The 72,089-nt window shown below is 35.3% G+C and overlaps 4 protein-coding genes and 1 non-coding gene across 5 annotated transcripts; 3 read left to right on the top strand and 2 right to left on the bottom strand.

Moving 5' to 3' along the window:
• Positions 1–17,210: 17,210 nt before the first annotated feature.
• On the top strand, positions 17,211–25,489 carry LOC25490564 (WD repeat-containing protein 26 homolog). The gene is made up of 5 exons (XM_013604168.3): positions 17,211–17,379; positions 17,879–18,766; positions 22,517–22,618; positions 23,960–24,589; positions 25,120–25,489. Exons 2-5 carry the CDS (start codon positions 17,975–17,977, stop codon positions 25,339–25,341), a joined length of 1,746 nt encoding a protein of 581 aa, XP_013459622.1. The 5' UTR covers positions 17,211–17,379; positions 17,879–17,974; the 3' UTR covers positions 25,342–25,489.
• An 8,055-nt stretch (positions 25,490–33,544) lies between these two features.
• On the bottom strand, positions 33,545–36,177 carry LOC25490562 (WD repeat-containing protein 26 homolog). The gene is made up of 2 exons (XM_013604166.3): positions 35,969–36,177; positions 33,545–34,820 (listed from the first exon to the last, which is right to left on the bottom strand). Exon 2 carries the CDS (start codon positions 34,766–34,768, stop codon positions 33,833–33,835), a length of 936 nt encoding a protein of 311 aa, XP_013459620.1. The 5' UTR covers positions 34,769–34,820; positions 35,969–36,177; the 3' UTR covers positions 33,545–33,832.
• Positions 36,178–40,523: 4,346 nt separating this feature from the next.
• On the bottom strand, positions 40,524–43,143 carry LOC25490561 (oxygen-evolving enhancer protein 2, chloroplastic). The gene is made up of 4 exons (XM_013604164.2): positions 42,822–43,143; positions 41,864–42,096; positions 41,305–41,355; positions 40,524–40,958 (listed from the first exon to the last, which is right to left on the bottom strand). Exons 1-4 carry the CDS (start codon positions 43,060–43,062, stop codon positions 40,698–40,700), a joined length of 786 nt encoding a protein of 261 aa, XP_013459618.1. The 5' UTR covers positions 43,063–43,143; the 3' UTR covers positions 40,524–40,697.
• An 11,768-nt stretch (positions 43,144–54,911) lies between these two features.
• Positions 54,912–55,018, top strand: LOC120579835 (small nucleolar RNA R71). The gene has a single exon (XR_005645578.1). It is a non-coding gene; the product is annotated as a small nucleolar RNA R71 (small nucleolar RNA).
• A 7,165-nt stretch (positions 55,019–62,183) lies between these two features.
• Positions 62,184–66,909, top strand: LOC25490560 (reticulon-like protein B8). The gene is made up of 6 exons (XM_013604162.3): positions 62,184–62,334; positions 63,812–64,000; positions 64,108–64,288; positions 64,402–64,543; positions 65,707–65,776; positions 66,551–66,909. Exons 2-6 carry the CDS (start codon positions 63,826–63,828, stop codon positions 66,706–66,708), a joined length of 726 nt encoding a protein of 241 aa, XP_013459616.1. The 5' UTR covers positions 62,184–62,334; positions 63,812–63,825; the 3' UTR covers positions 66,709–66,909.
• Positions 66,910–72,089: the final 5,180 nt, after the last annotated feature.

Here is a 72,089-nt window from a genome sequence, read left to right as displayed (position 1 = left end):
TACCCTACCCATACTCAACGGAGATGACAAATTGAATCTCATCCCCGTCCCCGATGGGTTCGGGTATCCCCGCCCCATCCCCGTCCCCGCATTGAATAATTTTTTTAATAAAAAATAGAATTTTTTTTGCATCCCCCAGAGCGACGTTGTAATACATTATCCAACAATAAGCTGACTTTCACATTTGTTAGACAAAATGATTTAGTTGATCCTTTAAATATCAATGATAGTTTTTATTAACATGACAATTATCAAACAAAATAACATAACATATCAACATAAAGTAATTTTTTACATTTGGGAAGGGTTTGTGTATGGGTTCGGGGTGGATACCTATATAACTGTTACCCGTTCCATACCCATGTTTTGAGATTGGAAAAAACCCATACCCATACCCAAATGTCAAAACGGGGAAACCCGTCAAATTGGATTTGGTTTGGACGGGTGACCACATATATGGGTTTTATTGTCATGCCTAAGTGAAACATTCATTCACTTGCTCTCGCCATTATTATAATTAAGTATTAACCAATCTCAAAGGAAACCCTCCTCCATGAGGTAAATATCATTCTACATACTCCTTTTGTTTCATATATCCCTTCCTAATATCAAGTCATTTTCCGAAGATCGTCCCATGATCTAATGAGTACTTCGTAGGACTAAAACAACATATTTCTCCCCCCAGCTTCGTGTAAGCAAGTCACTCATGTCTTTGGCCACCTGAAGCCTTAACTCTTCCTTGAATTCGCAGTCGTCGCGGATGCTGCTATCGAATATGAAACACTTCAACCTGTCTTGGGAGCCTTGCACTTCCAGGCCTGCTCGAGTGAAACACTCGATATACTCCCTTAGGGTTTCTTTCTTGTCCTAAATGGTGGTGTTCAAGGCAGCCATGGTCTTCAGCTGCTTTCGTCTCGCGGTAAAGTGGGTAGTGAATTCGTTGCACAGTTCTTTCCATGAGTTGATAGAGTTATCTTCCAGACCCTTGAACCAAGTCATGGTGGCGCCTTTCAGTGTCAAGGCGAATAGTTTGCACTTCACCGCGCCTCACGCTTGGTGGTAATCAAGGACGATATCCAGGTGTTCCACGTGTTCGTTTGCGTTCGTAGTGCCGTCGTAGGTCTCCATCTTCGAAAGCTTTGCGAAAATGCGGGGAATAGGGTATCCCTCTATTTCCCTAGTGAAATGTCCTTTGCAGTGGCTCCTATGGTGGCGTTTCGGGGAATAGCCTTCCTCCCTCCGACGGTTTTGGAGCGGAGGAGAATCCTTTCATCCATGGTGGTTTGAAAGCTTACCTTGACGAGAACAATGAGGAGGCGGACTACTGCTTCCTCCGTCCGAATCATCGGGAGGCTTTTTGCCATCTTTACGACGGTTTGCTGGAATGGAGGCGGCGTCATCCACCGCCACCGGTGTTGTGTTGCGTTTTTTGCTGAGCCTCTTCGATTTGTGTAGTAACTTTCGTCAGAATCTTTTCTTGACTCTTTTCCATGCGTTCAAGTCTGTTATTCTGTTGTTGGAGCAAGTTCACTAGGTTCGTCACGATCATCGTGTTCATTTCTTCGGTAGTAGGAGCGTCCATCGTAGCGTTGAGGATCGCGTCGTTCCCTTCAGAAGTCACCAGTTTGAGAATTAGAACCGTTCAATTTTGGAGGATCGGAATCGCAGAACGTAGAGGTGTTCGCAGTGCGGTTTGGTTCGGTTTTGAGGCTAAAAGTCATCCAAACCGCAAGATAAAAAGTATGCGGATTGGTTTGGTTCGGTTGACTTTTAAAATAGAATCCGAAGCAAACCAAGCCAAACCAATGTGGTTTGGGTTGGATCGGTTGATGCGGTTTTTTTTTATAAATACAATTTTTTCTTTTCAACATCAAAATCAAGTTAAAAAACTAAAACACAACATATTTTCAGCCATGTTTCCAACAATGTTTTAAATTTCATTCAACAATGTTTCCAACTACATAGAGCAAATGAAAAACGTGGACAAAAATGAAATCTATTTTATAAGAAATGCAAAAGACTAAGATTTTATAAATATTTAAAAGTTCAAATAGCATATAAATACATTTTTTTAAATAAAAAGCAAAGAATAAATTTAACAAGTGAAAAAATATGTTATTTTATAAAAGTTTCCATTGAATTTTTTTTATTATTGATCTAGGTAACATATGTTTAATTAATGTTTTTTTAAGTTGCAGTTTGGTTTGGTTGATAAAATAAAAACCGCAAACCAAACCAAACCATATGGTTGAGTAAAAAAGGGATCCGAATACATCCGAATCAAATGCGGTTTTTTGCGGTTTCGGTTTGGGTTGGTTCAGTTTACGGTTTTTCTATTGAATTGGTTCGGTTTTGAACACCCCTAGCATAACGTGATCCATGCACGGTGGAGGAGCGGCTCGTGGTGGCTCTCCTACGAGTTATGACCTTTGCTTCGGAGAAAGGAGCAGTACCTGTCTACCATTGCGGTGGAGGAAAGTGTAACTGAAAATGGTTACGGCGGAGGTCCGCGTAACAGAAAGCGGTTACGGTGGAGGATAGTTAAACTATGGCGGTTAGCGAACGATCCCCTCCTTCTAGTTCCAAATTATCTATCTTGTGAGAATGGATGAGTGTCAACGGTGGCGGATAATTCTCCGGTGTGACGGCAACAACTTCCGGTATGGAGGTTTTGAGTCTTCACGGTGGGATGAAAGGTGTTCTTAGGCACGTTAGCACTCCGACGCTCAAGTCAGTAATGGAACTGAGAAAGAGTGTGTAGAAAGTGTTGTGAAAAGTGAATCATACCTTGGGGGTGAAACAACATCACCCTTATATAAGCGTGCATTGAAAATAACTGCCTTCGGGTTTCGCGGCGTGTGATTAGGGACGACTAGAGGACACATGTAGGGCGATCCTCATGTGGGGGCGTGCTTCTGTGTGTCACAGAGAATTTAAGTTGGTGTGTTCCCTCAGACGCAGAGCCTTAAGGCGGTGTAAGTTATGTCACGTGTTAACGTGTAATTGGTCTTCTGACCGGTCCAGATCAGATTAGGATTAACATTTAGTAATCACAGGAATAGAGTCATTAGTAGTAATAGCTAATAATAATTATATTAGATCGAATCAGCATTGCATCTACGTTTATAGAGTCAGTCTGGTCTAAGTGTTAATACGTTCAAATCTACAAATGAGTTATAATTAGAAATCAACTTTAAAATTGTTCATAATAGGAGGTCACATTCCCCATTATCAGTTAAAATCTTTCGGCAGTAAAATATTGTTCTATCAAATTCGTGAAAGTCCAGATATTGTAGGTAAACCAATCAAAGACTTTTCAAGAAGGAGATTAGCAATTATGAGAACTAAAGAAACTAAAAGGAAAACAATGGGAGGAAGACCAACTAGAGGAGTAAAGAAAGAACCATAAGAGGAAATAATAGCATAAGTTATAAGTTTCGCGGATGAAGTGTCAACAAGAACTCAAGACAACAAGACCTTCAGAAGAAGAGAAGATGTCATGATCAAGTCACACAAACTCTTCTATCCACCAACTCAAGCTAACAAAGTATGGTATGGTCCTTTTACCATAGTCCACATCTGCAAGAATGATCGAGTTGAGGTCTGCGATCACACTAGGTGGTATGCAAAAGTATCAACAAAGGAAATTATATAGAAGGATTGAGTACCAGAAATGAGGAACATGATCCAAATGGGTTCAAGTGCATTTAGACACACGCTGAATGGGAGGTAACCCATTGATTTCTTTTTCTGCATTTTTATTTTCTGCTAAGTTGAGATTTTTTGACTAATCAATTTCATTTCTTTTTCTGTTACTAATCCTCAAGTTTTATCTTATAAAATTTTATTCTTTTGCATTTACATTTACAACCTTTCCTTTTATGCTTTAAGCTTTTTTTTACTCTTAGGAAATAATTTTAAAGCATTTACAGTGGAGGCTAGTTTACCCTTACATTCAAGAGCACGATAGTTTATGGGACTGGCTACTAAAGGTACTTATAAGATCACCATCTTTTTTCTAAATAGCATAACCGCTGAGATTTGGAGTCAAATATTTTCAATATATCCTAGGTTGTTAGGTACTTAAATTCTTTCTACTATGAGTGTTCCATATGAATGCTATTTTTGCTCGAATTTGTGGTCATTCTTTACGGACGATCGATTATGTTAACACAAACGAGGCATTTTTTCTTTGGTACCTTGAGCCTTTCAAGCCACCATTTTATATTATTATTATTATCCTTTATGAAACCACTTTGAGCCTCCTGAAGAAATTTCTTTCTTGTTACTGAGCGACAAATCATGTCACAATCCTTAACCTTTAAGTATATATATATATATATATATATATATATATATATATATATATATATTTTTTTTTTTTTTTTTTTTTTTTTTTTTGGGGGGGGGGGGGGGGATAACAGTAGACCTTATTTATCAAAACAAAAAATGAAGATTTCCATGGGTCTACACAAAAAAAAAAAAAAAAAATAGAAAAAAAATCTAGAGCCAAAAACATAAAAAAATTTGGTCTCTTAAAAAAAAATGTATTTATTTCTATCAAAAAGAAAAAGATAAATAGTTCTACTGTAGCCATCTTATCTAGTTCAAGGAAGGAAGGTTGGCAGTTTATCTATGTTTAGTAGGAATCCCTAGATTAGTGATAGAAGTTTGGCAAGTGTACCAAATACTATCGAAGTGTACCAAAGACTGGTTTTAATCTCAATAAATCAATTACGTTGTAAATTAGGATGTATAAAAGTTCTTTTGATTTGCCATTAAACAGTTGATTGGTTTGTTTGCACAAAAGTAATGACAGAAAATAAAGATTGGTTTTAAGAATAAGAGAGAGATGAGCTTAGGTCTTTTGAATTATCTATGTTCCCCTAATTGGTATATTGCACCTATTCTTATGAATGATTCGCTAGTTCCACGATAGTTAACAAAATAGTCCTAATCAATCCCTTGAGTTAGGACCCTCTTCTAGGGTTACAACCCCAAATTTCTTAGGTGGTCTAATAACCGTTAAAGGTTTAATCACGTTAACCTAATATCACTAATAAAGGATCATCCATTCCTAGACTAACCATGTTTATTAGAACAATTCAATTAGGTCTAAGTCGAAAGATAAGGTCAGTAGTCATTCGTTCTCACTAAATCATGTTTATATTTGATCAGGATATAAAAAGCATTAAGAACAATTGAATTGAATAAAAACTAGATTATCATTCACAATAAATAGAGTTTCACAATAACATGTTTCAATTAAGGTTACAAAGAATCATCTCAGACCTAACCTCTATTGGATTTAGCTATTCATAATGGTGTTTACAAATAACGTAATCATTAGAGGAATCAATACATACATGAACTAGTAAAAGACTGAAGAAATCGCCCTTCTAGTCGTCTTGTAGTCTCAAAATCACACTTTGTTCTCTCCAAATCGTAACCCTTGTTTTCAAAATAGTCTTCAGCTTAAATAGGCCCATAAATTCGCCTAAAATTGTGACACGTTTTCCTTTGAATCGCAAACAACTGAATTAGGGTTTCCTCAAATCGTGTCACGTTTTTGCCATTGTGACACGTTTTCCTCAATGTCGAAGCATGTTTTGGTCTTTCAAAATCTTGTCACGTTTTTACCAAATCGTGACACGTTTTCTTTCTTTGTATTTTCTTTAGTTTTCTACTCTTTTTGCTGCATAAGTTGCCTTGTGAACTCCAAATTGTGATCAAAATACATATAAAATTACGTAATGATGAGATGTCATCAGTTAGTAAATTAATTCAAATCCTTTTATTAGTTTACTTTCCTAAATATATCCACCTTTAACCTAGGCCACGTTATAACCCTGAAAGACCTCAAAGTGTGTATATAATTTAATTTTGACTGTCTGTTTAGAATTGTCTCAAGTCTATAGCAAGGTACATTATGTGACGACTGGAGTGGGCAAATGTCGTGATCATGCGATAAACATAAATCAAAACAAGAAAAATAAAAGCCAGGAAAGTAAAGAACATAATGAATTTGTTGACCCAATTCGGCGTCAAACTCACCTACTATGGGGCTACCTGTAACAACCTGATTTTTGCTATATTTATTTTTAATTGTTTTATTATGTGTTTATATTTGCTTGTGTGTGATCATTCATCATTGGGTGCATTTTCACGATTTCCCATGTTATAAGGGTTGTTTAGTCATTTTGGACTCCGGGGTATTTTGGTCATTTTGAGTGTAAGAGTAAATTAGTAACTTTTGACGAGAATTACTTCTAGTGGTTAGAGAGAACCGTTATTTTTGCTAAGTTACTATCATAGTGATTAATTACTAGAATTTTACCGTTAAGTGACCGTTGTAGTGTTTTACTGTTTAGAGTGTAGAAACATTTTAGATTTAAGTTGGAGTGGGTTAAGCCCACTAAGCTTTAGGGTTAGGCCCATTACGGGGGACATCCTTTATAAACCTTGTCTTAGAGGAAATTTCCTCACACTTTCATTTACAAGATATTTTGAGAGAGAGTTAGAGAGAAAAAGTGGGAGCAAAGAGGAAAAGGGTTAGAGAGAAGAGGAACTTGAAGATTCAAGGATTGGAAGAGAGCTAGGAGGTAAATTGAAGCTTGGGCTAGGGAATTAATCTAACTAAGGTAAGGGGGTTAGAATTCATCATAATCATTCTTAGTGTAAATTTCAATTGTTGTATGAATAAGTGCTTAATTGAGTAATTGATTAAGTGTTCATAATTGTTAGAATTCGTGCTCCAATTATGATGACATGTTTGAATGCATGAAGTTGTTGGTAATTGAATTGTTGTTGGTGAAATTTCATGTTCAAACTATGAGAAAATGGTATATGTTGAAATATGCTCAATTGGTTGAATCATGCTATGTTGTTGTTGAATTGTGATAAGATTCATGATCAATTGATGTTGTTGTTGCTAAGTGATGATGTTGATGATAATTCATGGCTTGGGTATGCATGATTCATGATTTGTTGTTGCGAAATGAGATGTTGTTGGTAGTTTGGTAAAAATTGGTAAATTGATCCAAATGTCAATTGTTTTCATGTTGATTGAGTCTTTGTGAGTCATTTTAGTCATATTGACCTGTAAACAACATCTGGAAACACATTTGGGCATTGAGGGATCAAAATTGGGGATTTTGGGTAAAAAGGGGTTGAAACCCGTAACATTTTCTGCAGAACTATGAACGTTCGCTTAAGGGGTCACTTAAGCGAACCGGTAAGCGAGCATTCATATGGTGTTCTGGGTTCAGGTCGCTTAAGCGTCCTGCAAGCGAACCGGTAAGCGTACTTTCTGGTAGCTACTGGAACTCGTTCGCTTAAGCGAACTACGTGGTCGCTTAAGCGAACTGATGAGCGTCCTGCGAGCGACCAGAAAGCGTGCACTTCAGGTGGCTACTGGGACTCGTTCGCTTAAGCGAACCATGTGGTCGCTTAAGCGAGCAAGCCCAGTTTCAACCACTTTGATCTTTTGTTCCGGGTCTTAGGGGGCCGATCCGAGCTTTGTAAAATGATTCTTTCAACATGTTTAACTACTGTTTAAACCCCTAAACCTACTGGAACATGATTAGCTTACCTAAACTTGAAAGTTTCCGCTTTGAGACATAACTTGGAAGTTTTTGGGAATGCTAGACTTTTGTCGAAACAAACTTTTGCAAACTAATGGAGCTGGCAAGTTGAACCTACAACTCATATAGACTTAGGTAAGGCTTGCGAGATTGGTCAAACATCTTAATCATGTCAAAATGATATTTCGGGTGGGAATGTGATAGATTGTGAAATTGAGTTTTTCATACGAACTTAAGCTATTTTTTAGACTAATATCTAATAGTCCGTAAGTGGCTTAAGCTCATGACTACATGATTGATTAAGATTGTTTGAGAGCTTTCAACTTGTCTATGTTGTTTCGTCTTGGGAATTATCAAAGTTGGCCGTTTGCCACTTGATACGGTATTGTCGGAAATGTTCTTTTGAGCCAATTGACTTATGAATTATCGTGACTATTCTTATATGATTAAGTGAAGTTATATGAATGAATGATTATATGTTGGAAATGATGTTTATCAAGTGATGTTGCATGTTCTCTTACTTAGGATGTAAGAAATGCTTGAAATGGTAAAACTATATGAGGTAGTTGTTGTTAAACGATATTTATGATGATTGATGATCATGTTGATGATGTGATGATGAATCTTATTGAATTATGATTTAATTGTGTAAGGACATGATGTCTTGATAATTCAATTGTTGTGGAGATGATCAATATAGTTGGGAGTTGTCCTTTATATTGAGGTGAAAATTGTAAAGTGATGTCGCATTATCGAGTCTTTATTACATGTCCATGCATCATAGTCGTGTTGAGATTTTATATGATGTTTTTGTTGCATCATTAGGCTTCGGCCTTGCAGAGATCATTTAGTGATCTAGTTTGTGGACTTCGGTCTTGCAGAGATCCGTTAGTGATCTAGATGGTGGGCTCCGGCCTTGCAGAGACCTTTGATGGTCTAGATATAGGTGACAACCTTGAAGTGAAATGGTACCACATGCATATATGTGTGAATTAGGTGCACATCATGACATGAGTGTTATTGGTGTAATGTGGTTGATGATTGTGCATAATAAATGTGATTGATGTTTGTTCATGACACATGTGATTGATGTTTAATGTGAGATGTTGGAATTATGGTATGAGTATACATCTGGATATTTTTATTATCATTGACTAAGTATGTGATATTTGAATTGAATTATTCATGGTTAACTGTTATGTGGATTATGATGATGTAATACTTACCCCCAGTGGTTTTGACCGCCTACCTGCCTGTATGGATGGGTAGACGTTGTGCAGGATTAGTTGCTCTAGTGAGTTGATTGTTGCTTGGTGGATATCGGGAGCTATCTCCGGTATCGGTTTAGTTGTGTCTAGGATGGCTCTAATCTAGGCGTCGGTTATGTCGGTCTAGATTATATGTTTGGAAAGAACTTCTCCGATGACTGGTGCTAGCCAATTCCAACGGAGATTCAAAGAGAACAAAGTTTAGAGAGAGGCAACTAGTGTTTCACAACTTTTGTTAATTAGGTTAAGCACTCACAAAAAGTTAGTAATGCTTCAACACAAGGGTTCTATTTATAAAATCACTTTGTGTGGTCAGCAAGACAACACTTAAATACACCGTACCTTACGGTGGACCGCGTTTCTCTATTTTTCGTAAATTAAATAATAAAGTCATATTTAATTATTTAATTACTAATATGTCTCACTTAGTATTTTATAAATAAGTCTCACTTATTATTTTATAAATAAGTCTTACTTATTTATTTCTCTCATCTATCTGTGCTTTGTGTGTGACCCTATAGGTTCCCGTAACGTTGGCAATAATATTAAATCACACATTTAATATTATAAACAGTGAGCGGTATCTAGCAACACATCACTGCTACCCAAGTGACGAGAATATCTTGTGATCTGACGAAACCTTTCTGTGATAATGATCATGTGTATAATTACCCTTTTTCCCTCCTGTCTATATTAAACACAAGGCATAGACCGTGTCATCCTTGTCTTGTTCAATATTGGGTCCGTAGACATTTCCCCGGTTATGTAGGAGGGGAAAATTCCATCTAGGTCACTCATGTCCCTCAGCATGATTCATGGAGTACCCATCAACCAACTTTATAGTCATCCTGTTACGGACAACGTTTGAATGATTACAAAGCACTCGACTCCAACATCTAGGGTACATAGTGGTTTCAAGTCGAAGGGTGGAATACACCACTATCACTATGAGAATATCTTATGACACTTTCAATAACTTTTACTATGTAGTATTCTCATGGTGGGTCAATCCAATATAAATATTACTCCTAATATCTATGTGAAGACTTGATAACTCTTTATCCATGATCTGTGAAATGTGATCATCAGTCTACCCACATAATAGTCTCTATGTTTTAATGATATCCCACTTCTCAATAAAGCTTGACTACGGATACTTTAAGAATAGTTTCCTTATGTTTAACAGGGTCTCACAATTAAGTTATACTTAATGTTCCATTAAACGGACTAATTATTCTAAGGACTTTATTATTTTGAAACAAAACAAAATCAATAAAGAAATGCCTTATTATTATTATTATTATTATTATTATTATTATTATTATTATTATTATATATATATATATATATATATATATATATTCACAATATATATTTATATCAATATCATGATACAAAGCCAAACTCAATCAATATAGATTGGCTATTAGGGCTTACTCCAACACTCACTATCCTAATGGTCAGTCACTGCCCCAGTGACCTATCAGACCTAAACCAAAACAAAAGTAGAAGTTACCTTCCAACACAAACAACTAGCACCGTATTTCACCACTTTGGTGTAGTACAAAGAGTAATCAATACTCACACACAGTCCTAACAAGTATCACAAACGATACAAGAAAGAACACACAGTAGATTCTAAACTTGCATCACAAACGATACAAGAGCAGAATACATGAAGACTCAAACCCTAAAAATCTAACTTTTAGAATGATGGCTTGAATGAACAATTAGGTCTTGAAGTCTTATTATATACTGAAGCAGCTTGGGCTAAATAATTCGTTGGGCTTCAGTAACAATGCAGATTGGTTTAGCTTAATCTTCAAAACAAGAATCAAAAACAAATCTGGAAAGTTCTAAAATGTCGGAACATTTATAGGATCGTTCCAAACAATATTAAATATTTCCTAAAATATAAAATACACTTTAGAAATATTCCACAGCTGATTCTTAGAAGATATGCGCGTTGCTTGATCAATAAGTTAAGGAAATATTGTTTCCTTAAACAATAAAAGGCGCGCGTACATAGAGGCGAGAACTCAGGCACACCGAACCGTGCCAGGATGTTGGAGCATCATATCCAACATCTTCCAGAGACGCCTAAACACATGTTGAAACTTTGGTTCCAACTTACAGAACAAGGATATTTGTTTTAGCAACAATGCAGCCAATACAAATACCCAACAGAGATACATACGTGTATCATGGAAAAGAGTATGGCTGAGAAGATGAGCTACTTTCTTTAAGCCGGTCCCGCTTGAGTGTAACGAGGTAAGTTAGTCTAAGTTGTCGATTGTGATGAATGGTGTTATGAGCACAACTTCCGGAAAGGTATGTTTTTCCTGAAGAAAAAAAAAATGTAAAGAATAATGTATGTTTTTCTTTCATTACTTGAGGAAAAGCAACATTTTAAGAATATAACATGTTTTTCAGTCATTTTTAGTAGGTTTTACTAGCAAAATAGAGGAGTATTATATTAATTGTCTATGATTTCCGGACATTTGTATTGTTTTCTATATTTGAGTATGTAATTCTATTATTCCCGAAACATAGCAATTTAAGGGTGTTCTTGATGTAATTCACGAAGAAATCAAGAAAATCGGGTAAAGCAAAATATCCGAAGATTTATGTGGTCTTTGGGAAGATGAAGAATGAAGATTCAAGAGGCCTCATAAGACTTTAGAGATGGAGGAATTCTGTTCCCAAGTCCAAGACATCTTACATTGAAGAAAACACTTAAACAGGGGAAGAAACGGGCATTTCAACATAGAAAGCGCACTGAAGCGCCCATGCGCATCGGAAGGGGTGCCAGGCGCCTAGTCCTGCAAGGCACATGTGCTTGACGCATGGTCTAGGGCGCTAAGCGCCAAGTAACTTGCGAAAAAAGTCACTTTTGTGACTTTTTGCCCCTAGAAGCCGATGTTCTTAGCCCAAGTCAGGTGGAAACTTTCCTTGTAAATACCTCATTCCTCATTCATAATTTCTCGTTCAGAACTGGATCAGTTCAAGAGGAAGGCGATTCTATGAATATAGAGTTGGAATCTTGATTCGAAAGTGGCAAAAAGCCACATCTGGAAGAGCCAAATTGGTCCAGAGATCAGTAAATTACCCTCAGGTTTGCTCTCTTCAAGTCAAATGCTCCTAGACCAAGAGCTTCATACATCGAACCTAAGATGAGTTTGCTAAGGCAAATGTTTTGACCTTCATGAAGTTGTATGGCCAAATTTATGTACATCTTCACAACTTTTAATGAAGGTGAACAGAAGATGAAATGGGAAAGCCACAAGATTAAAAAAGAAAAGTGCTCCATGTCGGACACTTCTTCATTATCAGTGACATGGTTATCTTCAATGTACCTAATAAAAGAGGCACGTTTGAAGTTGAGCTTAAAATTCTGAGAGGTGGTGCCTGGATCGAAGGTTTCCCTAGTTGGTTTTAGGCCATTGAGGGCTTCTACATCTAAGAGTGTAAGGGTAAGCATCCCACACTATGTGCATGTTATTAGTCGAAAGATCCCAGAAGTGCAATGCTACCAGGAACATGTTGTTTTTATATTTAGGGCAATATTTCGACAGCTAGATCACGTCGAAGATCCCATGAGATTTCGAGAATTCACTTTTCTTATTTTCTACTTTCTTTAGCCAGTTGAGGTAGGCTTTATTATCATAGTATAGGGTCGACCTAAATAGTCTATTTTCCATGAAATCCATAATATAAGGTCCTTACTCAAAAACCCTAGGGGAATATTTGTGGTAGCTAGGGAAAATGGATTTAACAGCGTCGTTATCTATTTGAGACGTAGGAAAAGGACCTAGAAATGCATGCGTACTTGTGCTAGGGAAAAGTACCTGAGATTTCCAGATCAGAGCGTGTTCATCCTTCAGGTCAGGTTCAACTACAAACTTGCAATTTCTAGGTTGAATAGGCTGTGAGAAGTTGACAGCAACAACAGTAGCAGGAAGGTCAAAGTTTTGTGCATGCGAAGAAGATCCTTCCATTTTTCACAGAATCTGAAATTTAGGATTGAGATTTTTGAAACGTTTGAGTTGTTTGGTAAGTAATTTCACAGGGAAAAAAAGAAGAATGGAGGTTGTTTAATCGAGTTTTGAGTAATTTCAATGGTATTTTATCGCGGAGAAGATGAAGAAATTGTGAAGAAGGTGATGAACAGTGAGAGGGAGAGGGTTGCATATTTCATAAAGGGTGAAAAAGTGTTATGAGAAGTGAAAGTTCCTTTTATACCTTCTGAAATTGGAAAAGGTTTTTTAACCTTTGAGTTTTGATTAAGTTCAGATGATGACAAGTGTCATCATCTCACTTTAACAGTTATGAAAAATTAACTTAGTGGAGAGTTTCAATTTTAAAATGTGGCCCACTAAGTCATTATGAGCGGCGCCATAAAATAATGTTTTTTCAAAAATGTCATTTAATCTTTCCAATCGAAAAACGTTTTAGGGGGGAAATTTGTTAGCCTGTATTTTATCTTGTGCTTTTCGACAGGAAGAGGTTCAAATGCTGCAAAATTCTCTAAGTCCATGATTGAAGTTACTGAGCTCGACAAGCATTAGAGTCTTTCGACAAAAGCTATAGATCGACAGACAGTTAGTTTGTGGACAAGCAAGTTTTAAATGTCAGACACGTGGAAGACATGCAGTTCTGGTCGAAGACATTCAGTTCTTAGCAGCTTTTAGGTCTTTGCAGTTATTTTCTCTATGTATATATAGTAGTTTTTCATAGGAAAAACGGTTCACAAATCATTATTATAGAATTCTAGCACTGAAAGTACCAGCGTTTAGATAAAAAAGTCACATAATGTATGTAACTTGATTTGTCGAACCACCTTTACTTTAATGCAATGAAATTTACTTTTCTTTAAGTTCTGCATTTTAACTTTTAAGTCTTTTACTTGCATTTTCTACATTGATTTATGTCGAAAGACAGTTATCTTCATACAAAAATAGTTTTATTCATCTTGTTCATAAAGGAAACTATGAATATGATGAATATTCATGTATTTTCTATAAAAAAAAGATTGCATAACATGCTCTATGATTTATAGTTTGATCCTACAAGCAACATTTTAAAACTAGTCTTATTGTTTACCAAAAACACAAGTAAACAAAAGGCCAGTAGCTCTACAACGTTATCAAAAGTCTAGGGTCTATAAGGTTCACTTCCATATAGTATTCCAAATGTGAGACGTGTAGAAGGGTTACGATCGCAACCTCTTCTAACAAATGCAATCATCAGTTCGCTATAAAGATGGATGAGCCCCAAGAACCTACGTTGAAATCCATTACCTGACCTCAGTAAGCCACGAGATCAACGTCCCAACTAATGATAATGGACTTGTTGGCATGAGAAACAGGAAATATGTGCGAACAGATTTCAACTGCAAAAGGCTTTAATCCAGCTCCAGATACAATCCATCATGTAACGCCCTAGTCGTTATTTTATTATTTTTAGAATTAGCTAGAGTCTTTTGTGTGTTTTTAATTAATATATGTGATTTATGTGGTGTGTAGTATTTATTTATATAATTTATTTAATATAAATAGAATAATATGAATAATGGAATTATTTAGGAGGTTGGGGAATAATTAGAAATTAATAGTAATAAGGGAGATTTTAATGAAAAAGGAGAAGTTATAGTTTTGGTGAGTTAAGGAAAGAAAGTCAGAAAAACAGTTTAACGTAAAAACAAGTTGGAGAGGAGAAAAGCTAAGGCAAGGAGAGAAGACCAAGAGAGAAGAACTTAGGAACTGATTTGCTGTGCTTTTTGTCTTTGCAATTCTAAGGTAAGGGTGGGATTATCTTTCAATAGTCATAATATATAATTTCTGAAAATTAATCAATTGAACTGTTCTTAAGGTAAAATTGGGAAATTTAGGGTTAAGGATGATTTTGAAAGAAAAGGTATAAGGATCAGGTTTATAATGTTGTACTTTGATGTTTAGTATGATTTCTTAATCTATGTTGTTGATGTTGATTGTAATTGGAATGAAAATAGAATATGATGGATGAATTTTGGAAGCTTTGCATGAATGCTTAAATGAGCTGAATTGTTGTTGTTGATGTTTAGTTTTTCTGTTCCTTGATGTCTGGTTGTGTATAGGACTCGTAAACATTTCAGGAAAACGTTTTGGGTGATCAGGGGATTAAAATTGGATTTTTGGAGTGAGGAGAAGTCTGAAAATCGTAGCTTTTACCCTGCCCAGATGATTGGTCGCTTAAGCGAAGCATCCGTCGCTTAAGCGAACATTCACGTGAACTACCCAGAATGTGATTTTTACCCGTTCGCTTAAGCGAACAGTGAGCGAACTGGTAAGCGAAAATTAAGTTTGATTCTGCCAAGAATTCGCTTAAGCGAGCCATGAGCGACCCGTAAGCGAACTGAACCCAGACCTACTGTAAGCTGGTCACTTAAGCGAACTGAGTGTTAGTCAGCCTTTTTTGAATCTTGCTTCGTGCACTAGGGGACCCTTTTGAGTACTTCTAGGTGTTTCTCTTAGCTTGTGTAACTTTGTATAGACATGAAATCCTACTTAAAAATCACGATGTTAATTAGTTGGTTATTTTTATGAATTTGAAGATGTTGGTGTACTTGAATCAAGTGAATGAACATGTTGCATGAAAAAGGTGGTGAGTCATATAAGTACATATGCATTTGTCGTTGAGTTGTATGCAGATATACACAAGTGGAGTCAGATGCATAAGCATAAAAACGATGAGGACTTCGGTCCTGGAACGTTTTGTCGTTCAAAACGATGGAACACTATGTTGTTCAAAACGATGTTAACGATGAGGACTCATGTCCTGATAAAAGAATGCTTTAACCATTCTATAACGATGAGGGCTTCGGCTCTGTTATGGTACCACATGCATAGTTGCATTTGTTGAGGAGTCTTAGTGGAGTTGTCATGTCCTGCATGAGTCTTAGAGGTGAAGTCGGGTTGTTGCATGAGTCGTTGTTTACTGTTTTTATTACTGTTGGATGTTGAAGTTGCTAATGATGCTATACTATAATTGATTAATGATTATGATGATAGGGTGTTAGATTCATTTATGTTATTATATATTATTATTATTGTTTGAGAATCTCACCCCTTCTGCTTGAAAATGTTGCCCTTCCTATGGGTAACTTGCAGATGATCCTGAGTAGTAGATGGTGGCTCACAGTGTCTAGGGCTCTGATACGTGGGATGAGATTTTATTGCTTGAATTCTTTCCTATGTATCAATTTTGAAATATTGCTGATGTAGCCCTTTGGTGATTGAATTTTATGCTGAAATGGCTTTTATGCCAATAATATTTATTGGAGACTTATTGATGTTGCAAATAATCCGCTGCGAGTTTAATGACAATTTTATGAATGACGTTTGATTAAATAGATTTTTATATACACTCTATTTAGAAGATTTTAAATGAAGAAATGTGGCATGCCTGTTGTGAATTACTCTGATTATTGATGTATTATTATTATTTTAATTGATTTTGGGAAACGGGGTGTTACACATCACATGAGTCCCTCAAATAATAGCTCAGGGTCAACTGTTCCGGTATGGACCGAATCCCATCCAATGATAAGTTCGAAATAGTTATTCTCTTGAGGATAACGACTTTTCCCAAAAGAATCATGATTGTCCTTTTAAGACAATTGTTCAAGCAAAGATGTGAGGGTCTAAACCTTAATCCTCCACTATATAAATACTATCTTTTAAGCATGGGTTCAAGTATGATCAATATTCAACACAAAACTTACCGTCCCATACCCACTGACTTGAGTGTTGATGCACATGCAGGTGCACCATCTCCATTCGTCCGGAGAAAAAAGGCGATGGCGACGAAGAAGGAAGTAGCCGACGGAAGTGTCATCCACAATGGCCATTCAACACCATCAACCCAATAATTTCAGGTTTGACAAGATCTAAAGCAAGTCCATAGACACCATCAAGATCACATGAAGAACATACAAGCATACAACATTTGTCTTTCAACAACTATCACTTAGGCAACTAGCTAATTGGTGGATTTCACAAAGGAAACTTCACACTCTCGTCAATCATCAACTTGAACGTCTAAGTGATTATAGACACACCACCATCCTTCTGTGGAGTTGTTGCCGTCTTGAGCCGCATTATTGTCCATCTCAACGTTAATTTAGGTCCACTTTTGATCAAAAGCTAATTTTTTTTTTTAAGTAGTCTAGTAATTATAATTTCTCTCCTTAAATAAATAAGCAGGGAATCGAACATCTAATAAGATGTTTATCCCAACTAAGTTATGCTGACGGAGACAAATAAATAAGGAAAAGAAAAAGTAGAATTGATTAGAATAATTGATTAAACATTTCTCTCTATATAAAAACACACATCCACACCATCCAATCCCTTTCTCCTGCTTCGGTAACTACACAAATCAGTTTCAGGCCAAAGAAAATAAGAAAGAAAGAGAGAAATTGGCGGTGCTCTACCACCGATCGCTCATCGGATTCCGGCGAACTTCAGATCGCTTTTCTTGCTTCTCCGGTAAGTCCGTTGATCATTTTCACTTCCTGGATCTGCAGTTTCCGATTCTTATTCCTTTCTTTCTGTTATCAAGTTCAATTTCTGAGTATTATGTGGAAATGAAGTTCTGATTCAGTGTTATTTGATTATTTTTCGATGTAGTTAGGATTAAAGTTAAACATTTGTAATATGATTGATTGATAGTTTAAAGTTTAAATAATCTTTGCAATGACAGTGTATTTGATTATTTATATTTTATATAGTAAACCCCATACAAGTTTTTGAAATGCTTTTTTGAGTTATAAGTTTAATGAAACAGCACTGACGGTGTAAACTAGTTTTACAGCGTCATCGGATAAGTATATATTATAACCGCTTTTTGAAAATAACTACCCAGTTCACAATTCTAATTGGACGTCAATGTAAAACTAGTTTACACTGACAGTGCATTCCATTTTCTCTATATTTTATGGTATATGATTGTTTATTATTGATATTCTTGTGATGGTTTTATGTGCAGAAATTTGTTCCTTCACTACTTTTGGAGGCATTTTGTTGTTGGTCGTTATACTCTTTTACTGGAAAATTGTTATATATGGGCTGAGGCGCATTTTTCATGGGAGGTGTGGAAGATGAAGAACCAGCTTTAAAACGAACGAAATTGTTGTCTAAAGGATTAAACAGTCTCTCTAACGGTTCATCTTCTGTGGAGCGTGTTGTAGGATCTTCGAGTGAGTTGATGGCTCGGCCCCTATCATCTGAAGGGGACAACGAAGTTGTTGGTTCAAAAGGGATCATAAAAAAAGGGGAGTTTGTAAGGATAATCACGAAGGCATTGTATTCTCTCGGTTATAAAAAGACCGGGGAAAATCTAGAGGAGGAGTCTGGCATACCGTTGAATTCGTCTGTGGTAAATGTGTTTATGCAGCAGGTGCTTGATGGTGATTGGGAGGAAAGTGTATCCACATTGAATAAAATTGGTCTTGAAGATGAAAGAATTGTTAGAGCCGCCTCATTTTTAATATTGGAGCAGAAATTTTTTGAGCTTCTCGATGGGGATAAGGTTATGGATGCATTGAAGACATTGAGGACTGAGATTACAGAACTTTGTGTTGATAGTGCTAGAATTCGTGAACTTTCTTCTTGCTTATTGTCACCATCCGACCAATGCGGTTCTTCTGGTCGAGATTTTATAAGGGCGAAGACTCGGTTGAAACTGCTGGAGGAACTACAAAAACTGATTCCCCCGACTGTAATGATTCCTGAGAATAGGTTGGAACATCTAGTTGAACAAGCCCTCATTTTGCAACGAGATGCTTGCTCGTTTCACAACTCATTGGATAAGGAGATGTCATTATATTCAGATCATCACTGTGGAAAAACTCAGATACCATCTAGAACATTACAGGTTAGAAAATGATATGTTGAAAAGATGTGTTGAGGTTTATATTGATCTTTCTAATTAACTTTGCTGTAAATGTTTGCAAAATCTCCGTTGTTGACTTGGTAGTTGGTAGTGGCAAAATATCATTTTTATTGCTATCCTTTTGCAAGCTTTTAACTGTATGATAACTGCCAGTGATATGTATTGAATAATGGTTAACTTGTTCTCTGCTGCTTTCTGATTAGCTGACACAGTCAACATTGTGGTAGCTACTTAGTTGTCTAATTGTCAGCAGTCTATAAAAACCGATGTAACCTTCACATTGATCTTATCTTTCTGGAATATTTTTCTTCTTTTCATTTTCTTCATCTATAAAAACTCACATAACTGTCCCATAAGAACAACTCAAAATGGTAAAAGGATGTAGGGACATTTGATATGCTGGGGCACGTGTTTGAACCCCCAATTCCCCACTTCTCAGCAAGTGATGTAGGTGAGTTTCGCTACGAGGCTCTTAAGAAACTTAAAAGTAAAAGATGTAACATTCACATTGTGTAATGAAGTGAGAAGCCAAAACATTTGAACCTTCTATTGCAGTTTAATTCATCAGTTTACTTTCCACTAGTGTTGTTTTTGTTACCTTGTTACATTTGATAGATGTACTAAATTTTTAAAGGATGTTTTGAAGTAATAGATTTTGTAAATTTTTAATGCGGCAACTTGCAAATACCTGTAAATAATAAAGACCAAACTTACTTATCTCTTGTCTGGTTGGTTATCTCCTCCTTTGAAGCCTCTTCTTGTTGTCGATCTATTGTTGTGGTTCTCAACCTTATCCTTGGCTACATCCTCCCCTGTTTCCATTTGTGCTTGTTGACTTCAGTACTTGTAAATATAGATGCTGTTGCTCTAATTGAAATAGTTCCCTGTCCCTGTTCTTTTGTGTGTGTCACGATCATACACGTTATTGCCTTAATTTATTCTACAACAACACTTCACGTGGGCCCAAACCCATGGATAATCTACATAAACCCTGAATGCTTAGGTTATAGTTTTGATGTGAAAAGCATATTCTTTTGTCATCAGGGGAGTTCCATATGTGGTATCATTGTCACACTTAGTTCCGATATTCATGTCCACTTGATTTAGGCACATAACTCCACCCAAATTTAATCACATGTTTCAGTCTGTCAATGGTTGCTGGTTTGAGTCCAATTGAGATAGAGATATATTTTAACCAACTTTTTTTAAAATATTCTCTAATTAAATAACAACTTTTATTGAGAAAGCAGGCAAAAAAGAACTCTAAGGGAAAGGTCTTAAAATTGAAGATCAAAAAGTATGATAAAGCGTCAAAATAAGAGTTTCCAAACCATTCCCTAACTCCTTAATGTTGTGAGGGGATGATCATTTATAATTAGGGGTGTGCTAGTAAATGTATTTTCTCTTTTCCACTTGGCTATGATTCTTAACAAGTGTGAAAGTATGTGTGTTTGCTTATAATTGAATCCAGAGAGTGCATAAATAAATATTATCTTGTTTTCTAACTGGAGAAATGAATACAGTGTGACACTAATGAACATTGAAGGCTTTTATAGGACAGGAGCCAGAGCTATCCAAAGCCGAACTCCATCCTTAATTAAAGGACATTATCAGCAGTCAATCTCAGCAGTCAATCAAAATAGAAAATAAAAGACTTCCAAATCTCCTAATTGTTAACATATCAATATCTTAAAATAAAATTTTTTGAAGATACATTCAAATCATTAGAAGTATAGAAATGGACTAGAATTTGGTCAGTAGGAAGATGTTAGAAATTTAGTGGTTAGAACTCCTTCGATGCCCTTCATCTTACCAACCAAGCTGCCAACTAGGGACATTTTTATTGATTACTAAGATGCATTTTTCTCTCTCGAACAACGAGATGCATGTCTCCTTAATTGGAATTGCAGTTTGGTTTATTCTTTATGATCTAATATATCTTTCAGATGTTAATTTTGAGTTCAATAGGATGAAAAGAAGAATTATAACATATAAATAGAACATAGTGTTAGGATACTGGGTTTGGGCTAAGACCAACAAATGGGCAGAATAGAGAGGTTAGAGGAGACGGGCCGATGTGGCAGTTAGTTGGAAGAGGCAGTTGTTTACAGAGGGAGTGAGAGTGGAAGAAAAGATATGGAGTATCTTTTTAGTTAGAAACCGATGGGTTTGACAGAGATTGAATTGTCTCTTCTCAAGGAGCAATAGCTCTGGTGTTTCAAGAGTTTTTCAATTTCTAATACATTTAGTTTTCTAATCAATAATACAATTTCTTTTACTCTTTGTTTTGGGTTGCTTTCAAGGATGAATAGCGACAAAAGAGTTGGACTGAACTTAGATAATTGAGACATGTAAGATTATAGAAGGAAAAAGGCATAAGATGGTCATAAAATTGTTTGCCCAGACTATGACGTGTAAGAGAATTCTGGATGAGTGGAGTATAATGTAATAGATAGACATCACAAAAATTCAATTTGATTTTATGCTGGGAAAGCTTACTAACGAAGCAATATATTTGCTATGACTATTAGTTAATTTTATAGATTAAGGCTTGATTTTCTTTAATTTTGGATACAGTGCCCAGAGTGTTATTGTCAAAGGCACCAAGTAAGACTGCAGTCATATTCTCAAGTATATGTACAATAGATTAATGACAAGTGTGAGAACATAATATAGAAGTGTAATACTATACTGATGGTCGACTTGGAGTCCCTAATATAGTATTCTTTACCTTGGTCTTGGTTTGGGTATTCTTTCTGAAACAATGCCATGATGCCATGCTTTCTACAAATGATTTGGTTCTAGTTGGAGACAAGTTTCGAAAAAAATAGATGGGAAGTTATAATTGTGGTCACAAGTTCTGGAAGCGTATGCTTCTATTTGAATAGAAGTAAAAAAAAATACATGGAGTGTACATTTTATCGTAAGCACACAAATTGATAGGAAATGAAGGGAGATGTAAACCATAGAATACAAGTTGGGCTGGATGAAATGTAGGTATGTTTTGGACTCATTGCTGGGTAGTGAAGAGTCAATACGATGTTACGCATGATGTTGTAGATGATAAATGTTATAATAGATTTGTGGATGGACACCTAGGAAGCCTTGATACTCCAAAAATGGAGAAGTACCCATGTCCCGCACATATACATTTCTCATTGGAGGAGTATCCAATTTTTTTATTCTTTAAATAATAAAATTGATATGATTCTAAATGGGTTAACATATGGTATTTTATATCCACCCTATCTCTAACTACTCGGCCATTTTCCATCGATCAACCCTCTTCACCAATGCTTTTACAATGTGTTAAAACCTAGGATGGGACCGTGTCATATTTTCTGCAATGGGAGCAAATTCAATTTTGTTTCTAATAATTGTAGTTATAATCATGTTATGTTTTGTGCAACCGCTAATTCATCATGACATTCTCATCTGTGACATTGATCTTGTCGGGTTTTAGCACTCTATAATCAGATCAATGCAGCATTGCAGATCTAATCGTTTTGCAGAAAAATTTCATATAAACTGTAATTGTATTTTTCTATCAAGACCATTGTAGTGTAAGTTTTTTTATTGTTAGATTTGTGTATGCTCTATATTGTATGCTTTGATTGATGTTAACCACGGAACATTTGACATGTTTAACCATGACAATCCTGCATTTCTTTCTATAGCATGGGCAGTATATTTGTTCTGATGCTATTTTATTATTCATCAAATATCTGACAGATATTAGATGCCCATGACGATGAAGTATGGTTTGTACAATTTTCACATGATGGGAAATATTTAGCCACAGCTTCAAATGATCGAACTGCAATCATTTGGGAGGTAATACCTAATGATGAAATATATGCTTGTTATCTTTTGAACATCAGATCCTAAATGCAGTGACCAATTGTAAGTTGTTATTCATATATCCCAAATTGATGTAATACACGTTCTCTTGTACAGTTACATAGGATATCTGCATCTGTTATCAATAGCATAATCCCTGGTCCAACATTGTTCAATTCTATGTTACTTTGGTGTAGTTCATGTTTTATTCAAAAATAGTAAAAGACCATAACCCTCTTCATGATGTGTTCAAAATCAATAAATCATCTCATATAAGATCCAAGTTTGGGTTGTTAAATTAAGTGTAGTCTAAAGTCATGTCCCTGTTGCATCTTATTTGTGTTTTCCACTTTGTGTGTATATACACTTAATTTAATTCATAAATTTAAGGTGAAATAGAAATGTTTTAATCATCCCAGTGATGATGCCATGTAAACTATCAATAACAAAGAACATAATCAACACTGCTCTTAATTTTTTCATTTGACACATTAAGCTTCAGCTTGTCACGAACAAATCTAACCTAATAGTGACAAACATTGATACTTAGATAAGAAAACCCCAAGAACTCAGCAATAATAGTAGGAAGGGGACCAGTAGATCAAATACAAGTTAAATGGAAGCAAATCCAACAAAGGATAAGTTGTGGTCAATGCACGGTCAAGCAGCCTCTCGGGGGGTAAACAGAGGCACAAGAAGTAGCTTTGACTGTGAAAAGACAGCTGAGCTCTCAATTAAATTTCAGCCAGAAAAAAGTGGAATTGAGCAATGGACTAGAAAATGATTAGTCTAAAATAAAGACAGAAAAAGATCACTGGTGATGGAATCTGGCTGCTAGTGCATGAGAATGGAGACAGCAGCAAGACTTCACCGGAGTTGTAGGAACTGGGGATTTTTTATTTTTACTTTATTTGGAATGGAAAATGTTAGTATATGTTAGTTTTGTGTTGTGGGTGGGGATAGAATGCAAAACCACCTTATCACTTTATTCGTTAACTTCCCCACCCAACCACCAAGCCAACCTTGTATTCCCTGGATATGGATCTGGGAATAGTTAATTATGTATTTGCCCTCCATTACTCGCTGAGACCTTTTATAGTTATTATGTTTAACCAGACAAGTCGCCGTTTTGACTTATAGTTTAGCAGCAAAGTATCTACCATAACTTGACTGGGTGATGTGCTCATAAGAGTAAAGTATTTTTTTCGTGTTTGATGCATGTTTGTTGCATCATGCTCCCGTAAATATTGATCTGCTTACACATAGACACAAAATGTTACTTAATGCTATGATGTTGGGTTTCACATATTTTGTTATTTGGCCTTCCTTCTATAGGTAGACACAAATGATGGACTGTCTATGAAGCATAAATTATCTGGTCACCAGAAATCTGTTTCATCTGTTTCCTGGAGTCCTAATGGCCAAGAGCTTCTTACATGTGGAGTGGAGGAAGCTGTTAGGCGTTGGGATGTCTCTACGGGTAAATGCCTGCAAGTTTATGAAAAGAATGGTTCTGGCCTGATCTCCTGTGCATGGTTTCCTTGTGGAAAGTATATACTTTCTGGCCTCAGTGACAAAAGCATTTGCATGTGGGAATTAGACGGGAAAGAAGTTGAGTCTTGGAAAGGACAGAAAACCCTCAAGATTTCTGATTTGGAAATAACAGGTGATGGGGAACATATTCTGAGTATTTGTAAAGAAAATGCAATACTGCTCTTCAATAAAGAAACGAAGGTTGAGAGATTTATTGAAGAGGATCAGACTATAACATCATTCTCTTTGTCAAAGGATAGCAGATTCTTGTTGGTTAATCTTCTGAACCAGGAAATACATCTTTGGAATATAGAAGGAGATCTTAAGCTTGTTGGTAAATATAAAAGTCATAGACGCTCCCGGTTTGTTATTAGATCTTGCTTTGGAGGGCTTAAGCAATCGTTTATTGCTAGTGGAAGTGAGGATTCACAGGTATTACTCTAATTGGTTGTCTATGAAAGACATCATGTTATTTTTGCTTGTGAGGTTGCCTTTAATATAGTCAACAGACGAGTGAAATACCATTTTGGCCCATGAATTGTAGGGGTGTTGTCAGATTAGTCTCTGAATTAATGAAATTGACCTTAATCTTATTGAACGTGGTCGTTGTCGGCTGTTTTAGCTACACAGAATATTTTGGGTAGTATTGAGTTTTAGCTCTATGAGGACTAACGCGATAAGTAATTTTTTAGAGAGTAGTTTGATTTTGAATATTAAACCATAAGGACTAATTTGAAATATTTGCACATGGAAGACAGCATCTGGAGGCTAAAATGACCAAGAATTTATAATATTCAGAGATGTTTTGTCAATTTTCTAACTTTTGAGGTATTAACTTGTGAGTGTCCTACAATTTCAGAGACGAACTTGGACTTCATTCGTTGACTGACTTTCCCCTCATAGTAATTTCTATAAATTCTATCGTGCAACCATTAAGTTTATTGGATTTCCATGTTTGCTAGGTTTACATATGGCACAGAAGCTCAGGGGACTTGGTAGATGCGTTGCCCGGTCATTCTGGAGCCGTTAACTGTGTGAGCTGGAATCCAGCTAACCCCCACATGTTGGCCTCAGCAAGTGATGACCGGACAGTCCGGATATGGGGCTTAAAGTGTCTGGATGCGAAGTACCCAAATGCATACAGCAATGGCAACAGTCATCACTGCAATTGTGGGGGAACTTAGATGAAGTAAAACTATTTCATTTTCCATTTTTATCATTGCTATTGTGTAAATAAATACCTTTACTGTCCTTACAAGTTACAAGTAGACACTCATTTTCCATTTTTATCATCTGACTTTTTAGCAGTCTCAAAATAACCTTTATGGTTCATTTAAGCGTTTTGGTTTGTCTTTATTGCCTTTAATTAGATTAATTGATTCTCAAGTGATTAATGGACTTGCGGGATAAACAAATTTTTCAAGAACCAACAACAGAATGCAAAAACCCGTATTTCCACGTGTCCATGCGATAGCATGTGCCTGCAAGAGTTAGGCTAATGCACAGTTGGAGTACGGCAAACAAACCAAGTAACAACAACCAAACATTATCTCATTAAGTGAGGTTGACTATTTGGATAAAACAACGCAATAATGTTCCATCCCAAACCGTATTTCTAACAAACTCATTAATCTCAAGATCTTTCTTAATAAATTTTCTTATGTTATTTAGGGCTTTATCTTCCTCTAGAGGTTTGACTATCATCCATCAGATCTACTCTTCTTATTATAGAATTCACATGTATTTTCAGTTGAACAAATACATAGTCAATCTTGGATAACGGTACGTAGCGGCTGACCTCAAAAGTGGGATAACGGGATAGTACATAGCGGGATGACTGCTGCTATTTGATCATTTCTAGACAAATTACACGAATAATACTAGAGTATAAAAAATCATATATTTAATATAAAATTAAATATAACACTCAACTAATTTAATTTAATTCATCAAAATTAAGCATAATGGTGATAGTGGATTAATAAAATTAAACACACTAGTAGATGAAAAAAGAATCATCATTTGATTCAATAACCCATCATGTAAAAACTTAAATACACCATTCTACACAGATGAACAAAGAAAAGAAAGAAGAGGAACATATAGAACGAGAGGAAGAAGAGAAAAATAAATGAACAGAGGAACCAAAGAACATAGAAAAATGAGGAAGAAGAAACAATGGATCGCGATCGGTGACATCTCTGCAGAGTGATAAGATTTTGGATATGAAAAGAAGAAGAAAAGAGAAAGTAATTTGATCTACAAAGTATTTTTGCGGTGCACAAGAAGAGAGAAAGTCCAAAAGTTTCTAGGGTTTAAAGAAAATAAAGCTATACTTGTAGCTCAAGGTTATAGTCAGCAGGAGGATATAGATTGCATTGAAACCTTTGCACCTGTTGCTTAAACATATCTAGTTAATCATTACATCGTTTTATGTCAAATGGATGTTAAGAGTGTATTGTTAAATGGTGTCGTATCTGAAAAGGTATATGTTAAACAATCACCTGGTTTGAAGATTTAAAACATCCAAAGTATGTTTTTAAACTAAAAAAGTCACTACATGGTTTGAAGCAAGCTCCTAGAGTTTGGTATGACAGAATAAGTTACTCTCTTACACAAAATGATTTCAAAAGAAGTCAAGTTAACACTACTCTCTTCAAAAAGACTCTGAAGAATTATATCTTAATTGTTCAGATATATGTTGATGATATCATTTTTGGTTCTACTGATGCTACTATTTGCAAAAAAAATTAAAGATGATGCAAACAAAGTTTGAAATGAGTATGATGGTTTGTACAATTCCTATAAGGTTTTTATGATAACAAAGTATTAAAGAACTATTTGGTATGTTAATATATGTTTAAGTGTGCAGGACCATAGATTAAAATTTAACAAAGTCTGAACATGTATAAAGAGCATCAGAAGCACAAGAGAAACTTAAAGACTATGGTAGAAGATCTGAAGGAAGGTCAACCAGAAGTCAACACCTTGGATCAGAAGAAAGGATGCTACTCAGATGTTGTAGACTCTCATCAGACTCGGAAGACCTCATCGGACTTGGAACACCTCCAGACTCAAATGATCTTGAGGGATCCAGACTCCGCGTAAGATTTGTCCTCTTATGTAGTTACCTCTATCAGAGTATGCTAGTACAATTTGTCTTCTTCTGATCACGTATAGAAACAAACAAAGAACTTCAAGGACAAAGAGAATGAACTGATAATTCCAGTTTCCGCAAAGGAATTTCAATTGATCAATCAACGAACTATCCATATCAGGAAAAGGGCTAACATTCTTGATTTAAAGCTTTTCAACGACTCATAATACGCAGCATTTGTTCTCTAATGTCTCTCAAATCCTTGCCTATATAAGGAGTTGAAGACTTGAAGAATAACGACAAGACTCTGGTATTTTTACTGTGCCATTATTCTGCCAAAATCAAATAGCACAAAGAACTCTTAGGAATTTCTTATCAAAGTTTGTTACTTATAAATTCTAAGTAATAAGAGTTTGTTCAGTATTGTATTGTTTACACCTCTGGTTGTATATCAAGTGTAAGAAGTCTCTTGCATGCATGCTTGAGCAGTGAAAGTCTCTTTTAGTTGTGATTGAGCATTGAAAGTCTTGTTTGTGTGCTTGAGCATTTGGAAGTCTCTTGAAAATGTCCTTGAGCAATTGTAATCTAGTGAGATTATAGTGGAATCTCTTGAAAGTGTAAGGGGACGGGACTACTCCTGGTTTGTAGGAGGAACCATCTTTTCATTGGTCAAAAACAATGGAGAGAGAAAAGGAAAGAGAGAGAATAATAAGATAATGTGAGTATGAGAGAAAAAATTGTACAAAAGTTGTACAAAAATGGTTGTACAAATATCATTTTTCATATTGTAAACTGAATTGTAGTAATAGTGCTATATATATTGCCTGTAACACTGAAACCCTAATTATCAAATTAATACAAGTTGAACTGTACCTACACTATCGTCACAAAGGTAGGCATCATTGATAGAACTGTGTTAACAAAGATCGTCCATTCATTGCCTTTAATTTTCGTTTCTTATTAATCTTCAGTTGCTAGTTGTCGTTCTAACACTTATATTTCATCGACAATAAATAGCGCATATCTTCGATAAACATAAGAAATCAACTAATCTCATTGAGACAGAGATAGAGAAAGGTGAATAGAAACAGTGACCATGATCCATACCTTGTGGTTTCAATCTATGTCATTCGTGGACACATTAAGTTCATCCTTTTAATTAAAATATTTCTCCTATGATGTTAATGAAGATTTATTGCAGAAATTAAACCATGATTAATTTTAGAGATAAGAGATTTTTTTTTTTATAAGCAAATAGATAGGAAGGGCATCAAGAGGAATCTGCAATATCCCAATTAGGTTGGCACCCCACGAAAACCTCCATCCACTAGCACCTTATCCATATATATTATTAAAAAAAAAAAAAGGAGAAAAATATATATAAGAGGGAGACCAAATCAAAACCCTCAGAAGACATGTAAAAAGAACAAAAAAAAAAAAACCATATGGGAACCTATAAATAGGTAGACCCGTGCGGTCTCAGGAGAAGTCCTATGACAGAAACCAAGGTAACGAATCCAATTAAATGGTGCCAGAAAAAGAGTGACCATAATTTGCTAATTTGTCTGGACAACAGTTTCCCTCACGAAAAATATGAGAGCAAATTAAACAATTATGCCAAGGATCTTCTTCCAAAATCAATTATGCAAGGTAGAAAAAAGGCTTAATTGATCTGTCGGTCCCTTAACTTATTTCTTTTATTCAATTTGGTCTCATAAGTCTTAAGTTTCTCAAACACGTCCCTTAATTTTTTTTTTATTCAATTTGGGCAAATTTTGATGATTTTAATCCAAAAAAAAAAAGAAACCGTTACGAAGGTCTATCGAATTTATTTACTTTCTTCTTCTTCTTCTTCCCTCATCTTCATCAATATTCATCAATAAAACTCAGTAAAAACAATAAACTTCATCTTCTCTCTTTAACAACATCTCAAAAGATTTTCTCAAAAAAAAAAAAAAAACATCTCAAAAGATCAAAACATTATAACAACTAAACTCATCATTAACATCGTACATACGTGATGGAATTGACTATTGTAAGTACTGTAAACCAAATTGACTTTAAGGCGGGGTTTTCCGGCGTCACCTCCTTCGGTGGCTCAAGAAATTTCCACAGACAAACCATATCCAACAACAAATTAACTTCAACAAGGAAATCGCAGGCCTGGAGTAACTTCAAAACAATCGTGACCAACTTCAAATCAAGAGGTACGAACGGAATCTCGCTATAGAAGCAAAGTCCATAACACCAAAGATGAATGAACAACACCTAGAATGTCGTCGAATCACCAAGAATTGACCTTCATGAAACCTGCACAAATTTCAAATCAAGAGGAACCAACAAAACCTCACCGGAGAGACAAAACTCATAGTACCAGGTTTGAGAGAACCACACCCAGAACACCAAAATCAAAGAAAGAGCTCCACGAGCTTCGAGCCAGTAGAATCGAACAAGACCGCGCCAGAGAAAGCAAGATCTTGAAGAGAGATAGAGTCGGAACCTTGCTTAACGGAGAAAAACAAGTGAAAACGGAGAGAATAAAATAAGGACCATCATCGGAGCACCACCGATGAACCAAAACGGCACCTTGAAATTGTTGATTATTATTTTTATTTTATGAAGAACACCTGTTATTACAAAGCTTCTGTTTTGACAAATAACGGTTTACCTAAGAAGTGATGAATGAATTGTTTAATTTTTTAATTTTTCTGGATTTTTTACGATGAAGATGGTGATATTTGCTGGATTTAGTGATGAAGAAGAAGAAAGTGAATAAATTAGGTGTTGGTGATACACTATAAACTCTGATGGACCTCCGTAATCCAACGGTGTCATTTTTTAGGGATTAAAATTATCAAAATTGAACCAAATTGAATAAAAGAAATAAGTTAAGGGACGTGTTTGAGAAACTTAACACTTATGAGACCAAATTGAATAAAAGAAATAAGTTAAGGGATCGGCAGATCAATTAAGCCTAGAAAAAAAGGAACCATAGATTCCGCAATAAATAGCAAAAAAAGGTTTGTGTGAGTACTGCTAAATAAACAAATAAGAGGGCTAGTTGAAATATGTATTCTTTTCACAGAAGTTTGAAATTGGAATGAGAATTGTACCAAAAAAAAATAAAAAAATTGGAATGAGAATGATGCTATCGCAGAAGCTTTCACGAAAAGGGAAACAAAAATATCAAACAATAACATTTGAAATCAAAATTGAAAAACTTGTAGGATAATAAAATAATTGTCAAGAAATCTAGTGAGATTTCTTCCCATTTTCACCATCAAAGCTAAAAATTCATCTCATTATCCATTAAGAAGCATTTATATTCTCCCATAACAACTCATTGAAAATTAACACATTTTAAAAATGATTGAAAGAAAGTGATACGAAGTGAAGCATAGATCTTTCCTAGTTTCATCATGAATAATTATTAGAGCTTTTATTTCTCTTCTACATCCAAAAATCATATCATAACTCATCAAAATTAGTATTACTGTCACCTTCATTAGTTATCAACAGAAAAGAAAATATGAAAATAGCATCACTGTCATGAGTTTGAGAATTAAGAGAATTTAAACATGATAAAATTTCAAGAAGATGATGGTTGTTGCTGATTCCTTAGAACACTAGTGAGGAGTTGCATTCTTCACCCCTCTTCTCTTTCAAAGCCATTAACTGAAACATCACTTCATGTTGTCTTGCCAGACGCCTGAGTTCGTCTTGATTCTTCAAGTATTGCTCTTTTAGCAGAACCACATTTTCATGATCACTTTCTCTTCCTTTCCCTTCAACTGTTTCCATAGCTTCTGCTTTAGCAGCCATATCGGAGTGAAACTGAAGATCTTGCCACGCATAATTTTCATTGTCTATAGTGTCAAACCCAACAAGCTCGGAAACTCTGAAACATATAACAAATGACAACATTTTTTTATCCAAATCTTTTTTGAATGGTACCAAAATTTCATCATTTGGATAAAACATTCCACACTTATCAGCATATCTAATGTATGGACGCCAAAGAAAATCATCGACAGCTAAGTCTAATGCTAGCTTAACATTGTCAATTTTCACGGCCTGAACCCTATGCCACCTAAACAATAAAGGGTCTCCATGGTTGATCAACATGGATTGTGGTTGTAAATTTTTGAACCTCTCCCACATCCAAATTTGAACCAAGTAAAAGGGCATTCGACGAGCAACTTCTAAAGGAAATCTATCACCATAAACAGGATTTTTTGACAAATCAATAATAGTTTTCTTAAACAAAGTCAAATCCTGTTCAATTTCACTACGTACCTTTATCAATGAAAATATCCATGAAAAATGACGCGTAAGCCTTACCTCCTTTTGCATTAGTAAGTTGTTGTCTTCCAAAGACGAGCTTCTTTTCATTGATCGCCAACGACAAGGTAGGTAACCTCGCAAAACCATGATATCCTCCAAAGTTATGGTTGCTTCACTGAAGCGAAAAACAAAGATGTTAGTCTTACAACATTTGTAAGTACGTATATACTTTTCTTTCATAGTGTGATGGCATTCCCTTTTTTCCGATACAAGGTGTGATGATGGCATTGTTATTGGTGTGATGGCAAAATCTTCAATAACATTTTGTTTCTTAAATAGGTTTATAAGTTAATCAATTATTAATTTCTTAATACCATTTATGTATTTCATTGTTATACCATATACATCGATTCATATCCTCACTCTTGATTCCAATTTAATCAGTTTTGTTAATTCCTTTATATTAGATCTGCAATGTTGCGAACTTCTCTTCCAACATTATTGTGTTCATCCAAACTTGACCCATCCTGCATCAACAACAGCTCATGTGGCTTATTCCATGCATAAACATATAAAATATAAAACTTATTGACTCTTATTCCAAATTCAACTTTCGATAACCAAATAACAATGTGACAAAAGTGCAGATAAAATTTGTAGCATTTTGGAACAACTTATATATTGGTATGTTCGGTCAAGGTATCAGAGAAGCATATCAAGGATTGGATTCTTATTTCATTATTTGTTTCCCCTAAACTAAGTTTGCAAGTTCGAATTTGAAAAGTAGCAACATACAAAGGAAAACAAAAGTTGTCCCAAAACCCTCACCCAACATAAATATAAGAAAAAAACCTCAACCAACGTCACAAGCTGCCACAAAAGCAACTTCCACTACCTACATTCCGCTGCTCGCACACAACCCCCTGACAACAATGTCAAGAACCAACACAACAACCAACAACCTTTGAAACAACAATAACCATCTCTGCCACAACAACAATCGATGTCACTTTAACGAATTCACCTTTGCAACAACAACAACAACAACCAGCGCAACAACAAAATCCACTTTCACAGCAGCAACACCATCGATCGATCCACATCGACAAACCACCAGATAACAGAGTAGCGTTGAAGATCCACCGACACCTCCTCACACCATAAAAAACGTGGCCTACATCACCACCTCACACCACCATCACCTCCTCCAAGCCAATAGGAGGAATGGCAGCACAACCAAAACCAATTTGAAAACAACCCAAAATCAAATCACCCAAATCAAGCCACAAGCCAAGGCGAGAAAAAAACCCAAACCGACACGAGTAAGCGGAAGTAGATATGACTCATATCACGAGCAAGGAGCAAACAACACCACAACCAAAACCTCACCACATTCCATTTGATACTCAAAGGAATGAGATTCTAGCCACAAAACAACCAATCACTCAACAAAATCACACCACTACAAACATAAAAGAATACTTGTTTTTTTTTTGTCCAAACATAAAAGATCCGTGCTTCTAACTTACACTTTCCTAAATAATTTCTTAAATAAGTCGATGTTAACAGTCATTTGGTGTGACACAACTTTTTTTGTGTTAATTGATATCTGAAAAAATATGTCCAAGTTTAAAAAGCTGATAAAAGAGCGCAATTACATTTCAGAGCATTAACGACAGCATATAAACAAAGGGTAGTATAGGGGGTTGAATATAATTCTACTTTCAAACTGATATAGTTGATTCATTTTAACTTTATCTCCTTTTTGGAATCAGACAAAAAATAAAAATAAAAAGTAACACCTATGTTTCATAGGTTCGGTGCAATACGGTATAAAAAAAATACAGCAATTTTTTTAAAAATTATGGTACTTAGGTACATCAATAAAATCGTGATTTTTTGTTATATAATATAACATGATAAAGATAAATTTTTCAATTTACAGCCATCACGATAAAAATTTAAAAAAATAAAAAATTATAGTTGGTTACAACAACAAAAAAAACTCATGCACACATAATACTATATTATCAAGTGAATATATGAGAGAAAGCCACATTTTTCACCCACAATAGAATAGAATAATGAACAAAAATGGAGTTTCACAAGTACCGTACGCATATCCGGTATGGGTACTTCATCTTTCTACGAGTACCCATGCTTCAGAGGGTAAAACTAAAGACCACATTGTCATAAAATCCAAAATTCTTTGATAGATGGTAAAACTAAAGACCACATTGTCATAAAATCCAAAATTCCTTGATAAAAATCAAAACATAAACATAATTTAAAATCTATTGAGGAGGAGGGGTTCGAAATAGGCTTATGAGTTCAGAAAGCATGCTCAATAACATTTTGTATTTTTCTTCTAGCTTGTCCACCCTTTCAGCGGTACTAACAAATCTTCCAAAATCAGCTCTGGACAAGTTAACCGATTCGTTATCATCAGAAGCAACAGAAGTGTAAGCTTGATTAGTAGGTATCTGAGATTGTCCAAAATCGTCTGAACATGACGACATCTTCTTATCCAACACGTTGCGACACAAGGAAGCTACTCGTTCCATGGTGAGGGCTTGTTCAACTAGATGCTCTAATCTCTTTTCAGGTATCATTACAGTCGAGGGGAACAGTTTTTGTAGCTCCTCCAGAAGTTTCAACCGAGTTTTTGCCCTTACAAAATCTCGCCCAGAAGAACCACCTTGGCCAGAGGGTGACAAGAAGCAGGAAGAAAGTTCACGAATTCTAGTACTATCAACACAAAGTTGTGTTATCTGATTCCTCAATGTATTCAATGCCTCGATCACCTTATCCCCATCAATAAGCTCAAAAAATTTCTGCTCCAATATTAAAAGTGAGGCAGCCTTAACAATGCTTTCATCTTCTAGACCAATTTGTTTCAATGTGGCTAGACTTTCGTCCCAATCACCATCAAGTACTTGCTGCATAAACAGATTTACCGCAGACGAATTCAAAGGTATGCCAGACTCCTCCTCTAGGTGTTCCCCACTCTTTTTGTAACCAAGAGAATACATCGCTTTGGTGATCATCCTTACAAACTCCCTTCTTTTCAAGCTCCCTTTTGTGCCAACAACTTCGTCGTCCCCTTCGGCTGATAGGGGCGGAGCCATCAAGTCACTTGTTGAGCCTACAACGTGCTCCATAGAAGATGAACTGTTAGGTGACAATTTCGTTCTTTTCGTAGCTGGTTCTTCATCTTCCACACCTCCCATGAAATAACAACCTACAACAAAATGCCTCCAAAGACCGCCTAGATACAAATTTCTACACAAAAAAACATCAAGCAACAGCATAAATAAATAATAAAATAGCATAGAAATCAATAAAGCACTTTGAAACACATATTTGGTGTATCATAAAACTAAAATAATAACATAACAATAATAATAAGGTGAAATTACAACCACCTCCCTTATGTTCTCTTTACAAATACCCCCTCTAGTTTTTAAATGGCCGACAACCTTGCTTATTTGCTTGACTAAGTGACACACACACCTCCCTCAAAATATAACCCTGTTAAACTGGAATCACCCATGATCGTCTATAAATAAGCTAGCATATCTTCCTACCAAGGTTCAAAAGTGAATCTCAAGTCAGGGTGTCCTCCATAAGAGATAGACACAGTGTCAAGAGAAAGAAAGTTTTGTTTAGTTTGCTGCAAAATTTCTGCTACCAACAAATTACACATATAAACTCTACATTAAACAAATACTATCCGAGTATATAGTTACCGACGCAACATTGAATCTTGTTGCTATTTCAAATTTAAAAAAGAATTGTGTCGGTGTTTGATAAGAAAATGCTTTCGATTATGCACACCGCAAATGTGTGATTTAGTCAATAAAAAACACTAAACTTTATAGTTAACTATAAAACAATTATTGTTAGAAATATAGATAATTAATAATTATCATTCTCCTTTACTTCAATTACAAGTACAGTTTACTCACATGTTGTGCCACACAACGCAACACAGAACTGCGAAGTCGGTGTTGAAAAAACGATAACAGAAATGTAAGAAAACTAAACTATCTACTGTAGTTACAATCTATGTCCAGTGCCCACTTAAACAATTTCTGTGCTAGCTTAATCCCTAAAAAATTAATCCCTAAACCCTAAATTCATAAACCCTTAACTCTAAATTACTAAACCATAAACCCTAAATTTTACACAATTATCAATTGTTAAAAAAAAAAAAAAAAACTAATACTAGAAAATCAAATTCCAATACCCTAAAGGCATAAACCCTAAATTAAGTCAAAAATTGAACCAGTGAACAACAACAATCCAAAACAATAACTTAGCATTAGAGAATAAAACAAGAATCAGATTCATAACCGAAAGAGAAAGCAAAAAAAAAAAAAAATTCGGAAACTGCAGAACAGGGAAGTGAAAATGATCAACGGACTTACCGGAGAAGCAAGAAAAGCGATCTGAAGTTCGCCGGATTCCGATGAGCGACCGGTGATATGGCACCCTCGACCCCTTAAACCGATTTCTCTTTTCTTTCTCTGTGCAGTTACCAAAGCAGAAGAAGGTGATTGGATGGTATAGTTATGTGTTTTACGGGGAAATGATACCATTGACAACTGTCTCCTTCATTCTCTCATTTTGTTGGGCGACATTCTTTTAGAATAATTTTAAATATGAAAATGGTCCTCGTAAATATATGACGTTTCGGTTTTAATACATATAAAAATATTTTTTTGTGTTTTAGTCCTGTGAATATAGAATATTTGGTCTTAATCTTTGGTATTTTGTTTTAATTCTTGTAAAATCATTTCATATTGAAATTGGTCTCTATAATATTCATTTTAGTCCTCATTTTTACGGTCTAAAATCAAATATTCTACATATTACAAGGACCAAATCCAATATGAATCAATTTTACAAGGACTAAAACAAAATACCAAGGACCAAAACCAAATTTTTTATATTTGCAGGCACTAAAACCAAAAAAATATTTTTACAAGGATTAAAACCAAAATGTCAGATATTTGCAGGGACTATTTTCATATTTAAGCCTTAGAAAAATAAAACTTTTAACAATTATTTTAAGGGTAATTAAGTTTGCACGGACTAAAACCAAAATGCTAGATATTTGCAGGGACTATTTTCATATTTAAGTCTATGAAAATAAGCGTTATCCATATCCTATTGACTGTGCCAATTGACCTTAACTTAGTAATTGGCTTATGTAGCTTATTTAACTTTAGGAGAATGTTACGATTAAACACTAAATAAAGTAAATTTTTATTAAAAAGTTATGTAATTATTACTTAATAAAATGTTACAGTTTATATTTCCAAGATAGAAAATTCTATTTATAAATTTCTTAACCCGTGCCCCCAAGCACTGGTTAACAAGACCCTTAACTTTAATTAGATATTCCCAAAGACAATTTTGTCTCACTACTTCAACAAGCTTCATTCTAAAAACATGAGTAAGAGACCCATAAATATAATCATTTCACACATCTTTAATCATATTTACACCATTCGATCACTAATATAAACAAAAGTTTGATTTTTAGATTCATTCAAAGACTACATACGTCATTTAATGAATTAATCTAAAAATTAAATTTTTGCTTATATCCATGACCGGAGGGGGTATACAATTATCATGTGAACTCCACATTTTCAAAAACTTGAAAGAAGATTCATATTTAGCTTCATTTATAGATCAGTTCAGCATGATAGGACAATGATTAGATCTGGCATTTGTGAGAATAATACAAGAGCTATTGTTTGAAGCATCAATTAATCCATTTATGATTGAAAATAGTTATATCTAACCTTTTCTCAATAAATGATGCCCTTTATATCCATCATGAGCACTCAAGATAGTATTGAGATCATCCATAAATCACCAAAGGAGATTATAATTTTGACGTTCCAACCCACTTGGGTTAGTTTGGTGGTATTGACTGGAGATGTGGGAGTGTGCTCCTCCTCAAGGTCTCAGGTTTGATTCTCCCTGATGTTAATTCAGGTTCGATTCTCCCTGATGTTAATTTGGGTGAGCTCATTTAGCTCCTTCAAAAAAAAAAAAATGATGTTCATGTGTGATAAAATTTCAAAGCCTCATTCTAGAAATATAACTAGTGGAAGCATAATAGCACCATAAGCATTGCAATAACAATATGATTAATTTGATTATCACAAATACCCCACATGTTATGAAGTAAATCGTCTCTATTGTTGAAAGAGAATAACTTATACTGCAAGTTAATGAGTAACTTAGCTCGATAATCGACGTGACTCATCCATGGATCAACAATAAAGAAAAACCCAGGCTTGTGCAAATAACATAACCTTTTGAAAGCTGATTTAGATGGGGAATTGGAAATATCGCTTATAATCCAATATATAATCTTCATCTAAGATTTTCATATCTTGTTGCACTTCTGCAAAAATGGAATTAATATCATCAACATCTTCGAAAACGTAACTAGGTCAACATTAATATACATTTGAGTTTCCTGCACAACCTGTGGTGATCCAACAAGCACCCCATTATCGGCGTCTTCATTAATATTTTTCAATGTTACTAACCCTAATAAGAAATGATTCCATATTAAGTTGATTAAATTCCTTGTCAAGCTCTTCCGTGTTGGTAACCCTAACATGAGATTAACCCGATTATAGTTATTACCATCTTTGTTTGCGTCATTGATTTTAAAATGATGATGATTATCATCGCTTTCCAATATGACAGTATCATTATTGTAAGCCATAATGGGATTATTGACATATTTGCATAGAACCTTTATGGGAATCTTTTTACGAGCTTTAGCATTTTTTATCCTCCTTATCATCTCTATAAATCTTGGCTTTCTTGCACTCATTGATCGAATGCCGAACATTTTTGCTAACATTACCAAACTATGGAGTTTTTCAGAATCAAATCAATGTCCACATAGAATGAGTATTCAGATCTTTCAACTAACATTTTATCATGTAACTTTCCAGAAAGATCAACATCTACCAGAATTCTAGCATGGTGATCAAAGCTTCGATAAAAATTAGACTTGCTAGTATTGTTGTCGATGCATATAGGTGTCCACAATACTCCTGATCAATTCCAGATATGCTGATCCAGCCCTGTGAACTGGTTTGATGTTGCAAGTTAGGTATAAAACCTCACTCCACGTAAAGAGTTTAAGATAACTGAGGTTGATGTTCCATGAATGCACTGATTGGATACTTCGAAGATCTTCCACCGCAGAGAATGAACGTTCATAAAAACCTTTACCTGGTGAGGTAATCCTCTACTTACCAATAAACTTCCACAAACTTTGTAGCTTTGCAGAGTTCTTCCACCTTAAGCGAAGTTGTACCTTTTGGCTAAATCACAAGGTTATATATTCCTTTTCAGGGATAGTGATAATGATTGTAATTTTAATGAAAATCATTAACTTGCAGAGTAAGATATAGAGCAAAATCGTAGTGGTGTTATGGTGCATTTGGAAGAGGATAAATGAACAAATGTCGAAGGACGATGCAAAACAAATTCAAACATATTTAACAGGCACTTGATTTTCTTGACAACTGGGAGTCGGCAAACCAGAGGAAACACGTAATTTTTCCTTTAATGGTTGAGGGTGGTTAAGATAGAATGAAGGGGTTAACGTATTTTACCAATGAGAGAGTGAAAAACACAAAATTGGTGCAAAGGTCGATGAGATAATTGGAAGCCGATGCAAATCAATGACAACCTTGAAGTTGAAGCAGAGCCATTAATAATATGATGGAAACTAGTTTCTACTCCTGCAAGATTATCTGGACCAACTGAACTGCTAACAACTTTTTCAACCAACAAGGAAGTGTTATGACTAGTTCCTAGAGAAGATGATGAAATTGAACATAATAAAAACGTACGAATGAGTACAGAAACATGCATTATGAGAAAGGTTCTAAAAGCAAATGAAATTGAACACACATACGTAAGAACACATTGAGATGCATCAAGCCTTGATGATGTTATAACATTACAAGATGACAAGATCATAACAAGATGAAATGTTAACTCGGCAATGACTCATGCAGCCTGTGTAACCATCTCTCGGGCAAGTTAAAGTTAAATCAAGAAAATAGTGTGTTTGCGAACACATTAATCACTGTCAAATTTAAAATTCTCACAAGTCCTAAGGACTGTAATCTCAATAAATTCAAAACAAACAATTATAGTAGATAAGATATTCATATTTTCTATACATCAAACTCTGTTGTCCGACTCAATGAACGATTCAACTCAGAAGCTCATAGAATGGAAGACACGTCATGTTAAAAGCACATCCATCTACAATAGTTGTTAAAAAAAAACATCCATCTACAATAGCATCAAATTCATAAAATCAAGTGAACAAAGCACATAGATTATCCTAGAAATTCGGCTTTGGAACTCTAGTGAAATTTGAGCAAACGAAGCCCACAAGGAATGTAATGATCAATACAACGTTTTTTGAATAAAAGATTGTGAATTTCAAAGTAGTAGAAGTACCTGAAGCACAGACGAAGAACTTAAGAACACGAATCTTCTCGTAGATGATTCATGCCTTGATAGAGAAAAAAATCAAGCTTTATCGCGAATTTCTTTTAAACCATTGGATTGAGACTTTGATGCTTTATCGCGAATTTCTTTTAAACCATTGGATTGAGACTTTGATTTATTACGAATACTAATAAACCATTGTAACCATTTTATATTCAAACCTTGAACCCCTTATTTAACGTATTACAATGTTTTTATTTTTTAGTTTTGTTTAACATGCAGAACTAAAATGAATTTTGCACATGCAAAAATGTATGTTTTGTTATTAGATCAATTACTCACTTCATATCCCATTTAATTTAATGGTGGGTTTTATTAATCCAATGGTGAAACAATGGTAAAAATTAGCTTGTGCATGATGCCGGAGACATATCCTTTGAGATACTTTTATTTATCTATTTACGAGGTTGATTTCTTCCAATAAATGATTTTTCATATATAGTTTAAAATTCTCAATGGCTTGTAACAGCTTAAAATTCTTAATTAGAGAGCATGTTTAAAAAGCCATTATGATTAAAACTCCAAGTGCTTACTTAAGAATAAGATTTACATGCAAAATAACAACCCTTGACCAAAGTTCTTAATTTAGGCAACACTGAAAGAACTTGCAGTGTCCTCAACAAACTTTCTTGCTCCCTTAAACCACCTCTTGTCTCCAGCTTGAGCCTTGCAAATGTATAGTTTTCCATCATTTACAGTTGCTGTAATCAGCTGGTGCTTTCCACCTTCATCGCCATCAGCAGTCCTTGTCAAAACTGATATGTTGAAATACTGTTTCCCACCAATCACTGGTGCTGAACTCTCTAAGATGTTTGCCACAGCTACGGCATTTGTATCAAAACCACCCTGAGGAATTCAAGTTCAGAAATAGTTTAATGATGAGTTGTGCTAATAAGGGAAAGATGAATTGCAAATGCAAAATTTACAATTGACGTAGCACCAACGATTCAAATCAAAGGGGTGTTCGCTGTCCAGCACGTGTTAGTGTCTGACATTGACACCGACAAATGAGGTTACATTCAATCACTTTTATTTTCTTAAATTATTATTAGTGTCTATGTGTCAGTTCATGGTGTCTATGAAAGTGCTTTGAAGATTACAAATGTCTTTCACACCAATATGCATTATCTGTTAAGGAAATCTGGTTTGACGTGTCATAATGCACGGTAGTCATAAATCACTAACAAATTACCTCTGAATCAGTTTGGCCAAAGAAGGCTTGTTTTCCAAGCAAATAGTCCACCTGTAAAGATCAAAACTAAATCTTGAATCAAGAACTTTTGTTATTGCCTTTAAAGTTCAAAGGCATTTTTCATTTGAACTTTGAAAATTTCACTCAAAACCACTGAACATTTGTTGATTTTTATTGTAAGCATTCCTTCCTCATACATTAAGTAGAAGAATTCTGTTGTTTAGTCCAAAAATCATTGAAACAAACTTTTTTTTCCCAAATGAAATCCAAAGATAGCTCCTATTGCATATTGGTGGTAATCTTATAAACATAAAATTGCGAGGACAGTGCAGACATGATTTAATATATTAGCTACATCAACAAATATTGTATGTTGAGGCAGATAATATGTAATAAAATATATGTTCATAAGGTGTGAGCTCAGTGGTAAAAAATTGTTCCTGTAACATTAAGGGAAGAGTTTGAATTCCATCGAAAACGGTTGTAAAATATATATTAATGATTTTATCAAAATTTTAGTGTAAACACAAATGAAGAAAAAAGTTGAGATTTTTAAAACCTTGGATAGGAACTCTTCAGGTGAACCATAGTCGGTGATGGACTTCTTGTCAGTTGTTTGGACAAGAACGGAAACATTGCTTGTTGCATCAAAATTATCCTCGTATCTAAGAACCTGACCAGGGAACTCTCTCTCTTTGCTTGGATTCCACTTTGCTGGAACCAACAGTTTGAATCCATCTCCATTGTATGGCAAAAAGTCTGTGTTTGTCTTTGCCTTTCCAAAGACATTGGCTGCAACGAAAATAATCAAACATAAACATTGCTTATTCTCAAAGTCATTCTTGGCACAATATCTATATTTTTCACTCAAATTTCTTTCATCTTAAACTCTACCAAACCACTAGTTTTCATTTGATTTCTTCGAGAAATTTCACTTAACCAAAGTAAAATGTGATTAACATTTAGTTCCACAACCACAACTATTCTAATTATATTTTCAAAATCAAACATGTGCATTTTCACAAAAACAAATGAAAACATTTCATTTCGAACCAACATAACATGCATGAGCTATGATCATCATCATTTCAAACATAGAGTCTATTGGAATTAAATTCTCTGCAGTCACAGATTCAGGCAGTCTCAAATCTCCACCGTTCGATTAAATATTAGACAACTCGTATTCTAAGTTGTATTTTAAAGAAAAATATAATATAATTTTAGAATATGTATCGTCTAATCTTCATCCAACAACAGTTGAAATTCCTTAACTGTACGAATAGTCTCAAATCTCCACCATTGGATTAAAGATCAGACGACTCGTACTCTAAGTTATACTCCCTCTAGTAACATTTATAAACAACTTTTGTCTTTTCAGATTCATTAAATAACTGATGTATCTGGATTATAATAACTTTTGTCACATTTAATAAAATTAGAATTAGAATACAATTTTCTAATCTTAGGTTCATAATTGATTTTGTCATCTAAAATGAAGAAGTGTTTTGCAGAAATACCAGCTTCTCCATAGGCAGCATCAGCAGGTGAAACCTTTGAGCCAACAGCAGCAGCACCAAGGAGTACAGAAAGTGCTAACCTACGAGAAACAACACTGACAGCAACATCCTCAACATCTTGTTTCTGTGCCTTGCAAACAATATGGTTTGGTTTGTTGGTAACAATTTGGCGCTGAGACAAACTTCTAGATGGAGTTGTAAGAGCATATTGGGGGTGCAAGAAGCATTGTGTAGAGGCCATTTTGCTAGAGTCTAGTATAGTTTATTTTTCTTGTGAATATGAATGAGACTGAGAGTAGGAGAGTGTGTGTGTGGACTTTGAATTACATTTAGATATGGTGTGTCTGATGTGGCATTGAACATGTGGTTGGTTTTGGATATTGGATTTGAAGTGGATGATTGGTAATATTTGATTGCATTTGTGATGTGGGATAAGGTTGTAAGGGTTTTGATTGGTTCCACGTGGCATATTGTCCACTTATTTTGTTTCTGGCTTTTTGTACTAGAGGACATTACCATTGTATTGTGTTCAGAGGGATTTAATCATGTATGTACTGATATTTTATTTTAGGATTAATTGTATTTTTGGTCCTTTAATTATTACTTCCGTTTTTTTTAATTGTTATTTTTTGACATTTTACACAAATTAAAACAATTAATAATTGTTACTACTTTTGATGCAATAATTTATACTTTTATTATAATGACCTTATTCATTTAACATCTCATTTCATATATTTCTCTTTCCGCAATAAATAACTAAGGATAATATTGGTAAAACAACATTTAATGTTGTATTGAACTTTGAAAGTGACAGTTAAATAGGAACAAAAAATTTCTCCAAAAGAGACACTTAAAAAAGAACGGAGGGAGTATTTAGGTAGTATCGCTTTGGTCCATTAAATAAAATTCGATTTATTTTGGTCCTTTAACTTCTCTCTCTTATAGATTTTGGTCCTTTCCGTTAGTTTTAATTCAAAAACGTTAGTTTTTTTTCATTTTCTACTGGAACTTTTCTGGAATTCTTGTTGTTGATGGAGATGATATGAAGATGAAAAAGAGGTGAAGAATATGAAGAAAACCTAACGTTTTTGAATTAAAATTAACGGAAATGCCCAAAATATGTAACAGGGAGAAGTTAAGGGACCAAAATAAATCGAATTTTAATTAAGGGAAGAAAACAATATTACCTAAATAATTAAGAAACCAAAAATGCAATTTAGCCTTTATTTTATGTGAAAAATTTATGTGTTCATGGCAATAAAAAAAAATGTTACTTATGAATTATATTAACACCAACATCGTAATTGTTGCAGCACAAGGTGTGCCATAACAATTGTAACAGCCCGATTTTTCGTTAGATTTATTTTAATTACTTTTATTACGTGTTATATGTGTTTGTGTGTGATTATTCATCATTGGGTGCATTTTAATGGGTTTCCGTGTTAGAAGGGTATTTTAGTCATTTTGAATTTAGGGGTATTTTGGTCATTTTGAGAGAACGGGTAAAATTATAAGTTTTGGTGAGAATTACTTTTAGTCATTAGTGAGAACCGTTGTTTTACTAAGTTACAAGAGTAACATTAGCATTTTACCGTTTAGTGGCCGTTGGTGATGTTTTACCGTTATTTGACCGTTATTAGTGAAATATCGTGTGTGTGTAGAAATAATTGTGATTTGAATAGAAATGGGTTAAGTCCATCAAGTTGAGGGTTAGGCCCAATAAGGAGACTTAGTATAAAAACCTACTCTTATGAGAATTTCCTCACACTTTCATTCATATGATATTTTTGAGAGAATAGAGAGAGAAAGTGGGAGCAAGAGTAGAGAAGGATAGAGAGAAGAGGACTTGAAGAATCAAGGGTTGGGAGAAGAGCTAGGAGCAAAATTGAAGTCTAAGCTAGAGAAATTAACCTAACTAAGGTAAGGGGGTTAGAATTCATCATAATCACTTATTGCTATTTTCAATTTTTGTATGAAAAGTGCTTAATTGGGTGAATTGATTAATTGTCCATAAATGATGAAATTCGTGCTCTAATTATGATGACATGTTTAGATGTATGAAGTTATGGATAATTGAATTGTTGTTAGTTGAATTACATGTTCAAAGTATGAAACATGGGTATGTGTTGAAAATATGCTCAATTGGTGAATTATGCTATGTTGTTGATGAATTGTGATAAGTTTCATGATCAATTGATGTTATTGTTGTTAAGTGATGTTATGGATGTTAATTCATGGCTTGGGTATGCATGATTCATAATTTGTTGTTGTGAAATAAGTTGTTGAATGTTGGTTTGGTGAAAATGGATACTTATGAGTTTTGCTCAAATTGTTGGATTGGGATATTGTGTGGTTGAATTATGGTTGAAATGGGTTAAGTCCATCAAGTTGAGGGTTAGGCCCAATAAGGAGACTTAGTATAAAAACCTACTCTTATGAGAATTTCCTCACACTTTCATTCATATGATATTTTTGAGAGAATAGAGAGAGAAAGTGGGAGCAAGAGTAGAGAAGGATAGAGAGAAGAGGACTTGAAGAATCAAGGGTTGGGAGAAGAGCTAGGAGCAAAATTGAAGTCTAAGCTAGAGAAATTAACCTAACTAAGGTAAGGGGGTTAGAATTCATCATAATCACTTATTGCTATTTTCAATTTTTGTATGAAAAGTGCTTAATTGGGTGAATTGATTAATTGTCCATAAATGATGAAATTCGTGCTCTAATTATGATGACATGTTTAGATGTATGAAGTTATGGATAATTGAATTGTTGTTAGTTGAATTACATGTTCAAAGTATGAAACATGGGTATGTGTTGAAAATATGCTCAATTGGTGAATTATGCTATGTTGTTGATGAATTGTGATAAGTTTCATGATCAATTGATGTTATTGTTGTTAAGTGATGTTATGGATGTTAATTCATGGCTTGGGTATGCATGATTCATAATTTGTTGTTGTGAAATAAGTTGTTGAATGTTGGTTTGGTGAAAATGGATACTTATGAGTTTTGCTCAAATTGTTGGATTGGGATATTGTGTGGTTGAATTATGGTTGAATTTCTGTCTAAATGAAATGTTGTTGAATTAGGTATGTTGTTGTTGTTGAATGATACCATGGGTAATCCATTTTATGAAATGGTTGTTTGTATTGGTGAAGTTGTGCTACATGTTCATGTGAAAGACCCAAAGTGAAATTTGATATACAAAGTTGTTGACTGAGTTGTCTATGTGGTTGGATGAGTTAAACTTGATGGAATTTCTGTTTTTATGTTGTAGTTGTGATAGTCGAGTCGTTTGGGAGAAATCGGGGGTTTCGGGTGAAAATTCAATTGTTAACCGTTTTGGAAAAATGAGTGTTGTGTAAGGCTTTGGAAAATGAATTTGGGGTTGTTGAAACTTGAATTTTTCTGTACATTAAGATAGAGCTAAGTGTCATGAACACGTAGGTGAAAACGGCATCGAAAACGGATTAACGGATTGATTTTTATGCGCGAAAACGTGAAGGTTGAAAATCTGATGTTGTCTATCAAACTATGATCGTGCCACGATTCGGGGCCAACGTGCCACGATTTTGATCAGGATTTCAGTCTTTTTGATCCTGGAAAAATCATGCCACGATGGGAAACCAACGTGCCACGATGCTGTTTTTCTAAAAACCTTAAAAATGCAATTTTCTTTGATCCAATTGTTTCCAAACTTATTCCTAAGTATAGGGACTTTATCCTAATCATCTAAGGGTGTTTTTATGAAAGAATTAACCTTGTGTAAAGGGGTCTAGTGAGTCCTTGTGTTGCTTTGTTGTGAGAATTATCAACGTCGGCCGTTTGCCACTTGATACGGTATTGTCGGAAATGGTTCTTTCAAGTCAATTACCTTATAAATTGTTGTGATTACTCTTATATGACTAAGTGAAGTTGTATGAATGAATGATTGTATTGGATATGATGTTATCATGTAATGTGTATGCAATCTTGCTTAGAATGTAAGAAATGCTTGAAATGGTGAAACTATATGAGATAGTTAATGTTGAATGACATTGTTGATTATTGATAATCATGTTGATGTAGTGATGATGAATCTTATAATTTGATTGTTTATGGACATGTTTTCTTGATAATGCAAATGTTGTGGAGATAATCAATATAATTGGGTGTTGTCCTATATATTGAGGTGAAAATTGTGGATTGCTGACGCATTATCGAGTCCTTGTACATGTCCATGCATCATAGTCGTGTTGAGATTTTATATGATGTTTTATTCATTATTGGGCTCCGGCCTAGCAGAGATCATTGGTGATATAGTTTGTGGACTTCGGTCTTGCAGAGATCCTTAGTGATCTAGTTTGTGAACTTCGGTCTTGCAGAGATCCATAGTGATCTAGATTGTGGGCTTCGGCCTTGCAGAGACCCTTGGTGGTCTAGATATGGGTGACAACCTTGAGGAGATTTGGTACCACATGCATATATGTGTCGATAGGTGCATATCATGACATGAGTCTTATTGATATATGTGATTGGTGATTGTGTGTGAATAATTGTGAATTGATATTTGTGCATGACACATGTGATTGGTGATTATTAATGTGAGATATTGGGGTTTTGATGTAAGTATATTTATGAGAATATTATTATTGATCAAATGCATGATGTTTAAATTGAAATATTCATGTTAACTGTTATTTGGATTATGATGATGTAATACTTACCCCTAGTGGTTTTGACCGCCTACCTGTCTGTATGGATGGGTAGACGTTGTGCAGGGATAATTGCTTGGTGAGTCTTTTGTGCTTGGTGGATATCGGGAGCTTTCTCCGATATCGGTGTTTAGAGTTTAGTCGGCTCTGATCTAGGCTCGTTGTGTCGGTCTAGATTAGCTTTTGTTGGATTTTTGTTATGTTTGGAGATTACCCGTATGTTGGGATTTGAGATACATCTATGTTGATGTAATTATTGATTTCATGACATGTATATTTGGATTACTCTGGTTTATATTCCGCTGCGACTGTTGAGATTATATATGCATGCATGTTTGAATCATTGGTTTTGAATTTTGTATGATGGCGTAGCCTCTATTTCTTGAATAAATGTATTATTCGCATGTTTAATTGCTTTAATAGAAATAGGAGTGTTACAACAATCACGGAAAGAACACAATCTACTCAAAATTACAAAACAATGAGTCGATACGCATACATAAGAGCTGGTTTGACCACCAATTATGAGTACTAAAACTAAAGACATCTTTACTAGATTTCAACCACCACAAGGAATATGATTTTACTTCATCTAACATATGCGGTAGAGATCTTTGTTTATTCCTGAATAACCTGTCATTCCGATCATTCCACAAAACCCAAACACATAGGGGCCATATAAGGTCAAAAAACGATATCTGTGATTTCAAACCACCTGCGTAATGAATAAATTGCAAGAAATGGTCTGAAATAACTTGAGATTCGACCCCTTCAACACCGAGCCATATCTGCACCAACGACCACAACGCACCAAAAGATGGACAAGATAGAAACAGATGATTCAAGTCCTCAACATGCCCACACACGGCGATACACAACCGTGCCTCCATAGAAATAATCCCACGGTTTGCCAAATTTTCTTTAGTAGGTAACCGATCCATCAACAGTCGCTAAGCAAAGATAGAGACTTTCACATATGCCTGTTTATGCCAAATTAACTCCACATTTTGATGTAAATGGGGTTGTTCATGCGATGTCAACAAGTCATACACACCACGGACCGTGTACCCACCAGTCTGATCAGGTAACCAAAGCCACCTGTTAGAAGAAGAGTCATGCAAAGTAACTGTGAGTAATAGTTTCCTACACTCCTCTACCAACTCTTCTTCTCAAGCCCACAAACGACGGCGCCACTACCACGCCCCCTGCCAACCTCCAAACCCAACAAGAACATGTTCCTTACCGTGACTACTTTGTTGACAGCCAAATCATATAGCCGTCTAAAACGCTCACACAACGGAACATTACCACACCAACAATCACGCCAAAAATCAGTATCAGCTCCGTCCCCCACCCGTCTCCTAACACACGACACAAACCACCCCTCCCCACCCTCGCCTATCCCATCTCTAATTCTCACTATCTCCCGCTGATGAGATAAAACCGCAAGTGCACGGTCTTACCGAAGTAGTATAAAAGAGTATCGTTCCGACAGGGAGTAGTTCAACTTAATTAACCTTTAGAGGTGATTAGAAGAGAGAAGAGAATTGTAAGTTGGGGGTTTTTAAACGGTTAAAAAGCAATATAATAAAAGAGCCTTGGGATCGTTGGTTTCATCCAAATAACGGGTCCTTCTCAAACCAAAACCATAAGCTTATAATGTTATGTTACACCTAATTTCTCAAGACAGTTTCTCTTAAGTTCCTCTAGCAACCAAGCCTATTTCGCTGACTTGATTACTATTGAATTTTGGTTCCTCTAACAACCAAGCCTATTTCGCTGACTTGATTGTTATTAGTTCCCTTGAAGATCGAAACTATATGTCTCAAAGATTGCAAAGCCTATTTCGCTGACTTTGCAATCCTTGTCTGAATTTACTTGTTCGAATATCAAAGCTCCACTTTCGTTTTATGAATTGATATTTGGAATAATGGACGAACAATTATCAAACCCTCCACTTTCGTTTCCACAGTTTGATAATGGTTAATCCATGTTAAGACGGTGAATTCAGATAAGAAATTAGGGTTACATAAGATTAAGGCTTAGGGCTTGGTTTGATTAGGATTATGTCATTTAGACTTATCCAACAATCCCAAGACAAGAAGAAGTCTACTCACTCATGTTCATCGTAGACATGGGGGAGAAGAGAGAAAGCATGAAAGTAAAAGACAAGAAAATAAAGGAAAGGAAAAGAACTTTATTTAGAAAAGCAATTGTCACTTATTGTATTCCCAGTAAAGATGAATATTTAGTGATGGCTAGCTACTCTATTTATAGTACACAATTGACTTAAAATCTAAGCAAGTATATTCCTAGAATATTCCTCGGTAGATTGTGCGCCAAAATAGAATAGCTTGGAGTCAAAGCAAAAGCAGCAAAAGGCATCTGGAGGGTGGCACGGCCGTGCCAAGGCTAGCACGGGCCGTGCCAGGCTTCTGACTTGTGGGAGATATATTTTGTTTCCCAATCTTCGTATTTTCGTGTCCAATTTGCTCCAAATCCCTTTCTTTTGCTCAAAGACTCAATCCATCCAATATTCTTCCCTGAAATATAATAAATTGCAATTTAAAGTAAACTATCCTAAAAAGGAAATAATACTAATATAAAATAATATAAAATCTAAATAAAACTAAACTAAAAAGCATATTAAAATAACATATAAATGACTCATTAAACTCCCTCATACTTGAATCTTTGCTTGTCCTCAAGTAAAAGGCATAAACATAGTAGCATCAACAGTTAAATCAAATGACAATTAAATTAAAGCACATGTCTCCTCAAGGGCTTAAATCCCAAATGTACACTAATCACAAACCCAAGTATTTCTTGAAATCTTTATTCTACCCAACGATCAAGTTTTAAGTGAGTGTGTGTGTGAAGTCCAACCCTTTTCTTGCTCCTGTATAAGATAGGCATTATGAGGAAACATGGTCTAATCCTAGCACTAAACTAACCAAGAAAGATTCCTTCTACAATTCATATAAGAGAGATGGGAGTATTTGAGAATCTTTGTTCTTTGCCATATGCACATTTTAAGTTCTTTATTTAAGGAACAACATTTTCACGTAGGAGGTCGGAGGGCCTACCCCCTTCCCCAATCTAGATTCAATGGTATCCCTTAAAACATCGTCTTCACGTAGGAAGTCGGAGGGCCTACCTCCTTCCCCAATCTAGTTTCAACGATGCTTTTTAAAGTTTTTTTTTTCTCAAGATGACAATCACCTTCACGTAGGAAGTCGGAGGGCCTACCTCCTTCCCCAATCTAGATTCAATGATGAGATCCTGGAAATTATTTGGCTTTTTGGCTTTTTATGATCTCCCTTATACTCACTTATACTACTGGCGCTTTGAGAGTCTTTAAAGGTTAATGCACCACTAAGATTAGAACGCGTTTCCTTAAAATACCTATTCATACATTTACTCAAGGGAAGCAACTTTGTGTTTTTCTCATTGGAGAATTTTATTCACTTTAAAACAAGATGTGGTTATATCAAGAAGACTTAAAACACAAGAGTTTGCTTTTATGCACAAGAATCAACAAAATAAGAGGAGACAATGAAAATTTTTGTGTCATGATGTTTTCAATAAAAATTAGCTACTTAACTATGCCTTTTACCATAAAACAAAACAAAAGAATAAAGTTCAAGGGAGTTTGGAAACACTACGACTAAAGACACTTTATTAGGCTCCCCCCACACTTAGGAGAAGCATTGTCCTCAATGATTCAAGATAAAAGAAAAATAAAAGAAAAGGAGAGGTAGAAGAGTGAGATAGAGATTGAAGAGATAAGGTGAAAAAGAGGAAGAGGAAAGCTCACATTGTTATTGAGGTCCATAGGGAGGGCCCTGAAGGTGTAAGTGTTGCATCATGTTCCGAAGCATTTGGTTATTTTCTTCGGATATGCGGTTGCCCCGAAGGACATCATTTCTTAGCCCAGATAATTCAACACCTTGCCTTTGTTGCTCGGTGCTTATCCTTTGTACCTCGGTTTGCATCCATGCCCATCTTTCATTGTTGTCGTTATGGTCATGGGGCTCTTCTTCATGGTGCATGTGGGCACCTTCTGCTTCACCTTGATTATGCTCTTCATGTACCTGTAATCCATCACCAACATACAACAAATTTTCCTCCACCTCGGGGTTAGTCCGAGATGGGTTAGGAAGTAGAAATAATAGTGGTATGCGAAGTTGAAGTGCATAAGTCATGGGTGGGTGAATCTTAATGAAGTTCATAGCAACAAGGGTTTCAATATTAAGTCTATTGTTGCCCTCAATTGGATTTATCCCATCTTCCTCACCTACTCCAAACTTTCTAGCGATGAAGGTAATGATACCACCGACTACTATCTCAGCTCTATTGTCAGGTCTAGCTCCTATGGAGGAAAGGTAGTCAAGTAGGTAGAAACAAGTATTAACGGGATTGTTACTAAGCATTGCCCAAAGCATAAAAAGTTCATCCGTCCTAGTTGTTCCTACTTCTTTTCTACCCCAAATGGTACAAGCCATGACTCTCTGGAGGTATCTAAGCACGGGGTTGTGAATGTTACTAGCTTTGTTGTTGCGAGGATTGTATTGCCTTAACCCGGTAATGCGTTTCCAAAAGAGAGCGGGGTCATAGTGTTCTGACTTCAAATTTGGATTCCAAGAGTCATGGATGAACCCCGCATTTGCAAAGTCCATCTCTAAGCAGAAATTTTCAAGAGACATCTCGTAATCCATATTCAAAAGTCGGAAAGAGACTCTATGATCGAGGTTGTCAAAATTCACCTTATCCTTCGTAAATTCAATAGAACTTAAGAATTCATAAGTGAAATTTTCGAAGCCCTTCATAGGTCTAAGCATATCAACCCATCCTAAATTTCCTAGTAAGCTGAACACATTATCCCTTAGTCCTAGCACACTCAAAGTATAAAGATCTGGATATCGACAAGGATGCAAAGGTTTAGAGATAAGAATTTTATACCTGTCCCTTTGCTTGGTGTCCTTGAAGATTATGCCATGATTCTTGGCTTGAGTCTTCTTCTTTTGTTGTGGTCCACCGGAAGAGCTTGCTCCACCTTTCCTAGATGCCATTTATCCGGAACCTTGGTTGACCGTTTGTGTTTTGGGTGAGGGTTGGGTGTTGGGAAATGTTTTGAGTAGAAAAGGTTGGTTGGGTGATGGGGTTGGGGTTTAAGTAAGTGGTAGGAGTTGGATTGGGTGAATGGATGAAGAATTTGTGGGTTTTTAGGTAGGTGAATGGGGGCTACGAATTTGATGATATTTGGGAGGGATGGAGGAAAGTTGTTTTTGATCGATGGCTTATGATTGAAATGGGTTTGTGATTGATTGGGTGAAGAAATTATGTGAAATGGTTAGGTTTTGGGGGAGATATGGAAGCTTTGAAATTCTATGGTTATGGAGGTTTTTGAGAGAAGTGTAAATGGAGAGAGAGTTCGTGGTGGAGAATGAGGGAAGAAGAAGATGAAAATGTGGGTTTATCCTTACCTGTTGTCGGGCACGGCCGTGCCAGCCTTAGCACGGGCCGTGCCAACATTCTGGAATTTTTTGCTGGTTTGGATAGGCAAGGTCTGGCACGGCCGTGCCAGTGTGAGCACGGGCCGTGCCAAGGTTCTGGACATGGGCCTCAAAATTTTTCTCGTTTTCTTGAATCACCTTCGGACAATTACCTACAAAATAACTTAAAAACAAAAACGAAAGCAGTTAAATACGTGGGTTGCCTCCCACGAAGCGCTTCTTTATAGTCATTAGCTTGACGTTATAAGAAAGTGTCCTTAGAATGGATCAAAGAGGTCATGTTGTGTAGATGGCGCTAGTAAGCGTTCCTTCATATTATGACCTTTAATCATATTACAAGAATAAAGGGCGGGACCTTTCATATAATTCTCCAACTCAAATCCTATCAACTCATTACTCACTTGGAAAACAATCCTACCGTTTTGAACATCTACTATAGCACCCGCAGTGGCGAGAAAGGGTCGTCCTAAGATTATAGGGCACGCATTGTCCTCATCTATGTCAAGCACCATGAAATCAGTTGGGATGTCTATCCCTTCTATCTTAACGGGGATGTCCTCGACATATCCGACAGGTTGGATATCAGAACGATCGGCTAACTTCAAAGTTGTTTCGGTAGGCTTTAGCTTGCCCAACCTCAGCCTTGTAAAGAGGGGTAAGGGCAACATACTAACACTAGCTCCTAAGTCACACAAGGCTCGGTTGAAGGTTTCATTCCCTATCATACAAGGGATGGCAAAACTTCCTGGATCTCTAAGCTTTGTAGGTGGCTTCTTGATGATTGCACTATTGTCCTTTGTCAAAGCTATTGTTTCATTATGATCTATAGCCTTTTTCTTTGAAAAAATTTCTTTTAAAAACTTGGCGTATAGAGGCATACGAGACAAAGCTTCAGCATAGGGGATTTTAACGCAAATCTTTCGAATTATGTTAAAGAGTTTAGTGAATTGAGCCTCCAAGTTGAGCTTAGTAAGCCTCAAAGGTGTTAGGGCTTTGTTTTTATCAAGCGGTTTCTCACTTTTTATCACACCATTCTTACCTAGACACCTGACACTCTCCTTCTTGACACTTTTGGCCGTAGTAACAGTCTCTTCTATCTTACTACCCCCTAGAAAAATAGCGTTGACATGGGCTTTGGGGTTTGTTTCAGGCTGACCAGGAAAGACTCCTGGTGTTTGAGAAGAGGTGGCCACTTGTTGGGCCACTAGGGAGATTTGGGTCTCAAGCATTTTGGTGTGCGTGGCGATGGAATCAACTTTGGTATTGAGTTTGGAGAGAGAGTCGTTCAGAAATCCTGTTTGGTTTTTCAATTCTTGAAGATTTTTATTTTGATTTGCAATGCAATTTTCCAGTAAAATCTCCAAACTTGATTTCTGAGCCACTCTCTGGTTGTTTGTATAGCCAGGTGGTGCTGCTTGTCCATAGGAACCTTGAGGATTTTTGTAAAAATTTTGATTTGGCCTCATTCCTTGGTTGTATTGAGCGTAATTCAGTTGCTCAATGTTGGCAGCACTACCTAACTGACAATCAACACCTATATGACCAGTTATACCACAGATTTCACAAGGAGGGGATGCAGAAGAAGGTGGGACAGCATTAACATTAAGTTTTTCAATTTTTTGTGTTAATGCCTCAACCTTAGCAGCAAGGTGGTTATATTCAGAGACTTCGTGTATACCTGCCTCTTTCTTAGAGGGAGTAGGAGTGGTGACGGCTCTTTCGTTGGTCCATTGGTAGTGATTCTGAGCCATGTCCTCAATCAAAGCATAAGCCTCCGTGTAGTTTTTGTTCATTAGAGCTCCACCTGCAGCTGCATCAACAGACATCTTAGTGGTATATGACAAGCCATTATAAAACGTGTGGACTATAAGCCACTTCTCTAGGCCATGGTGGGGACAAAGTCTAAGCATTTCCTTGAAACGCTCCCACGCCTCATAGAGAGACTCCCCATCTTTTTGATTGAAACGCGTAATTTGGTCTCTAAGCTTAGCTGTTTTGGATGGGGGGAAAAATCGGGCGAGGAATGCTCGCCTCATATCGTCCCATGAAGTAATGGAATCGACTTCTAGGGAATGGAACCAAGCGCTAGCTCTATCCCTTAAGGAAAAGGGAAAGAGATGAAGTCTTACGGCTTCTTGGTTCTCTTTTATGGTGCCACTGAGTCTGAGGAAGGAAGAAATATGGAGATTTGGATCCTCAGTGGGTGATCCAGAAAACTGGTTTTGCTGCACTAAATTGAGTAGTGCAGGCTTGATCTCGAAGTTATTACCCGCAACCGTTGGGTACACGATAATAGCTTGTGGCTCTTCCGTTGAAGGAGTAGCATACTCTTTGAGAGTACGTTCAGCCATAGCGGTATTATTTTGTGCCTCTCTCTTTTTCTTATGCAAAAATCTTTCGATCTCAGGAATAAATTCTCCGAGACTTTTACTTCTTCGCATAAGAAACCGAGAACCCAAGAAGTTAGTGGTAAAAACAAAAGGAAAGAAAAGTAGAAGAGAAGAGGAAGAGAAAAGAGAAGAGAGTTCTAATCACAAAGGAAGAATTAATTAAATTAGTTTACTCCCCGGCAGCGGCGCCAAAAACTTGATGAGATAAAACCGCAAGTGCACGGTCTTACCGAAGTAGTATAAAAGAGTATCGTTCCGACAGGGAGTAGTTCAACTTAATTAACCTATAGAGGTGATTAGAAGAGAGAAGAGAATTGTAAGTTGGGGGTTTTTAAACGGTTAAAAAGCAATATAATAAAAGAGCCTTGGGATCGTTGGTTTCATCCAAATAACAGGTCCTTCTCAAACCAAAACCATAAGCTTATAATGTTATGTTAGACCTAATTTCTCAAGACAGTTTCTCTTAAGTTCCTCTAGCAACCAAGCCTATTTCGCTGACTTGATTACTATTGGATTTTGGTTCCTCTAACAACCAAGCCTATTTCGCTGACTTTGCAATCCTTGTCTGAATTTACTTGTTCGAATATCAAAGCTCCACTTTCGTTTTATGAATTGATATTTGGAATAATGGACGAACAATTATCAAACCCTCCACTTTCGTTTCCACAGTTTGATAATGGTTAATCCATGTTAAGACGGTGAATTCAGATAAGAAATTAGGGTTACATAAGATTAAGGCTTAGGGCTTGGTTTGATTAGGATTATGTCATTTAGACTTATCCAACAATCCCAAGACAAGAAGAAGTCTACTCACTCATGTTCATCGTAGACATGGGGGAGAAGAGAGAAAGCATGAAAGTAAAAGACAGGAAAATAAAGGAAAGGAAAAGAACTTTATTTAGAAAAACAATTGTCACTTATTGTATTCCCAGTAAAGATGAATATTTAGTGATGGCTAGCTACTCTATTTATAGTACACAATTGACTTAAAATCTAAGCAAGTATATTCCTAGAATATTCCTCGGTAGATTGTGCGCCAAAATAGAATAGCTTGGAGTCAAAGCAAAAGCAGCAAAAGGCATCTGGAGGGTGGCACGGCCGTGCCAAGGCTAGCACGGGCCGTGCCAGGCTTCTAACTTGTGGGAGATATATTTTGTTTCCCAATCTTCGTATTTTCGTGTCCAATTTGCTCCAAATCCCTTTCTTTTGCTCCAAGACTCAATCCATCCAATATTCTTCCCTGAAATATAATAAATTGCAATTTAAAGTAAACTATCCTAAAAAGGAAATAATACTAATATAAAATAATATAAAATCTAAATAAAACTAAACTAAAAAGCATATTAAAATAACATATAAATGACTCATCACCCGCCGCCAAGAAGAACAACTTCGGCCCCCATCCTCTACTCCGTACCTAGCCACCAGAACCTTACGCCACAACCCATCTCTCTCTACTAACAACCTCTAACACCATTTTCCCAACAAAACAGTGTTAAACTCCCTCAACCTCCGAACACACATCCCTCTGTTCTCTATCTCTCTCTCTCTCTCTCTCTCTCTCTCTCTCTCTCTCCCCCCCCCACCAAAAAAAATAAAAATAATAAAATTTATTCAACAAAGATTCAATGGAAGAGATTATACCTGACAGAGCTTTGAAAAAGGAAAGTGCATAGACATGAAGTGCAATTAGGACAAATTTGAGAAGGATCAAACGACCACTAAAAGAAAGGAACCGACTATGCCAACCAGACAATCTAGTTTTAATTCGATTAACAACAGGCTTCCAAAATAATAACCGGCGCAAATTGCCTCCAATCGAAAGACCCAAATAGAGGAACGACACTTTACCCACTTTGCAACCCAACACAGAAGCCGCTTCAGACAACCAAGAGGCATTAATATTGACCCCGACCAGAGAGCTTTATGGAAATTTACTTTCAAGCCAGACATAGCCTCAAACAAAACCATGTCAGCCCACATTGCACGAACATTAGCCCAACTTTTGTTTCCAATTAAGAGTGTATCATCAGCAAACTGTAAATGTGGCACTACCACTGGATTTGCGCCACCCACCCTTTACCCTGTAAAGGTATCTGTTTCAACCAAGGCTTTCATCAATACATTCAAGCCTTCTGCTTCTAATAAAAACATAAAGGGAGATAGAGATTCACCCTTACGTAAACCCCTTTCAAGATGAAACTCATCAGTAGGACTGTCATTCACTAAAACTGATGCAGTAGCGGTACAGACACAATCTTTAATCCATTTTCTCCATAAAGTCGAAAAGGACATACTACCCATAACCTCATCAAGCCCCATTCAACAGAGTTGTATTCCTTTTCAAAGTCAACTTTGAACAACATAAGCTCTTTCTTCGATTTGTGAGCCTCATCAACCACCTCATTTGGTATCAGAATTCCATCAAGTATTTGTCTATTTTTTACAAAGGCAGATTGAACTTCTGACAGAACACTTCCATTAACCCGTCTCAACTTGTTTGCTAAGATTTTTGCAAGTATTTTATAAAGACTACCCACCAACGAAATGGGTCAAAAATCATTCAATGACCGAGGACAATGAACGTAGAATTTATACCTTTCGACAATTTTCCATTCCTATGAAATTATGAAGTAAACCGCAAGATATCATCTTTCATCTCATGCCAGAAGTTCTTGATGAACCCAAAATTGATGTTCTCTGGACACGGACTCTTAAAATTGTCGCAGTCCCACACCGCTGCCTTAACTTCATCCACATAAAAAGGTTTTCTCAGGGTACCCATTTCCATGAATGAGAGGTTTCGAAACTGCGAATTTCCCACAGTAGCCGCGCCATCTCTCTGACATGGCGGGGATGAGGTCAGGTTTGATTATTTCATACTCAGTTTAAAGGAGGGGGGCAAGACTGGATGCATCCACCTCCTGCCACAACCATAAAGCTCCCCATCATGGGACTGTCAGCTTCTCACTCTTAAGCTTCTTCCTGTGCGAGGAAGGGGTCAGCCAATGCGTCCATTCCTATGAAATTCTGAAGTAAACCACAAGATATCATCTTTCATCTCATGCCAGAAGTTCTTGATGAGCCCAAAATTGATGCTGTTTGGACACAGACTCTTAAAACTGTCGCAGTCCCACACCGCTGCCTTAACTTCATCCATAGAAAAAAGGTTTTGTCAGGGTACCCATTTCCATGAATGTGAGCTTTCGAAACTGCGAATTTCCCACAGTAGCCGCGTCATCTCTCTAACATGGCGGGGATGAGGTCAGGGTTAATGCTCTCATACTCAGTCTAAAGGAGGGGGGGCAAGACTGGATGCATCCACCTCCTGCCATAACTATAAAGCTCCCCGTCATGGGACTGTCAGCTTCTCACTCTTAAGCTTCTTCCTGTGCGAGGAAGGGGTCAGCCGATGCATCCATTACTATGAAATTTTGAAGTAAACCACAAGATATCATCTTTCATCTCATGCCAGAAGTTCTTGATGAACCAAAATTGATGCTGCCTGGACACGGACTCTTAAAACTGTCGCAGTCCCACACCGCTGCCTTAACTTCATCCACAGAAAAAATGTTTTGTCAGGGTACCCATTTCCATGAATGAGAGCTTTCGAAACTGCGAATTTCCCACAGTAGCCGCGTCAAACTCCAACTTAACTCTAAACTACCACATTTGAGTCAAACCTACTCTAATCAACATGTAAACAACAATTTCTAACTTAATTGATCATTAAAAATCCTAAAAACTAACATGCAAATCAAATCCTAAAAACCTAAATATATGAAATTTCTAAAAAAAAAACCAAAATTTAAACCATAAAAAGTAAATGCAATAGGATAATAGACATTTGCTTGATTTTGGGATAGAAATTGACGTTGATTGACGTGATTGACGCAAGATTGAAAAAATTGCACAAAATGGGAGAAAATTCATATAGTTTGGTTTGAAACAAAATGACTTTCTAATTATGAGTTTGCAATTCTATAACAGAACGCTACGTAACTTAAGTCACATTAGTATGTATCGAACGTGAGTTAACTCACGCAGGCTCAACGTCACTTAAATTACGCTGATGCTACCGAATATAACTTAAGTCATGTAGAGATAATTTTGATACTTTCTATGAGATTGAGTAAAAATGTATAGGAGAAGAGCAATTTTCTAAATGCTCTATCTGACATTTTTCAAATTCTTACGTTTATTTTATATCAGAGTTTGTTTATTTCCTCTTTTTTTAAGTTATCATAACGTGTCAATCATTCTTGATGTTACATTTTTTTATAAACAAATTTTTGGAATGCTTGGTATAATTTTTTATTCGAAAGATTACATAAATCTTTTCCGTGCTGATTCATCATTAATTAATTAATAAATTAAATGATAGATAAATATAATACATGAAAATTGTAGGTCTGTGACTATTCACTGTGGTGGTACCTAAGTCGATAAGCATCTATTAGCTTGCTCAAAAAAAAAAAAAAAAAGAATTTTCTTTAAAAATTGGTTTTCTGACATTAAAAAGTTCATAATAACATAAGTAAATGATCAAATTATTTTCAGCAGTAGCTAACTGCCTCTCGTATATCCGGCGATAGTTAATTGTCGCTGGCTGCCTCTGGCTTTGCTGCACTTAAGTGCAATTCCAATTGTGATTTTACGCGTTTCGGTCGAAAAATCAAAATAAATCGAAACTTATTCAGAATTCTACGAAACTTTACAGACACCTCTATAAAAATACATATAGATGATGTGAAAAGTTTCTTAACATTCCGAATAAGTCTTGATTTTTTTTTTTCCGACCGAAACGCGCAAAATCGCAATTGAAAAAATAAATAAAAATCGACACTTATTCGGAATGTTACGAAACTTTGCACATCATCTATATGTATTTTTATAGAGGTTTTTATAAAGTTTCGTAGCATTTCGACTAAGTCTCGATTTATTTTGATTTTTCGACCTAACCATGCAAAATCGCAATTTTTTTCTAAGAGCGAGTCCGAAAAAGCGTCCTAGAGGTTGAACTTTTTCAAGATTTTTTGCACTAATGTTCAGAACAAAAAAATAACATCTCCCACAAAAAATTTGAATGTTTCAACAAGGGAATGATTAAATATGAATTTTTAACGCGCCTAAAATTTAAGACACGAAAACATCAACCTAAAAATTGAATTTTGAGCTGTTTTTTGCAGGCACCTCTATAAAAATACATATAGAGGATTTTAAAATTTTCGTAGTATTTCGACTAATCCTCAATTTATTTTGAATTTTTTACTGAAACGCGTAAAACATCATCAAAAATTATAGCTAGATGCTTCATCTTTTATTTCGATTTTTGACTATTTATATATTATGTCACATATGAATTTGCAGTCAAAATTTGGCCCATGCTCTATAAAATTTCAGGCTCCACCACTGCCCGTCATTGACTCATTTTTATGGTCTGACTTGAACTTTTTAAAGGCCTGAAGAAGTCTGGAAGCTATTTAGTCTATTTTACACTAAGGATTATCAACACCTATAAGTCTACTACTAAATAAACCAAAACTTATAAATGCTTAAAGGACACCAATAGGTTTGTCACTAAATAACAAAATCCTACAAAGTCTAATCACACCAATATATCTGCTACTATATAACCAAATTATATGAAGATTTGAGTTTATGAATAAAACTTCAACAATGTCAATAATGAAACATATATTATATATAAAATGCTGGATAGGTCGGTCTGACAGGCTTAATAGACTTTTTTGTAATCCTTAGTCTTACTTATTTAATTAAATATGTTTTATAAAAAGCTTGAACCTGACCTTTTTAATAAACGAGTTGGGCAAAACTAGACTTTATATAGACTAGGCCGTATGCCCTTGTCGGACGTTCTCACCTGTTCCCACCCCTGTTCGGGACACTCTTGATATATTTTAAATAAATAAATTACTTCTTAAAAAAGTCAAACATTACAATTTCTAATGTATTAAATATACAAATTTCCATAAAAACTTATTATCAAAGTTACACCAAAGAAACTCGTTAAAATTATCTTAAAATAAAATAGAGTTTCGCTAACCAATGCCAAGGAAACCAAAAATAGTAAGTTTGCATTGAATTCAACATTTTTTTAATTTTTCAAAAGTCAAATCTATTACTTGTCACCATTTCCCTTTTCAATGCAACATTTCTAAATTTATCTTCTTAATCAATGCTCTACAAACTTTCTTTTCCCTTTTCCAATAAAATATAATACTATAAGTTGGGTATTTTTTAAATGACAATTTTATTGAGTTTCTAGATTACACGTCAATGCATAGTTTTAAATTAAAAAAAGAGAACTCTTTTATTTTGACAAAGTTCAAAAACATCAATAAAATACGTTGACCCTTTTCAACCAATTTCCTTTTATCTTAATTTATTTTTTATACTTATTATAAAAATAAAATAAAAATACAAAAGTGACATTATTACAAGACCAAAAGATTACTATATAAAACTCAAAGTTTGTTGCAGAGAAAGGAAGACTTCTACTTCCTCGTTTCTAAATATAAGTAAATTTGACTTGTTAGGTTGATTCAATTAATGACGTATATGATCCATATTATGAACCACATATATCATCAATTAAATGAACCTAAAAAGTAAAATTTGCTTATATCTAGTCAAAATTTGTTATATCTAAGAATTGAATCAAATTGTGAGACGGTAAAATTAGAGTTTAAAATCAAAATTGAATACTACATTGAATGAGAAACATGTGATTAGGTGTGATTGGTTGTTGACCACTTTTGTCAGTTATTGTTTTTGTCACAATTTACATGCTGTTTAACAATAAACAACCAACCCCATTCATTCATTTCTCCATTTTCATTCTCTGTCTGTCTTTCCCTTCTGTTTCATTCTCTCTCTCTGCTTAGTCTCTGGTTAGTCAATTTTATCATGCTAAGTTTTGTTCTTTCTTCTATCATATCTTTGTTTGTTATTCATGATTTTTATTCTTTTGTTCATTTAGTTTGCTTATTTGGTTTAATTTATTTCTTGGTGTTTCGGTTTATACACTCTAATGTTTTGTGGGTGATTATTATTTTTTTGAACTGGGTATCTATATGCGTATGTAACTGCGGAAACTAATCCTTTGTGCCAGGTGGCACTGCAGTGGGTGAATGTTTGTGGGTGATTGTTTGGTCATTAATATATATTAATTTGTGCTTTTGATTGATTGATGTAATGGACTGATGATAGTTTATCATATGCAAGTTATGCTTATGCTTAGAGCAATGTTATTTGTACAACTAATGCAACAATCCTTAATATTGTGAGGAGCACGTAAATCAAAATGAATAAAAAAATATTAAAAAATTGTAAAAAAGTTGTTGATTGTATAAGAATAATGTTTATATATCATTCCTCGCATGCTTATGCTTCTGTTTGATTTATTTTTATTTTTTTATTTTTTAAGAATTCTATGGTACCCTTTATCCTTTTTGCTTTCCCTGTTACAATTTATCAATAATATTTTTTTTCTGTATGATTATGGCTTGTTATCTCTTCTTCTGGGAAATTTATCTATTTATCCATGTATTTGGATATATTATTTATTGTGTTGGTTTTTGGTATGATTGATTTAATGAAAAGCAATTGACTAAGCTTCTCTTGTATGCTGAAATGAGTTATTTTCTGCCTTTTGTGTATCAATTGAAGGTTAGTGAGAATTGATTATGTTAGTGCTAAGATTTTTTAAAGGTATTTTCTGAAGTTCTTTGATTTGATAAATTAAGATAACTTTGATGAATTTCTTTGTCAATCTTCTTAAGCGTCAATGTTTTATAGTCCCTGATTAATTTTAACTTGCATTTGGTCTGGAATGTTTTTACGTCCTATTTTTTGTACTTTTCGGTCCATTCCTTGCTTCAATTGTGATGTAGAGCTATGAAGCACCGACACAGAACGGATAGCAGACACGACATTGACAATGACACAATATTATTAAGAAAATAGAAGTGATTGAATGTAACTGAATGTGTCAGTGTCGTGACAGATACTGGAACATGTTGGACATTCCAATCTGAAGTGTCGGTGCTACATGAGCAGAAAGGGATGACCATATAATTAAAATGATGCCATGATCTCGCATTGTAAATCATGTCTAATGATTATCATTAAATTTTGATGATCCCCGATAAACTTGATAAATTTGAAATGCAGAAAAGTTAAATCAAGGGCTAGAATTAATCGGTGTTCGATGGTTCTCTAACAGTAGACTTAGTATATAATCATAATTTGAAGTTAGCAAACCGTAGCCTCTCATGTTCTCATAAATGATTGTTAATGATGATAAGCTGATGTTTGTTTTAAGATCTCTTTTTTATAGTCTTTGATGATGTTCTATCTGGTTCTTAGATAGCACAGGAACAATGCCTGATAAAATCACAGCAGAAAACCTCCTTCACAACCTTGTCGACACATTATCGGACAAGCCAAAAAAGGTATCCTTCTTTGAGGAAGACAAATCAAAGTCAGTGAGCTCCGAGATCAACAGACTGTTCGGACGCGAGAAACCTGTACACCATCTTTTAGGAGGTGGAAAATGTACGGTATTTATACTCAATTTAATTTAAGATGTATTTTATTTATGTCAAGTAAGAGTTTTAATTTCACTTCTGTTTTTCTTATTTTTTTGGCGTTAAATGCTATAGCTGCGGATGTTTTGTTATGGAGGAACAAGACGATTTCTGCTAGTTTTTTAACTGGTGCAACAATTGTATGGGTGCTATTTGAATGGCTCAATTATAATTTTATTTCTCTTCTCTGCTTTGTCTTGGTGCTTGGCCTGCTTGCTCAATTTCTATGGTCAAATGCTTCTGGTTTTCTTAACAGGTGATTTAAGCAACTTGACATATTTTCATTTTCTCATCTTGCTTTAATTTCCGTGAATATGTTTCTAAGCTATATAACTTTAATTGATTATGACTTGTGATTTATGTTGACAGTACACCATCTCAAGTACCTCGTTTTGTTGTCCCAGAAGAGTTATTTGTGAACATTGCAACTGTAATCGGAAATGAGGTTAACCGTGGGTTGAGGTTTCTTCAAGATGTTTCTTGTGAAGGAAACTTGAAGACATTTCTCATCGTATGTTTGTACTTATTTTCATTTATTTACTTAGATATAGCCATTTATCATCCAGAGTTATCCTTTATCAAACACGTGCCTTGTCCTCCGTGCTTGCTTTTTAATCAATTCCTTTTCTTTTGAAGTTTTCAACATAATCTTTAAATTATTTGACATGTTATTGGTATTTGTCGTGGAGAATATATTTTTAATCTTTTATTAGTTGGTATGGTAGGCTCAATATGTGCACAGTATTTTGTCGTAGGTATGTTGTATGACTACATCATAACATAATACTGCATAGGTTGTCACCATATTTATTCTGCTGACATCCATCACAGAATCATCTTTGCGATATAGAAGTTACTTAAGAGTCAATTGGAATTGCTTCACCGAAACCAGCTATCCCATCTTTCAATATCCTTGTCACTTTTCCTCATTTTAAAGCATAAAAGAAGTTGTAGGCATGGTGTATGTAAATGGAGTAATGTGAAAATGAAAAGTTCTTCTAACACGTGAGTGAAGTGTTTGTCCAGGTTATTTACTGTCAATCAATTATATTCTCCAGATCATTAAAAAATTTGATTTCAATCAGAATTGTTTCTAAATCACATTTATAATTGGTTGTGATTTATTGACAGTGTCAAACGTTTTACACTGGCAGTGTATCAAAATTAAACTCCTTTAGTGAGACATGTGAAATTTCACCCAATTATAAATAGAATGCTGAAAAGAATGTCACTGAATTCTTCATGTGTGTGATAGACAAGTGTATAACCGATCCCATATAAAACGAGATTAGTTGCTTGAATTTGTCGGTACTAATAAACAAAATCTCACGTGCCAGCTGGGCTGGTCCAACGTGTGTGGAGGCATAGAGCCAACTCCGGTGTGCTGATCTCTGTTCGGATGAGCTCTGCTAATACACTAGGTCCTGCCATAATATTAAGGGTCAAGGTTATTATGTTAGTTTGTCAAAAATGATATGTTTTGTTGTTAAGCCTCATTTTGTCACTGTTATGGCTAGAGATATGAACATTATTGTTCAAAGTGTCAAGGTTATAGCTTGATTTCAGATATTGATGTACCTTAGAAAATATTTATTTCTATAGTGAGCAAGAAATGTTGTATGTATATGTCTTTGGAATTTGTGATCAATTGTTGAAAGTTGAAACGCTCTCCAGGTTGTCGTAAGTTTGTGGGCTGGTTCAGTGATCGGGAGTTGGTGCAATTTTTTGACTGTCATCTATATTGGTGAGTCTAGCTTTCTTTTCATCTTTTGATGGATCGTTACTGTTTTATTAAATATGATATGATCACCCCAAATATTTACACGTGTATTTACCCACCCCCCATTTCTTAAAAAGACACGTGATTTCGGAAGTACACATCTAGACGGTGCAAAACTTTTTTTCTTCAAATGTGGACTTCTGAAATAGTTTTGCAAGTGGTAAGATTTCTAGCACTAGCAGTATAGTGCTCTAGTTCATGAAATGGCCTTTCCTCCCGAGGGTTGTGGTCGTATATACTTGAGCTTACCTAGAGCCACAAAAAGGGAGCCACGAGCACTGGTCTGCAAGTTTGAAAAATATAGGGCCAGCTTTCTTATGCCAGTTTTTCAATCTGTTTCCTTTTAAAATATTTGTACATGAAATACTATGAAAACAGGAAGCAAATTGAAAACAACGTTACCGTTTTGTAATTAAAAGTGAAAACTGAAAATAGAAACGTTTCTCAAAGTAAAAAGACCCATATTTTTACGTATTCAGCTAGCCCTTAAAACATGTTGAGCTATAGGTAAGATGCAGATATGAAGGTTTTTTCTTTTTAAATGTTAACATGACGCCTATTCACGAAGACATGCCTGGTTTAGTTCTTTCTGATAATTGTCATATCAAAAACTGAATCTTATTTATAAATTATGAACAATGCTGGTCTATGTTATGTATATTCAACATTGTTGTTTTTCCTCTTCTGGTTGATTATTCATGTTATACTTTAATACTGAAACAAATATTTTGTCGAAAGGTATTGTTGCTGCACATACACTTCCAGTTCTCTATGAAAGGTACGAGGATGAAGTTGACAACTTTGTGCTCAAGGTCTTTGGTCAGATACAAAATAACTATAGAAAGCTGGATGCTGGTGTGCTCAAAGGAAAACTCAAAGTAAAGAAGCATGATTAGATTTATCCTTATCTAAATTATTGGATTGGATTGGATTCAGGGAATAAGTAGGGGGATGAAAAATATTGATCTCTCCTATGAATGGTATTTGACTGAAAGAAACTTGCCTGTGTAAATGATATTTCATGTAGACAATTTGTGAATCTTATCTGTAGAGTTTGATTCAAATTCATACATCATCTTCATCGTTTTTGAGTTCAATAGCTATGCATTGATAGTAAATTTTCATTTGAAAAAGGCGTTCAATGATCGTATTTTGTCGTAATATTTATATGGTGAGATATGATTGAATGTCGGTAAAGTTGTTTTACATTGTTGGAATATAGAAATTAAATTCTATTATCCATAATTCTTTTGCTGTTCTTGCATCAGTTGCAAAAGAATTCATAATGTTTTCCTTGTGGAAAACATTATTTGCTGCGCTCTGAACACACCCAACCACTGCCTCCGGCTCCAAAGAACCAAACACTAAAAACCTCAACGTCTTTGACTATTCATGCTCTCATCACCGGATCGTGCTTCCATGTTCTCATCACCGGATTGTGCTTCCATGACTTTGAAGCAGGAAAGACAAGTGCCTTTGAGCCAGTCCTATTCGCCCGATTACTCGTGTGTGTTAGATCATGACACATGTATGCTCTTTATTTTAATTTTTTTGAAAAGAATTTGATGTTATCAGGAGTTATTCATCAGATAAACTTTTAGCCTTCAAACAGACTCTTGCCGTCGAGCCACCCACTGTGGTCGTCCTTCCACCTGCCATCACATGTGCATCACCCTCAATCTACAATTTCATGCTTTCTTTAATTTGTTCTTCCATGTAAAATATTCTTTCATAAATAATGGAAATGGTGTGTGTGTGTTTGGATCTTGGTTCTACAATTCATTTAAAACATACAATTAAACATGAGGACTGTTAGGGACAATCGCCTTTACCCTCGCTAACGAACACTGGCTCATTTACTGATGCCACATATCACTACTTTTAGTTAGTAAACTAGGCAACTGGGTCTCCACAAACCACCTCTTTTCGCTGTTATACAATCTCTCTCGACTGCGAAAAAGGAATGTTTGACCAAAACTATGTTCTCTCTCAAAAACCATTGAAACCACCCGTGACCAACAACATCTTTATTTCTCATCCCCACACTAGTCGCAACCCAGTAACCCCACCATACCAGAAAGCCTCAAACTTACTGTAGTTTCGGTCTACCTATAAATTAAAAATATTTATGGGATTATGTTAGGTTCGATCATAATTTCTAATATCGTCATTGATATGCATTGACTACGATTGATAACGTAATGAATATTGTCAATTATACTATTAATAATAATAATAATAAAAGCTAATTAATACTAGTGAACTAATTGATTTTTAACACCCCCACTCAAGTTAAAACTTATTATCCTTTGATCTTGTTAGAATAAAACATCACAACCTTTGACGAGAAGAGAAGACACAATTAGTGATTCATCAGTGGGAAAAGAGTAACGACCGGATTGATCATCGTCGGTGGGAAGAAAAGTCACCACTAATATGATATATATGTGTGAGAAGAGTCACCACCAAACTGATCGTCGTCGTGAGAAGAAAATTCACCTCTAATACGATCCATATGTGGGAAGTGTCACAACCGGAATAAGTGTTTGTGGGATTAGAAGTCAGGACTGATCATCGTTGGTGGGAAGAAAATTCACCTCTAATATGATCCATATGTGGGAAGAGTCACCACCGGAACAAGTGTCGGTGGGAATAGAAGTCACCATAACATAATCTAGGTATTCATGCATCAAAACCAAACACCAAGACTAGATTCAAAACTAGAGTGTTGAGAAAATGCTTGAGAGGCCGATGTGTGTGAGATCACTCGACAGTTATCTCCTTTAAACGGATCGAAACAAGCTCGAGATATCATGTTGACAATACAAGTACAAAAGAGAGAATAACAAAGATACCAACAAAGACGGCTAGGGGTTAATATCAATAACATAATATTACAAGTGGGATTTGCTAGAACACATCCACTAGTTTTTATGTGGGAGTGTTTTAGCAAGTTATAACTAAGAAGTTAATAAATACGTCTTAAGGTGTATGTTATTATAACACACCTTCTAAAAAAACAAGTGGGTGTGTTCTAGCAAATCCTATAGACATTTGCTAGAATGTACCCACTTATTTTTTAGAAGGAGTATTTTAGCAAATGAATAACTAAAAAATGGTTAAATACACCCGAAGATGTAGCTTTGCTAAAACACTCACATAAAAATTAGTGGGTGTGTTCTAGCAAACTCATATATATATATATATATATATATATATATATATATATATATATATATTATAATAAAACCTAATTGACTATTAACTTAGAAATATAAAGGACCAATAGCTTAAGCTCATACTCTATTATCTAACACCTACCCTCAAACTCATGACGCATCAATAAGAAACATTATGAAAAACATACTAAATAATATAAAGTTTTTAACTGAGGATAGTTCTCTATCTAATATTGGAAGATAAGGTTTTGACGGTCTTAAAAGAAGTAGTAATAGTGATTGGTTGTTGGGTTTCTTTGATTTTTATGGTATTATTTTTTACTTGGCAGCAGAATTGTATGCCATTTTATATGACCTTCGTGTTACTTATGATGATGATCACATATTCTTGAATCCGATTCTAGGGTGACTCTTGATTTAATTATGTCGAATTTCCAACCTCATCATCCTTTTGTTTTTTTTAATTAGTTAGATTGTCCAGCTCCATTGTCGAGATAGGATTGTTAATTTTCATCATACTCTCCATCAAGGCAACGAGTGTACGAATTGACTTGCTAAACATGGTGCTTCTTCTTAGGATGCTTTGATCGTCTTGAATTTTTTGCCTCCTCAACTACATCACTCCCTTTTTTATTATGTTCTTGGAGTTGCTCACATAAGATTGTAGGTTTTGTTTTTGTTTTGTTTTGTCATTTCTTCTTGATAAAAAAAAAGTGGAAAGTTGATTTGTTTCCATATTTTTTTTTGTTTTTACATAAAGTTTTGGTGATTTGAGCTTTAGAGGCTCGCTAGGGTTAGGGCATGTCTCAATGCTCAAAGCGTAGTTACAGAGGTATTTATAGATCATCCATTAATGAGGGCTGATCAAACCAACTGTGGGAGTTGAACTTTTGGTGTATATGTTCAAACTTCTTGTTATTGTGGTATATCAGTTAGGTGTTAATGTTATGTTTCCACTTTGCCATCTATTGGCCTTGGGCACCAAAACAACATCTGCGCTTAAAAGTGCAAGTGTGTATAGTAGTAATTAAGGTTGTCAAAATTGGGATTTTGCTTCAGGTCGAAAGAAAAGATCAAAATCGACAATCGTAAAATCGCAATCAAAATCGAAGGATTTTACTCAACTACTTTTGTAGAATCAATATAAGAAATTGTAAAATTGCAATCAAAATCGATGGATTTTACCAAAAAAAAAAAATACTAAATATATATAGTCATAAATGACTTAGTTTATAAGAAATCGTAAAATCGCAATAAAAATCGATGAATTTTGTCTATTTTAGAATTCTACTATGAATTGGAGTCGTTGAAGGTGAACACAATCGCAAAATCCTGAATTTTAAGATTTAAGTCGGGATTTTGACATTAATGGTAATAACTCTGTAGTATTTTCTTTAGAAGATATTTATTATCTTCTAAAGTATGACAAAGAAAATTGTAAATGAAAATAGTTTGTTTTTCTAGAATATTACTATAACTTAAAAATTTAACTCATTTTAAATCCGGATTAAGCCTCAATATTCAATATATCTTGGATCGGACATAAACTATGAAGCTCGGATACTCCAAAACGGAGACGTACCCGTATCGGATACCGATACTTTACGATATTCACGAATATTCGCGGATACGCATCCACGAAGTATCGGAATTAATTACGATACTCTACAGATACACAAGGATACTTATAAGATACTTTAAATATACGTATCCTACAAAAACATGAAGAGTAGAAAAGTGAGAGAATGTTGCAAACATTCAGTTAATCAACATTAGATAAAATTTGTGTTGAGTTCCTTTAATTAATGTTATTTTCTTTTACATACATAAATTTTTGTTAACGTATCTTAGCCGTATCGTATCCTAAATTTTTGAAAAATCCGCGTATCAGCGTACCTTATCCTACCACATAAAGTAAATGACGAACAAAACAATCACCTAGATAATTCAACCTGTTGATTATTATTTTGTTTTTGCATGATACACATGTATTAAACTGATTGATCTTTCACAATTTATTCATATACTAAATAAAACAAAAAACAAAAGTATATAAAAATTACAAAGGATTCCCTTCGAAAGAAAAATTACAATGGCTTAATCAAAAAAATTACACTTGTTCAAACAACAACTCATTCTGCAGATCTTATAGCTTTGATAGTCAAACTACACTCTGCATCCATAAGATCCTTGACACAACCGATGATCTTGAAGAACATGTGAAGAACAACGTCAAACAAACATTTTGTGAAAGCAGTTTTCCTTACCACCACATGAGATGACTGTCTTTTCACATTGTATTTTGCTAAACTCTCGTACTGCCTTTTCACCACATGAGAGTACTTGTGACATAATTAATCAAGGAAATTACACTCGTTGGATCCATTAATCGGTATTGGAGACGACAAAGATATTTAGGTCACGATATGTCAACAGATGCACCGATGCGGGATCGATTTATCATAGAGATCGCAAACCAGCAGATCAATAGGACACAAAGACAAGGAAATTCAGATATAATACCAGGAAATAATTTTTATTTTTTATAAACAATGGCTCTATTCCACCTAATAATATTTTTTTTTGTATAAACAATGGTGTATAATGACAAATAAAAATTCTCTCATTGCTCGCATGTATAAGACCAGATATTTTCCTAAATGTGATTTTCTTCATGCTAATTTGGGGCATAAACCTAGTTATGTTTGGCGGAGCTTATGCAATTCAAAATTCATTCTGAAGGCTGGGAGCAGATGGAGAATAGGGGAAGGTAATGACATTTCGGTGTGGAATAATAATTGGATTGCAGGGAACATTACCTTAATTCCGCCTTCTGACGATGATTTTCATATGTCTAACCTTCGGGTGTCGCATTGTATGTTGCAAGATCAAAAGCGTTGGGATATTCCTTTTCTAGAAGCTATTTTTGATCAGCAAATAGTTTCTCATATTATTAATACTCCTTTGTATCTGTCTGTTCAAGAGGACATGCTTGTTTGGAGCAAAGAGTCTAATAGGGATTATTCGGTTCCTAGTGCCTATCATTTTTGTATGCAAGAGCTGTTGGATACTTCTGTGTTTAAAATTCCAGAAAATTG

Source organism: Medicago truncatula, chromosome 3, assembly GCF_003473485.1.
Source record: "Medicago truncatula cultivar Jemalong A17 chromosome 3, MtrunA17r5.0-ANR, whole genome shotgun sequence".
Taxonomy (NCBI): domain Eukaryota; kingdom Viridiplantae; phylum Streptophyta; class Magnoliopsida; order Fabales; family Fabaceae; genus Medicago; species Medicago truncatula.
The sequence above is the reverse complement of the archived record's forward strand: the minus strand, read 5'-3'. Positions and strand labels throughout refer to the sequence as shown.

What these genes read in the sequence shown, in the direction of transcription:
- LOC25490560 (XM_013604162.3), top strand. Translation starts at nt 63,826, where the DNA reads ATGCCTGATAAAATCACAGCAGAAAACCTCCTTCACAACCTTGTCGAC. An exon ending in ACTTGAAGACATTTCTCATC is followed by an intron (nt 64,544 to 65,706) that starts GTATGTTTGTAC and finishes AACGCTCTCCAG; the next exon opens with GTTGTCGTAAGTTTGTGGGC. An exon ending in TTTGACTGTCATCTATATTG is followed by an intron (nt 65,777 to 66,550) that starts GTGAGTCTAGCT and finishes TTTTGTCGAAAG; the next exon opens with GTATTGTTGCTGCACATACA.
- LOC25490562 (XM_013604166.3), bottom strand. Translation starts at nt 34,768, where the DNA reads ATGGGAGGTGTGGAAGATGAAGAACCAGCTACGAAAAGAACGAAATTG.
- LOC25490564 (XM_013604168.3), top strand. Translation starts at nt 17,975, where the DNA reads ATGGGAGGTGTGGAAGATGAAGAACCAGCTTTAAAACGAACGAAATTG. An exon ending in TACCATCTAGAACATTACAG is followed by an intron (nt 18,767 to 22,516) that starts GTTAGAAAATGA and finishes AATATCTGACAG; the next exon opens with ATATTAGATGCCCATGACGA. An exon ending in GTGGAAGTGAGGATTCACAG is followed by an intron (nt 24,590 to 25,119) that starts GTATTACTCTAA and finishes CATGTTTGCTAG; the next exon opens with GTTTACATATGGCACAGAAG.
- LOC25490561 (XM_013604164.2), bottom strand. Translation starts at nt 43,062, where the DNA reads ATGGCCTCTACACAATGCTTCTTGCACCCCCAATATGCTCTTACAACT. An exon ending in TGCTGCCTATGGAGAAGCTG is followed by an intron (nt 42,097 to 42,821) that starts GTATTTCTGCAA and finishes TTTTCGTTGCAG; the next exon opens with CCAATGTCTTTGGAAAGGCA. An exon ending in CTGAAGAGTTCCTATCCAAG is followed by an intron (nt 41,356 to 41,863) that starts GTTTTAAAAATC and finishes TGATCTTTACAG; the next exon opens with GTGGACTATTTGCTTGGAAA.